Genomic DNA, 72,089 nt, shown 5'->3' on the forward strand with positions numbered 1-72,089 from the left:
ATGGTGTGCTAGATGAAGCTATTAAACTTAGCTTGTTACCTTTCTCTTTGGGAGGCAATGCTAAGATGTGGTTGAACTCTTCTCCAGATAACAGCTTTACTAAGTGGGAAGCCATGGTTGCAAAGTTTCTGAACAAATACTTCCCAATTTAAAGACTTGTTGAGAAAGACGCCCACTCATGGTTTTGATGAACCTACAGTAGTCATTCTATTCCTTCGAGGTCTAAGCTCATAAACTAAATTGATGTTAGATGTCTCGTCTGGAGGTCTATGTCGGAAGTTACCCAAGAGGAAGTCAATTTTATGGGTCAAGGCAATCAATTTCGTCCAGGTAATTACAACCAAGGATGGAAACCTCACCAAGCATGGGTCAAGGGCAAGCTAGGCAATACAATAGACCTTAACAACAACAACAATAGTGGCAACAACAACCTTCACTATATGAAAGAACTGCAAATTAGAAGAGACACTCCAACAGTTCATGCAAGTGTCTATCTCCAATCATGTACTAAAGTTGCTATAAGGAATTTGGAGATACAAGTTGGCCAAGTGACTAAAAAGTTGGAGGAAAAATCTGAAAAGTAGTTTGGGGCTAATACTAAAGTTAACCGTAAAGAAGAGTTATCTAGAAAGGAAAATGAGAAATAGTTAGGGTGTTTTAAAGAGATATTCAAGAAATTGGGGTTTAATATCTCATTGATTGAGGCATTGCACCAAATCCCTGCTTATTGAAAAATGTTGATGAAGTCCCTCAAAAAAAAGGAATATTTAGATGGGGAACAATTGAAGTTTAGGGAAATTGTAGTGTGATTTTTCAGAAGACACTTCCTCCAAAAGTCAAAGATCCAGGAAGCTTCATTATTCCCTACACTATTAGGAATTGTGATGTAGGGAAAACTTTAATTGATTCAGGGGCTAGTATCAATTTGATGCCCTTATCCATGATAAATAAGATTGGTGGTCTTGTGGTCAAACCAACAAAGATGGTGTTACAGATGGTGGATAGATCGACAAAGAATCCCTACGGGATAGTGGAGGACGTTGTGGTGCATGTTGACAAACTTAAATTCTCGGTGGATTTTTTGGTGACGGAGATAGGGGAAGATTTGAAGATCCCTATCATTCTTGGAAGGCCATTCATGAAGACAACTAAGGTTGTCATCAATGTAGATGGTGGAGTGTTAATGCTTAAAAACCAAGATGAAGTGGTGATTTTCAATGTCTTTGATGATGAGCAGCCAATTCAAGAGAAGAACACTAGCCTAAAAGATACATATTTGTTAAAGACTAGTGTATCTAAACAAGCTGCAGACTTAGTCAAGAGAGGTAAGAACTGTTTCTTGTCACAGAAAAAGGAAGAGGAGAAAGAGATTCAAGAGAAGATAGTTCACCTAGACTTGAAGTGTGAAGATGAAGTATTCAAACCTAGCAAACCAGTCAAGTACAAGATTAGGTTATGGGTTGTGAACGAGATTAAAGTGAATGGAGTTATTGATATTGAAGCTCCATATTCTAGAAGAATCAAGAAGGTGGACAAGAAGTTGTTGAAGACAAGTTGGTGTGATGAAAGCTAGAGGAACACCAACATCAAGGCTTTGAACTGAACATTATCGTGACAGGCTCGTGATGTTAAACAAGCGCTTGTTGGGAGGCAACCCAATGTTTTTGAGAACTTTTATTTTGTTTGATTTGATGTGTTTGTTATTTAGTTGCATTAGGGATGTTTTTGTGGATGTATGGTGTGCATCGAGAGTTAATTATTATAAGTGTGAGATGTTAAGCTTGAGTTGGAAAGTGGAAAGCTTGAAAGAGCAAAAATTTGAAAATATTAAGGATTGAAACTAAGAGATCATATCTAAAAACACTTAGGGAAAGCAAGAAAGGAGGGGAGAGAAATTCACGCATCGTGTGTGTTGTGTTTTCTGGTGATTCTGCTGGTGTACAGGTGTCGCTGAGGGCTCCCTAATTGGCCCTCAACGTTGGAAACAAGATTTTGATGTTAATTGGTGGTTCAAATATTGAGTTGCTTATGTTTGAGGAGTTATGTTGAGAATGTGAATTATGAATTAGAGATTATAGATGACTCATGAGTGGACTGTATTGTGTTGGATTGTGGTGCATATATGGCTTCATCATCTGGAAAACGTATTAAGCACACTGTTGATAGAGTACATAAGAGAAAAGAGTAGATAAATTCGAAAAGTTCCTCTCACACAGGCATGAGAGGCACTTTCAAACGATGCAGAATAGGAGGCTTTTGATGGAAAGAAAGGTGGGACTGATACCCACCATGGCACCTGAATTTGGGAGAGAGCTGGAAAGGAGGCAGTGGGAGAATCTAGCTTCTTACCCCTCACATGCCAACATAGCAGTGGTGAAGGAGTTTTACACGAATGCTAGGACATTTGGTGGTGCTACTCATAATATGTATACAAGCTCTGTGAGGGGAAAAAGAATTCCTTCTGATGTTGACACTATAAATTCTTTCTTGGGTGTTGAATGGGAAGGAGAGCAGTGTCACTTTGCTCTAGTCATGGATGAGGACGTTAGCTATGCTCTTGTAGAGAGGACCTTGTGCATGACAGGTGGCCAGTTTTAGAGGAAAAGGAATGACTCGCCAATCCATATCAGGAGGTCCTACTTGACTCCTTTAGCAAAATATTGGATGGCATTCACTCATGCCAACATCCAGCCATGTTCTCATGTGTTAGACATCACGACACACAAAGCTATCTTCCTCTACTGTGTGCTCTGATGACAAATTTATGAACACCGAAAAACGGCGCCAAAAACTTGTTTAACCCTCGACAAATGTGACCGAATCGTATCAAGTAATAAACTCGGTTAGACCAAGTATCGTTCTCCCAAAAGACTCACGGCCTAGTTAGTTATATGATTTCTTGATTATTTAAGAGTTGTGAACAAATTGTTATAAGTTTCAGATGCAAAAGACAAAAAGTAAACATGCAAAAACTTGATGACAAATTTATGAACACCGAAAAACGGCGCCAAAAACTTGTTTAACCCTCGGCAAGTGTGACCGAATCGTATCAAGTAACAAACTCGGTAAGACCAAGATCGTTCTCCTAAAGGACTCACGACCTAGTTAGTTATATGATTTCTTGATTATTTAAGACTTGTGAACAAATTGTTATAAGTTTCAAATGCAAAAGACAAAAAGTAAACATGTATGCATGTGATGATCAATGGGAAAGAAGAACACAAACACTGAACGACTTATATGGATGAGTATGTTGTTGGGGTAACCAATTTCATCTTATCCACTCTCATATATTTTAGGAATTCATCATTCTTTTCATCAATGTCAATGCCACTCTCTAAATTACCTTAAACTCGATGTCTTGGCGAAGAAAGTTTATCCTTAATTATGAGTTCATACAATTCCTAGCATCCCTAATAATTAATTCTGAAGCATAGAAGCTTAAAGGCAACCAACCCTCATATCCCTATGTCTGGGCAATACTGCTTTTGGGAGAATTTCCCTAGTTCTAGATTTCCCCGTATGTGTCCATATCGACAAAATCAATAATCATGACATCCAATGAGTTAAACAATGCATGCTTTGAGCAAAGAGGAAAAACCTTAACTAATGATGAAAGAAAGCATGGATCATAAATATGATGTTTAAACACAAAATTCCATATATGAGAGCTTCAAAAGATTACATTGATTCCCCAACAACAAGAAGAGTTTAGTTCACCATATTCATGGTGAAACTAGATGAAATACAATGAAAGAATGGAAGAGATAGAAAAACCCTAGAAAGAGAAGAGGAGAGTCGTCACCATCTCCAATTCTACCCCGAAGGGGTGAAAAGTGTGTTTTGCGTCTTCTCTAGCCAAAGATACAAACCCTAGGAAGTCTTAAAGCTTATATACAATTCGAAATATTACAGAAAAGTAGGCCTAAGCCCAAAATACCACCGCTCAGCGGTACCAGCGCATAGTCAATTCTCCCCTCAGCTGCACTTTCACCCCTCAGCGGAGCCAACGAGTGTTCTTGAGTGCCGCTCAGCGGTAAACTGGCGCTGAGCGGTACTTGCGGCTTCTCTTCTTTTGCACTTTTTGAGTTCTTTTCTGATTCCATCTCTATCCTTCTTCACTTCTTTCATCAAATTCACCTTAAAACCTGCACAAAACACTGAAATCAAGCATAAACCTATCCAACTCTCTTATTTCTGAAAATATGAACAAAAACATAATTCTAAGCTAGTTTCTAAGTGTTAAAGGTTGCTTTTAGTATCAATTTGAAGCATGAAAATAACAGTTTTTCAACTGTTATCATGGTCTGAGGTCTTAATATTAATGTGGGACAAGTGATAGCAAATGAAATTAAGCAATGTGCTCATGCCGTCAGCAACAAGTCACCTCTGGGGCATCCCTCTCTCCTTACTCAATTGTGTGAGTTAGCTGGGGTGAATACTTCCACTCCTCCACTTGAGCGGCCCAAGAAGGAGATAGATGCCTCCTATTACACCCAGTACTACATGCTGGATGAGGCAGGAATTCCTATGCCAGCACCACATCCTGCAAGGTCTCATAGGAGCAAGCCCAAGATGCTGCACCCTTCCAGATGAGAGATATGTATATGTCTCTAATGGAATCTAGGATGGAGGCACTATATAGAGGGGAACGAGCTTTGCTGATGAACCTAACTTTCGCCTTTCCTTAGAGACAGTTCATGTCTCAATAAGAATTCTAGGCTTATGTTGCATGCCCAGCAGATCCAACTCAGGCTAGTGGAGGAGCTAGAGCATCTGGAGCCACAACTATGGACGAGGATGCTGATAGAGAACAAGAGCAGGAAGAGGAAGATGAAGAAGAAGGAGAGGATGACGACGATGATGATGATGAGTCTGATGACAACGGGGGTTGATCTGCTAGAGAGCATCTACTGATGGATGTTGGATTTGATGAGGAGCATTTACTGATGGATGCTAGATATGGGGAGTAGCATCTACTGATGGATGCTATTCTAACTGGATTTTTCTTTATTTTTATTATTAGGCATTTGAGAATATTGAATTTGGTTAATATGTACTTGGCCTAATGAGATATGTTCTGATGGTTTAGCTAATATGTGTGTGATGAGTAATCACTATCTTGTGCTGCTTTATTGTGTGATTGATGTTGAGATGATGCCTGGTCTAGTCTTATATACAGGTGGTTGCTCATAACTTGCTTGTGGGTATGTTGAGTGGTGGTTAAATGAAGGGCAAAGGTAATTCATATGATATTGTGATAATAGAGTGTAAGAGCGTCAGCTCACTATACACTTTTGAGTGCGTGAGTAAAACACTATCTTTGGAGAGGAATATTTCCATGCATCATAGGATAACATTCTTGCTTGGTTGTTGATCATTCATGAGTTTGCATCTGTATATCTTGACCAATGCATCAATATATCTTGACTAGGATTTGTATGATAAGTAGATTTGAGTGATTACTTGTCTTGGAAGAAAGTGTTTTGTGATATGTTGAACCATTGAAGTATTGTTTAGGCTGAGTCATATTTTGTTTTGCTTGAGTGGGCGCCTTAAGTGGGGCGCTGAGCGGTGTCAACGTTGGCCCATGATCTAATTCAGCTCTATTTAAGGATTTGCTCGACCTAGAGAGAGTATCTTTTGATAGAATTGACATAAATTCAGATTTTCTACAACTCTCTTGAGGCAGAAGTGGATGCGGAAGCTCTCCTTCTCAGTTTTTAGGGTTTATCTTTCATTCTCATTCAATTGTTCATCTAGTTCCTCCATGACAAGGGGGAACTAAATTCAATTTGTTGTTGGGGGATGATGTAACCGTGTGAACTCTCATGTATTTGAATTGGTTTTAATTATATATGCTTCTTTCATCAATTGTTAGGGATTTTCTCCTTTGCTCTATGCTTGTTATGTTTTGATCATTCATGGCATGATTTTATGGTCTTCTTTGTTATTGGGAAATACCTAGAAACCACGATTTGGAGAATTTCTCCCAAGAGCAATATTGCCTAGGGATAGGGATAGAAGGATTGGTCGTCTTAAGCTTCTAATCATAATGCAAAATTAATTATTAGGGATGCAAGGGATTATGGTCTAGTAATTAAGGATAGGCTTTCTTTGCCGAGGGATCAGGTTTTAAGTACTTTAGAAAGTAACGTTAACAATTGAATGAAGAAGACGAATTCGTATATGCATGAGAGTAAATTAGGTGAAATCTAAACCCCAACAATATACTCATCTCATAATTTCAATATCATTCTTTCACCTTTGTGTTTTTCTTCAATTGATCAAAAGTGCATTCATATTTATTTTCTTGTTTTTGCATTCAAATTCCTCAATTGGTTTTAAAAAGTCTTAATTAGTTGAGTAATCACACGACTATTTAGTGTCGTGAGTCTCTTGGGAACCGATACTTGGTCTTACCATTTATTATTACTTGATACGATTCGGTATACTTGCCAACATCTTAACAATGAGGTGTCTCTTTCACTCTACCATCACAATGTCAAACAAATCAACTTTGCCTTTCATTTAACAACATTAAACACATTCACAAGCAAGTTATCAGCACAAGGACTTTTTAAGGCTTGAGAAACCACTTCTCAACTTAATCCCAACTTTTATTCTCGGAGCTCATCCTTCTCTTCTTCTTTCTTTCTGCTCTTTCTTTTCTCTTGCTTTTCTCAATGCTCTTTTTCTTTTTCTTTAAACTTTTTCCAATGTGATTCTAACATTTTCGTATTCTTTTGCAGAAAAGTGTAAAGTTTACAAAAAGAAAAAGGATCCAAGAAACTAGTTTGATGGTAGTGATCAACTTTTGTGATTTCTTGAAGAGCAAGGTTGCTGAGTTTCAAAGTTTGATCTATCTGTACATTTGGGGGTCTACTAAAAGATCAAGTTCTACAATCTGCTGAAGATTGGGTTGAGTTCCCTGTTGTGATTACAAGAAGAAGGACGTGCTACGTTCTTGACTTTGAGGGTGCCTCAAAGGGGTTGGACTGCAGGAGAGGGGATTATGTACTGCCTATATTTTGATTAGAGGGATAGAGAGGTGATTTATATTTTTGACGTGAGGTCTCTATAAAAACCTTGTTGTCCGCTACATTGAAAATCTTTTAACTTGCGTTTCAAGAAAACTATAAAGACATCTCTTTTGGTGAGAAAGATTTTGAAAGTTTTAAATTTTATACTTCACCAATTCACCCCCTCCCCCATCCTTGGTGTGAGAAATTGAGTCATTATATTTTAACAATTGGCACTAGAGCTGGTTTTCATAAAAGATTTGAAAAACTAGTCGATTACTATTTTCGTTAAATCGACTGATCTTGGAAAATGGCTTTCAATTCTCAGACCTTTGGTGAAGGTGCTTCGACAAATAGACCACCACTATTTGCTGCAGAAAATTATGCTTTTTGGAAAATAAGGATGCAAATCTTTCTTGAATTGGTGGATAAAGGAGTTTGGGATGCAACTATAAACAATCCATATGAGCCCACTCATGTTTTAAATGGAAAAGTTGTTTTGAAAAACTTTTCAGAGTGGACTCAAGATGTTAAGGCTAGAAATGTTAAGGCTAGAAATGTTATTGCTTATGCACTAACCATGGATGAATTTTTCAGGATTTCCCAATGTAAAACTGCTAAGGAAATGTGGGAGGATCTTGAAGTCACACAAGAAGGAACAGATGAAGTGAAAAGGGCCAGAAAGAATTCTCTCATACAAGAGTATGAGCTGTTCAAAATGAAAGCGGGAGAGACTTTCTATGAAGTATGGAAATGATTCACACACATAGTCAATCACCTCATGGCTCTCGGGAAAGTGTTTGATAAAGAAGAAATCAACATAAAGATCCTAAAAAGCCTCAACAAAAGCTGGCAGCCGAAAGTCACTACAATATTTGAATCAAGAGACTTGACCAGCATGGACATGGCCACCTTATTTGGAAAACTTAAAGAACATGACTTGGAGCTTGGAAGGCTAGAGAAGGAAGAATAACTTGAAGAAAAGAAATCAATTGCTCTAAAGGCTAGAAGCAAGAAAGCTACAAAGAATCTTGAACCTGAAGCTGAATCAAATGCAGAAGTACCAAAAAAGGAAATCATGAATATGATGGTCATAAATTTTAACAGATTCATGAAGAATAAAAATTTTGCAACTAACAATGCAGGCTTTTCAAGAAGAGGAAAGAAGACCTCAAGAAGCAACGTTGTCCAATGTTATGAATGTGGAAAGGATGGTCATATCAAATCTGACTTTCCAAACTTGAAGAACAAGGAGAAAGAATTCACCAAGTATCCTCAGGACAAGAACAGGAAGCAAAGGAAAGCATATAGTGCTTGGGAAAATAGTGATGAAGACTCTTCAAGTGATGATGATTGTAGCGTTGAAGAGGAGTCAAATTTATGTTTCATGGCAGGCTCTACACACTCTAATAATGATAGTGATAGTGAATTTGAGAATGAACCAATAGAGGTCAAGTATTACATGCTGTTGGATGCATTTCAGGAGATACATGCAGAAACCATGCGACTCCAGTATAAGGTGAATTGATTATTCTCTAAGAGAAGAAACTATGAATACAAAATTTATAATGTAGTAGAGGATAATGAAAAGCTTGAAAAAGATCTTGAAAATGCTTTGAAATCTGCAAAGACAGTCAAGACCGAGATACAAATTGTTGAGAAAGAATGTGATAATTGTCCAGTACACCTTGAGAAAATTGATTACTTAACCAGCAGGTTGGCTAAATTTACACAAGGCAAAGAAAATCTTGATGTTGTGCTAAGATCATCTGGAAGAGCTATCTATAGACAAGGTATCGGTTATAAGGCTAAAAGTAATAGGATAAACTCAAAGAAATTTATTGATCTGAGTAAACCTACTATTAATGCATGTTTTTACTGCAACACATTTGGTCACAATGTTAGAAATTGTTATTTCAAAAATGTTGGTGTTCCAAAGGGAGAATACAAATGGGTTCCCAAGGAACAGCCTCCTGCTACTAATAACACAAGACTCAAGTTCAAATGAGTATCAACGTCAAAACCTTTTAATTGTTGTGCAGGAAAGGAGTAGTAGCTGCTGAAGCAATATTCATTTCAAGGATGAACTACCATGATGAAATCAAAAATTCTTGAGTAACTAATTGTGGTAACTGTAACAAAACTCTTTCATCCATCATAAGCATTTGTATGATTGACTGTTATATGCATGTTTGCTGTGTACTGTTTGATTAATTATTTTCTGTGAAAATATAGTTGTGCGAATATTAATTGATTATGTTATGAACTGAGTCGATTATAATCTGTGAATGTGTTTCTTTGTTTTTGAAATCACTTTGTTAAACATGAAGTCAACTTTGTTTTTAATGAAACTGATTAATAATCTCCGTTTTGAGCTTTCTTATGATTTGAAATTTGATAAATTCGATTAAATTTGGGTTTTTGTGCGAAAATGGACTATGCACTAAGAATAAATGCATGTGGTGACACCTTTGTAGATGATTCTGAGAGTGAGAAGAATAATGCAAATGAGAAGGTTGTGGAGTCATCTGAAACAGAATAAGGGTCCTGTGATTACAGCTTTTAGTTTGTTTTGGTTGTAGTGATTTATTTTCTGTGTTGATTGTATTGTCTTGTTTTGTTTTGTGATAGATGGCTTTATATGCCATTTTTGTTTTGGCTTTATTTGATTGTACTTAAAGTTTGATATTAATGAAATAAGTGTTAATCAAATTTGTGATTCAAAGAGTATATCAGTGAATTGAACAAAACTGATTGCATTAAATCCATTACATTGTGCTTGTATGCGAATGAATTATTGATTACTATTAGTTTCATACATTTGCATACTCACACTAATTATTGTATAACTGTTGATGAATCGGCAAGTGTACCGAATCTCACAAGTAATATAAAATGGTAAGACCAAGTATCGTATCCCAAAGGACTCTCGACACTAAATAGTCGTGCGATAACTTGATTAATTAAGACTTAAAGAAAATGAGATCATTGGTTTCAGATGCAAAGACAAAAATTTAAATATGAATGCACTTTGATCAATAGCAAAATAACATAGTGATGAACGAATGTTGTTTATAATATGGGATGAGTATGTTATTGGGGTTAGATTTCACCAAGTTCCCTCTCATGTATGTAAGAATTCTTCTTTATGCATTAATGTTAACGTCACTCACTAAATCACTTAACCCCGATCCCTCGGCGAAATAAGCCTGTCCTTAATCACTAGTTCATGCAATTCCTAGCATTCCTAGTAATTAAATGTGAAGATCATGAGCTTTAAGACGACCAAGACTCATACCCTCATCCTTGAGAAATATTACTCTTGGGAGTAATTCAACAAGAACCTGAATTGTAAGGAACCTCCCGACACTCATGCAATTCATACATCATGCTATGAATGAGTTAAACAAAGCATGTAATAAGCACAGATGAATTACTCTAACAATTAATGAAAAAGAATATGTTATTAAGAATCAATTCAAATACATGAGAGTTCACAAGGTTACCTCATCCCTCAACAACAAATAGAGTTTAGTTCACCATAAACATGGTGAAACTAGATGAACAATGGAGAAGAATGAGATAGAAAAACCCAAAAAGTAGAAAATGGAACCTGTTAACACTCGGCAAGTGTACCGAATCGTATCCAGTAATAATAAAATGGTAAGACCAAGTATCGTTTCCCAAAGGACTCACGGCCTAAACATTTATGTGATTTGTTGATTAAATTAGACTTGTAAATGAAATCTTTTAGGTTTCGATGCAAATACTGAAAAGTAAATATGAATGCATGTGTTGATCAATTGGATTGAAAGATGCAAAAGTAATTGATGTAAAATATGAATGGTTATGTTGTTGGGGTTTCCGACTCATCCTATCCACTCTCATGTATTCAAGAATTCATCTTTCTTCATTAATGTTAATGTCACTTTCTAATTTACCTTAAACTTGATGTCGCGGTGAAGAAAGCCTACTCCTAATCACTAGTTAATTACAATGTCTTGTCTCCCTAGATATTATTCATGCATTACATTCACACAGAAGCTTAAAGGCAACCAACCCTCCTATCCCTATGTCTACGTAATATTGCTCTTGGGAGAATTTCCTTAGTTCTAGATGTACTTATATGTGTCCATACAAATAACATTAATCATCATGCAATTGAATTAGTTAAACAAAGCATGCATAGAGTATAGAAGAAAAACCCTAACAATTAATGAAAGAAAGCATATAAATTAAAGAATCAATTCAATACATGAGAGTCTTAAAGCATTACATCGGTTCCCCAACAACAATGAAAGTTTAGTTCACCATAGACATGGTGAAACTAGATGAAAAACAATGAAAGAATGAAAGATAGAACCCTAGAAGTTGAAGAGTAGAGATTGAGCATCCAAAATCCTCCTCTAAGGGGTGAAGAAAGTGTGATTTCGCCTCTTTATGTCCAAAGATACTAACCCTAATTCGGCTAAAACCTTATATAGTTTCCTAAAAATTAGAGAAAATAGGCCCAAGCCCAAATTAATGGCGCTCAACGGTAAATGCGAGTCTTTAGAATTGATGCTTAGCTGCAGTTTTGGCCCTCAGCGGTGACTGCGAGACTTCATAATTCCACTCAGCGGTAGAATTGCGCTCAGCGGTGACTACGGCTCTTCTTTTAAGCACTTTCACTTCCTTTCTTGAGTCCAGCTCCTTACTACTTCAACTTCTTTCATCTAATTCATCTCAATTCCTGTAGAAATAAGGAAAACCAAGCATAAAACCCATCCAACTCTCTTATTTCCAAAACATAAGCAAAAACATGATTCCAAGCCAGTTTCTAAGTCATAAAGGTTGTTTTTGATGTCAAAATTAAGTATAAAAATAACAATTTTTCAACTATTATCACCTCCCGCATCTAAATCCGCCTTCAGAGAGTGAAAGAGTGTGTTGTTGTGCTCCTCCACCCAAAGATACAAAACCTAGGACGTCTGGGTCCTTTAAATAGAGCAAAAACAGAATAGAAACAAAGCCCAAGCCCGTGTCGCTACTGCTCAAGCGCCCCACTTAGGGCGCCCAAGCGGTGAGCGGTGCTTCCCTACGCTCAAGCCTTAGAAAGGACGCCCAAGCTTCATGCTTATAGCGCTCAAGTGCCCCGAAAGGGGCGCCCGGGCGGTGAGCAGAGCTTCCTGCGCTTAAGCCTCCAAACGGGGCGCCTAAGCTTCGAGCATTCCTCCCTTCTGGTGCTTTTCCAAGCCTTTTCGAGCTCCATCCCCTTGACACTTCATCTCTGCTTTCCATATTATCTCATTTCTTGCCAAAACAAGGGGAATTAGTCATAAAACCATTAAATTCAACCTCAACTCTCTTATTCACACAACTTAATAGAAAAACATGATTCCAAGCACGTTTCTAAGTAGAAAAGGGTGTATTTAGTATCAAAATTACATCACATATAACAGTATTTTCAATTGTTATCACAACCCCAAACCTATAACTTTGCTTGTCCCCAAGCAAAACAGAATGTAACTCAACTTTTCAAAACAATCACTACAATGACTCAACATTTTACAAAAACTTTCTCCTTCAGGAAAAGAGATCACTTTTATCAACTCAGCATACAAATGTCAGTCAAGATGTACAGATGCCTTAATTCCATCAATATTAATGTGATGCTCATATACTTCAACATATGCTATCCTTAAGAATGATCAATCAACCAAGCAAAGATGCAATCAGAAATTCAAAGAACTACTCCTCACCAAGGAATGTGTGTCACTCAAGCCCTCAAAAGTGTATCACTCAAGCACTCAAAAGTGTATCACTCACTAAGAGGTGTATAGTGAGGTGTTGATGTCTTTTTCACTCTACTATCACAATGTAACACAAATTAACTACGCTTTTCATTTAACCATAATCAAACATACTCACAAAAAGTTCTCATCGCAAGGGCTTTTCATGGCTTCTAACTTGGCTGGGCTAAGAAGGAAATTGGTTTTTCTGGTCAGCAAAATCCTTGAGTTAAGAGAAACATTTATGATTTCATCATTCAAGCGCAAAATCCCAGCTTTCCCTTGCATTGAGTTTTTCTTTTCTTTTCTTTTCTTTTCATCATTCTTTTTCTTTTGTTTTTGCTTTTCATGTATTCACTGCTTAGCTCAATGCTTTTTCTTTTCCTTTCTCAATCTTTCCAGCAACCCCAAACTTGAACCTTTATCAATACCTCACAAATGTTCTCAACTTAACTTAAGGTAAAGATTTTCATAAAGGGTTTTCAACACATGCACAAGGCTCAAGGTTCAAAGGTTAAAACAAATTGTTTTCTTTTCAATGGACAAAAATCATGTGAAGGCTAAAAGAGTAGGGGATAACAAAAGATGGCCTTGATCATATGAAACCTGCAAGCAAGTAGTTCAATCACATAAAATTTAGGCAAAATCAATCATGCTTCCAAAGCAATAGCAATTATTCAATAAATCTCTGAAGCCTAAAACTCACACAAGTAAACTCTCAAGTCCCAGAATTTAGAAAAACACACTACTCAGTATCTCAATCAAATTTTACCTCAAGCACCTATTTCATACATTGTGAGCCATCACATGTATATTAGCACATCATACATCATCTCAACGTCAATCAATACATTAGAGCATCATAAAGCAATACTTATCATAAAACACAAGAGAGTTGAATCAAAGTAGTGTTATTTATCCAAGCAGAGTACAATCAACAAAACAATTGATCAAAAGGAAAACAATGAAAACAGAAACAGAATAAAGTTTAACAATCAAAGCAATAAAAACAGTAAAATAACAAAACTCCCGTTCTATAACAAAGGTGGCATCCATTAGTAGATGCCAAGTACAACTCATCACTCATCATCATTAGAGTCCTCATCCTCCTCAGCTTCCTCATCCTCAGCATTCTCATCCATGGCTGAAGCTTCAGCTGCTTCAACTCTACCACCCTCCTATGCTGGGTCAGCAGGCCATGCCACTCGGGCTGCAAAGTCCTCCTAAGATATGAATTGTCGCTTAGGAAAGGCGGACGTTAGTGTCCTCAATAGCTCCTGCTCACCCCTTGTATACGGCAACCAATCTAGCATCTAGTAGAGAAAAGTACATGTCCCGCATCTGAAAAGGAGCGGCCTCATGAACTGGCTCCTGGGCTTGTGGTGGTACTCTCTTGTGTGCCCTGGGCTGCTATGGTGGTGGCGTTGGTTGGCCTGGCTCATCCACTGCACAATAGTGTGTAAAGTAAGTTGCATCCAACTCCTTTCTTGGACGCTCCAGTGGTGGTCTACAAACATCAATACATGTAGTCTCACAAAGATGGGTGATCAAGGAGGGATGTCCCAAGGGTAGTCCCCAGCAGTCTCACAACTTTGGATCTCATCAGCTATAACCTACCCAATGTTGATGTTGAGACCCCTTAGAACACAGTAAAGAAAGACGGCCCTCTGGATGGTGATGTCTGACACATGGGAGCATGGCTGGATGTTGGAGCATGGCTGGATGTTGGCATGAGTGAAAGCCATCCAATACTTTGCTAGAGGCGTCAGATGGGGTCTTATGATGTGGATAGGTGCCCAGTCCTGTTTCTTTGAAAGTGCTCTCTAGGCACACATAAAGTCTGCTCCACATCATCATAGTCCACTCCTTCCATCATGGACAAAGCATACTGGCATTGCTCCTCCTAGTCTATACCTAGAAAAGTGTTAATGGTGTCAACATCAAAAGCAACTTTCTTACCCCTTACGTAGCTAAAGTACGTCTCTTGCTCTCCCCCTAATGCTTTTGCATTTGTATAGAATTCCTTGACAATGGCAATGTTGGCGGGAGTGGGGTAGATTGCCAAATGGCCTCAGTCTCTATTGTTCAGCTCCCTTTCAAATTGAGGAGCCAAGGAGAGTATGTTGGCCACCTTCCGCTCCATCAGCAGTTTCCTTCCCTCCATAGTTTCTCATGAGCTGCAGTTCTGAACTTAATAGAGTAAAATTACTCCTTCTCCTTCCTCTTGGTTCCTTTGTCTTTGGTACCAAGAGTTTTGTTCCTTTTTCCTAATGATGAAGCCATTCTTGCACATAGAGATTCAAAATACAAACACAGAAATCATCAAGGATTAGTCCCAAAAAATCAACAAAATTTTCTCACTCAAGCTGAGGGCAAAACAAAGAGCCTTCAACATCACCTGCCCAAAACAAAAAAGACCAGAAAACAAGAAAACAATTATTGTCGCGTCGCGCTTGGGCGCCCCTCAAGGGGCGCTTGAGCGGTGCGCGGTGCTGTCAAGCGTGGCTTTGTTGCAATTTTCACTTTCCAATTCCATTTTTACTCAGTCCAAACCACAATTAGCACAATTTAATCGGTCCAAACAGTGGAAATTCATGCATAGACAGTACCAATCATTAAAAAGCAAGTTTTTCCTCAACATTCATCAAAACTCAAAGTTTTAAGAGCTTAAAACACTAGATGGCATGACTTACTTGGTTGGAGACAAAGGATTAGTGGATAGTGCTCAAACAAATGGTAGAAATCTGAACTTCTAGCAGCCACACACTCTAAAACCCCAAACTTGAATGGTTGAATGGTGCAAAATGGGTGAGAACTACGGTTCTTGGTGGAGGAATGAGGGGGAAAGTGATAAGAGAACCTAGGAGGAGAGTTTAGGGAGGCTAGAGTGGAGAAAATCTGAGAAAGGGGGCTTGGGTGAAATCCTAGGGTAGAGAAAAAATGAAGTGGGACGAAATCCCGCTTGAGCCCTAACTTAAAACCCAAATCTGCAGTCGCGCCGCCCGAGCGCCCCTTAGGGGGCGCTTAAGCGGGAAGCGACACTTTTCTCCCTTAGCTTTTTTGCTTGTTTTGGGTATTCCTGGTCTTGGGTTCTCAGATTCAACTTAGAATTTTCAAGTTTCTTTTCCCTAGCTCTCACAACGACACTCAAATCAATTAATTAATCTCTCTCCACCCATCAAACTTTCAATCATTACAGACTATGCACACTAGAATCAAGCAAACAAAAAAAATAAACAGAAACAAAATTCAAATGACAAAAATTCAAACTAAAGAAACAATAAACAAAATAAATGTTTTTAAAACACTGGGTTGTCTCCTAGTAAGCGCTTCTTTAACGTCACTAGCTTGACCCAATAGGCTCATGTCACATCCTTAATCTTGGTGTCATCTTTTCCTTCTCCACACCAACTGATCTTTAGTAGCTTTCTCTATCAGTTCTGAGTTCTTTCACAATCCACAACTTTTTGTTGAATCTCACTGGGATGCCTGGTCTAAGTTCTTCATGTTTCTCCAGGGAGTCTTGATGAACACCTTTTCCTTTGTTATCTTTTTCTTCTTCCTTTACTTGTGACAGAAAAAACTTTTTACCCTATATAGACTTTTAGCTATCTATAATAGCTACTACTTTTTCTCTTTACACCTATGTGAGAATGAAACTTATTTATATAGGGTAGGATAAAAGACTTTCGATTAGCTTTTTACGCTGTCGAACTTATTCCAATTCAATAAGAGATCTCAATATTATGCCTTGAAGAGGACTCGAACCTCCACGCTCTTTAGCACGAGATTTTGCGTCTCGCGTGTCTACCATTTCACCACCAAGGCATCTTGAAAGTGAATCGTATTCCATGAATATGATATCTATTTAGTGTGATGTATGGAATATATGAAAAAGGTAGAGTGTTAGAGTCTTTAGTGGAGATGCGGGTGAAGAAAATTAAGAAGTTGCATGAGCGAGAAAATTTCTAAGCAAAAAAAATGAGAAGTATCAAGCTCAAGCTAACAAGCATCGCAAGTTTTCTGAGTTCAAAGAATGTGATCTGGTGTAGGTTCATCTTCGAAAGGAGCGTTTCCCGCGAGGAAAATTTGCTAAGCTCAAGCCTAGAGCTGATGGACCATTCAAAGTTCTCTATTTTTTTCTCTTTCTCCCTCTCATCTTTCACACTCACAATAGCCTTGCATGCTTCCTTGGGGTTAACTTCAGTATTAGCCCCGAAACTTTTGATAGGTATCTCTTCCAACTTCTTGGCTATTTGACCAACCTGCATCTATAGATTCCTTATAGCAGCTTCAGTGCTTTTTTGATTGGAGAGAGTTTCTTGCATAAACTGTTGGAGAGTCTCTTCAAGCTTCACTAGTAAAAAAAAAGGATTAGAAAGCGCAATATACGCTTCGGTTTAAGCGAAACCGAAGCATATAAACGCACGGTGGCAGATTCGTAATAATAACTTAAGTATATGCTTCGGTTGCCCTATGACCGATGCCTAAAACGTGCTACTAACTCGGTTCTACGTAAAACCGAGGCATAAACCGGTGTCCAAACCTGCTCCACTTTACAGTTGATGGGACTGATAAGAGCTATTAAATCGGTTGCTCAACAACCGATGCCTAAAAAGCACTACTAACTCGGTTTTGATGAAAACCGAGGCATGTGCTCCTTCTCCATTTCACTTCCACCGCCCAACATCTTCTTCCCTCCCTCGTGCTCTCACTTCTCCCAACATATTTCGTGCTCTCACTTCTTCTCTATCGTGCTCTCCCACTCTTCCCTCCGTTCTCTCCCATTCTACTGTAGCCTCCGCCGCTGCCTCCGCCACTGCTGCCTCTACCGCTCCAGATCGCCATCGCTAAGCCGCTCTAGATCGCCAAGCTGCTCCAGATCGCCAAGCTGCTCCAGATCGGCGAGCCCTCCGCCATTGCTGCCTCCGAAAATGAGATCCCTTCGGTTGTTCGCGAAAACCCTACCGCCAATTTGGTCTGAGTGTGTCGCCTCTGAGCCACCACCTCGTCGTGCGACGGCTGCGCAGCTTCCACCTCGTCTGAGTGTGTCGCCTCTGGAGGGAAGAGCAAGCGGTGGCCGTTAGGGTTTGATTCGCGGCGTCGTCTGAGGTTGCTGATTCGCGGCGTCGTCTGAGGTTGCTGATTCGCGACGGCCATGGAGGTTGAACAAGTTGCGATTTGGGTTTTTCTGATGTTGATGGTGGTGGTGCGAGTTAGGGTTTGATGACAGCGGAGGAGGAGGAGAAGCGGCAGAGGAAAATGCGGAGGGCGCGACGGCTCTGCGGCGACTCTGCGGCAGGATTTTTGCTTGATCTGTGTTTTGGGCGCGGCGGGATTTTTGCTTCATCTGTGTTTTGGGTGGTCTTGTAAAACTTTAGTGTTGTTGTTTTTCTTCTATGTAATATTGAATAAATATGATATGATCTCGTGTTTGTAGAAGAAAGACCTTTTCTTAGTTCCACAAACATTGAATGGGTTTGCCTGCAAGGTGCATTATCAGTGTTCAATGCTTTCTGCTTTCAACATTGCATTATCAGATTTTGTTTGTGTTCAATGCTTGCTTTCTGCTTTCAATTTCTGCTTTCTGCGTTTTTTGCTTTCAACACACTACTTTCACTGTACTGCCTCGGTTCAGGTCCTAACCGAGGCAGGAGAATATGAGATATTGACTCGGCTGACAACCGAGGCAAAAAGAGATAGAGTTTTTACCTCGTGTGGATATGCACCGGTTACAGAACCGGTGTTTATAAGCGTAAGTAACCGAGGTCATATCTCTCTAATGTACTAGTGCTTTGTAGTTCTGTCAGCTAGAGAGGGTTGTGGTTGTCATTGTTGTTGTTGTTATTGTGGTGGTCTATTGAATTGTCCACCAGCTTCTTAATTTTTTGCTTTTTAGTCCTCAACAATTTGGTAGCTTACGCTTTTATTAGCTGTGAAGTAATAAGATTTATTATAGTTAATTAGTAAAAATATATATGCGCATGTGTTTGTACTTTTTTATAATAAAATATAATTAAATTTTATAATTTTATTATAGATATTTTTTATCTAGTAACTAATTATTTTATGATAAGTAATTATTTTTATTTTAAAACTAATAAAATTTGAAAATAAAAATGATTAAATTTAAAATAAAATATCACTTTAAAAATAAAATTAATTAAAAAACGTTATTAAAAGAGTAAAATAAAAAATCAAAATGTGAACATAAAATAAGACGAATAATTTATATAATAATATAGATGATCTAACATTGGTGGTAATAACCTAGTAACTTGTATATCGCGCCATCAAAATAAAAGTGAATAACATGTTAAGAGAAGGGAAATACAGAACACAAGATATAAAAAGTATTTTAAACTAAAAATAACTTGGAAGTCGCACATCGACTAGAGATAAGGACAATTCATAGTTTATAAGTGCAAACCTCACTCTACAAGCCGGTTTTGTGGAGTTGAATTAGGCTTAAAGTCCAATTCTAACATGGTATCAGAGTCATGGTTAGAGCCTATCTTAGCGATATTTGTTGTTTGTTGGACATATTGTTCCACACGCTATCGGACTACCCATTAAAAATGTCTAATCTCACGCTCAAGGTGTATATACCTCGGCGTGAGGGAATTGTATTGGAAGTCTCACGTCGACTAGAGATAAGGTCAATTCATATTTTATAAGTGGGTGCAAACTTCATCTTACAAACCGATTTTGTGGGGTTGAGTTAGGTTTAAAATCTATTTCTAATCAACTTTTTAAAAGATTTGGACTAAAAGATATATTAAACCATCTTTTAAGTTCCACCAAGTGATCCTGCATCGGAAAGCATTATCAACCATATCCTCTTTTTGTCATACGTTTCAAATATGTTTCTAAAATAATATCAGATTGGGTTAGGTATTGTTTTCTATTACGATCAAAACTATAGCTAGCAACCTCAATAGTAAGAACATCTACTGTTATTGTTTGTCAAATCTGCTCTAATTAATTCAATATGTATCATCTAAGTCAATAGTAAGAATATCCACATGTATCATAATATAATAATAGTAATAAAAAAAAATTATTCTCTTTTCTAGTTAATTCAATACATCTACTCTAATCATTACTCAATTATAAAAAAATATTAATATACGTTTTGTTTATAAAAAAAAATAGTTTTTATACCACAAATGTGTAGTTTAAAATTTGAATGAGCTGTTTAATAAGCCATTACGTACATATTATTTGCATTATTTATAAGAGAACATATAAAATATTGAAGAAAGGAAATACCTATAGCTAAAGCAACTTGTTGATAAAGAATTTATAATTAAAAGTAATTGAATTGTTTAGAATTAACAGGAAATATTGTAAACATTATTATATTATTTAGTTTTGGGTAATTGCTTAGGTAAAGGGTATATCTCTTTGTTTATTAATTTATCTATTCCTAATCCTTGTTTTCCATCAGTGTTTGTCTTTGATAGTTGTCATGAATATAAACTGATGTTTAATTTAGAAGCAATTAAGGGACAATAGAGCCCCACATGCCACGTGATTTTTCTGTGACCTTGTTTGAAAATGAAGGAATAGCCCCCATCAATGTCGGTTATCTTTTCTGGTTCGTTATGTTGTTTCCTTTCTTGTTTAGTCAAGAACTATGCATGATTAATGGAAATGATATATTGTAAAGGGACATAGTTAGATAAGAGAGTGCCTTCACTGGATGCAGCTCTTCCTCATTTTCTATCCTTATAATTTCTATGGGTATGCATGGATGCATATCAGCCACTCCATGCATGTGGTACTCAAAGTGCCGTGTGCTTAGTACGAACTTCTTCTGCCAAATCTGGGTAAAATGATCAAACTCAGAAATTTAATATATATACTTAATTACATACTCATAGATACCACACTAATAGTATATCCAAGTTCAATATTTATGTATAAAATATAACCATATACTTAAGGATTATATATAAGTGTGTTAGGAAGTAGCAAAGTCTGCATTCAAGAACTAACTGGCATGTGGTGCTCTGCATAATCAGCATGAAGTTGAAGGGAGATTCTGAATTTCAGCTTGCAATATCAGTGCAGCTTTTGCAGTGGAGCAAGAATCATGAGCTAGAAATGGTGGCCACATAAAATATCTGGGAGAAATTCAGTGAACTTCTGATACTGAAAATGTGAAAATCTAATCCATCCATGTAGGAGAAGAGGGAAGAAACAATTTCCCTTCCACTACATTCTTTTAAGATTTAATTTAGAATTCAAAATTAGATGACGGCCAAATAAATTCAAATCTATTTTGGGATACTTCCTACCTGATTTTACATAATACTAAAATAAGATAGGTAGGTAGATATACACGTATATCGTGTCTATATTTATTTATTTTGTATCAGTTGTATGCTTTATAGACATACCAGATGAAGAAATTTCATAAATTGCGTCACGCTGACAGTATCTATATATATGTGTAGGGAAATTAAAATTCACCGATTTTATATTCTTGAAATGATATGAAAGAAAAAGGTAATAGTTTTGATCGACATATTCGATGTTTTTGTTTATCCTTTTTCCAGGCATTGTCATTTGGAACATCGGTACATATTACATATAGACAAAACTTATCGAAAGAATTAAAATTTAGTTAGGTAATATGCTGTAAATAGTCGTCTCAAGATGTGAAAGATCCAATCTAATCTAATGGTCAGCTCCAATCTATCCTAATAAATAAACATTTCCAATATCATATATCACTAATTATATGACATAAAATCAAATATAAATATAAATATCTCATTTTATGGACTGCTTGATTTTTATATTAAATTATAGGCTTAAAATTAACTTCTTACCGTCACATCAAAGATTTCTTAACAAAATTTATCATACATTTTGTTTTAGGTTATTATCAAATTATCTATAATTATTTAGTTTTACACTTAAAATATTAAATTTATCAACATTAGAAAATGTGATAGAAATTATATATATTTACTCAAAATAAAATAAAATTATAATATAAAAATAAATACAAATTTCATGTTAATTAAATTTTAAGGTTGAATTAAATTTAAAATGAATTCTAATAGTGCAAAAGCAAGTTATAATCTGCAAAATAACTCCAATCAAAATTAGAAAAGAAAAAAAAAACAGAATACTTTCATCTCAATTCGTGTTTTCTTCACGCTTAACTAACTAATTATATTTTATTTTGCAGTAAATTTCATTATTTTGAGTGTTTTACTAAAATTGTAACCTATTAACCTCTTTTATCAATATTTTTAACCTATTATGGTTTATAATTCAATTTATGTACTATTGACTTTTAAGAACTGTAAGCAACTATAATTTAATTTATACATCGTACGTGTATATATAACTGTTTGGAAAAATCATCAACGTCTAAGTGAGTACTTTTGAAATTCCAATACATTAATAGAAAGTGAAAACTCATGGTGAATTGAATTAGATCTCGTCTAAAAAAGAAATAATCATAAGATAAATCAAAATCAGAAGTCAGTGATTTTAATGGGTTAAAGTAAAATCAAATAAATACCTCTTACAAGCAAAATTTAGAGACAAGTTATAACTTGACTCAAACCACTCGTTACAAGAACTAAGCCCTTTTTCTCTAAACCTAACCGAAGTTGATTATCTTTTCGTTGTTATAAGTACATATTTAATAAGTTCCTTGTACTTGTACATACGAATGAAGTCTCTCTTCTTTAAGTAGTTCATAAAAAAAATTGGTTTACTTATAGTCCTTAACTTTATAGAATTATTTTACTTTTATTTAGGCACCATATCTTAGGTTGCAGATCTTTGTTGATTAACAAATGGCAAAGTGCGAAGTGTTTACTAGTACAGTCAAAAAAAACGACAGCGATTATTTTTATCTATAGACAACAATTTTTGAATCGAGACATATTCAGATAAAACAAAAAATCTAATACTTTTGACCTCGGTTGGAAACCGAGGCATAAAAAGAGAGGACAGAGCAAAATAATGAGAAGTAAACGAAGGCATTCATGGTCTTAGCTTGGATACTCTTTTCCAAGCAAAAGGGTGTCGTTTTCAAGCAGGACAGAGCAGGAGACAATGATTTGAACCAAAATTGTAGCCATTGTTTTTCTTGTCCTGGAAGAGTGCAGTGCACCACATGTCTTCACATCCTATTTGAAACTACTTCTATTTTTGCCTATAAAAAGAGGCCAACAAGAAGATTTTCGTGCAAATTCAAGGTTTCTCATGGCTATGTTACCCACCAAACGCTTCCTTCTCCTTGCTCTTCTCTTGCTTTGTTTCCTTTCCATTAATGCTACAGGTGACCTTACTTTCCTGTGTTTTTACAAATTATATTTAAATATATATATTTTTGTGGTTCTAAATTTATTTTTATTTTGTTTTGAATTGTTTTTTTAAAACGTTTTTAATTTTAATCCCTAAAGAAGATGTTGTCCCATTTAACGGTAAAATTTCTACTATCATTAACACTAGATAGCCAGAACTATCTTTAAAAAAAAAGGAAAATTATAACTACATTAATTACTATCTATTGATGTAAAATCATGTTTTACTCTTTAAATCAGTTATCAATACAATTATTATGTGTATAATCTGAGTGTATAATTTAGGTGTTCTTTGATTTTTGCTTACAGCCAGAAGTTTAAGAGAGACTAAGGATGAATTAGCTCCAGTTTCTGCAGAAAAGAGCTATGAAAATCAGTTTAAGGTAAATCAAGGAGGGCAACAGGAACAAGACACTGGTGACTTGACAACAATGGACTACACTCCTGCAAAAAAGAACCCTCCAATTCATAATTAGTTCTTAGTTTCTTTTATTTTCAGTTTTGTAAGAAAGAGCGTACAATTGCTTTTCTTGGATTCTGAACTTTGATGAAACTAGCAAGTTCCCTAGTTGTTTTGATCAAGCAGTAGTAGATGCATGAAGTTAGAACTATGTAAATAGTTTTTGAGCTAAGGGGGGCATAGAGTTGATAGAATTTGCAGAGGTGAGAATCATAAAGAACACAGATGCATAATATATTCATCTTGTCTTTTCCATTCTCAAACAATCAAGTTGGTGTAAGCAATTTGAAAGAGTAACCACGATGAAGATTTAATAAACTATTGAAACTTCAATCTAGATGTTGTTTTCGTGTAGTGGTAACTAAAACCTGTGAATGATTGAAGTCAAACTCATATTGGAACTTAATATAGAAGCTGTAGAAATGCATGACGGTAAACGAAACAGTATATGCAGACACAAATGAGTGGAACAGTCATCACAGCCATTATTATTAAATTATATGCATTATATTTATAACCAAAAGCATATAGTACATCTGAAGATAAAGATATGTCAACAAATGTAATAGTATATTTGAATACTGAATTTGCATATTTGAATTTATAATTTTCATGATTTCATGATTATCAATCATTTTCTTCATTATACACTCGTAGAATGTCATGTTAAACTGGAGCCAACGAAGCGAAACGCTCGAAACAAAGAGACCACCGCCAGCCAAACTTTTTAATTTGTATGCTTAATTTTTATTAATAAGAATATAAATTAATATGTTGTGGATTTTGTGGAGATGAATACATTGGGAAAAAAATAGAACGGTAACAAATATTTATTGGTGAAAACTGAAACAAATAGCAACCTATGGAGTATGATACCAAACATAGTTTATTTCATTATTCCATCACTTATTATTATTGAATCATTCCGGACAACTGTTCCTGATGCATGTGTGTGTTGATAAGAAGGAAAAAGAATATATAATATTCAGATAAAGTAAACCTAAGTAAACAAAAAAATAATATATATATATATATATATATATATATATATATATTGTACCATACGGACCGAACAGTCCAAAGAAGGCAACACCGAAACAACCTTATCGAACAGAAGTACTAAGACCGGCCGGTAGGTTCTCTGGGTCATTAACCATGATTAAGGTAAATTGCGATTAGAGCCATTGGACTGAAATTGGGCCGTGATTAACTTTTCACTAATCTCAAGCCCATGGCGAAAACTATAATTACAAGTCAAAGGTAAGTAGTAGATAGGTTGCATTTACTATACATTTATTACTGTTCTATTGCATTGTCGAACGGTTCGTATACTGACTTTGGCATCGGAGGATCTTTGACAGGTTCCCTTTCGGACGGAAAAGCCAGACAACGGAGCTTGGAGCGTGACCGGACAATAAGAAGGCAAATTGTGAAGGAGTTTGGTGACTCAGCCCCATAACCGAAACATTTTGGCGCCCACCGTAGGGCCGAGTTATTTGAAAAGACCCAATGGTGACCACGAGAAACATGAGTATGGATGACCCAGTGGAGATGATCCGAATGTTACAATAGAAGATAGAGGAGATTGATGAAAAATTTATGAACACCGAAAAACGACGCCAAAAACTTGTTTAACCCTCGGCAAGTGTGACCGAATCGTATCAAGTAATAAACTCGGTAAGACCAAGTATCGTTCTCCCAAAGGACTCACGACCTAGTTAGTTATATGATTTGTTGATTATTTAAGACTTGTGAACAATTGATTGTAGGTTTTAAATGCAAAAGACAATAATTAAACATGTATGCATGAATTTGATCAATGGAAAAGAGGAAATCAAACACTTTAATGAATTAGATGGATGAGTATGTTGTTGGGGTAATCAATTTTATCTTATCCACTCTCATATACTTTAGGAATTCATCATTCTTTTCATCAATGTTAATGCCACTCTCTGAATCACCTTGCAAGAAGGCCTATCCTTAATTACGAGTTCATACAATTCCTAGCATCCCTAATAATTAATTCTGAAGTGCAGAAGCTTAACGGCAACCAACCCTCATATTCCTATGTCTAGGCAATATGCTATTGGGAGAAATTCCCCGGATCTAGATTTCCCCGTACGTTCCCATATCGACAAAATCAATAATCATGGCATTGAATGAGTTAAACAATGCAAGCTTTAAGCAAGGAGGAAAAACCCTAACTAATGATGAAAGAAAGCATGTATCTTAAAATAAGATGTTAAAACATAAATTCCATATATGAGAGTTTCACAAGACTACATTGATTCCCCAACAACAATACAAGGTTTAGTTCACCATATTCATGGTGAATCTAGATGAACAATAATGAAAGAATGAAAGAATGAAAGATAGAACCCTAGAAAGATGAGAAGGTAGCCTAAGCATCCAAGATATTCCTCCAAGGGGTGGAAAGGTGTATGTTTGCTTCGTCTCAGCCAAAGATACAAACCCTAGGAAGTCCTAAAGCTTATATATTATTCGCAATATTACAGAAAAGTGGGCCTAAGCCCAAAAGACCACCGCTCAGCGGTACTAGCGCAAAGTCAATTTTCCCCTCAACTGCATTTTCACCCCTCAGCGAAGCCAACGGGTGTTCCTGAGTGCTGCTCAACGGTAAACTGGCGCTGAGCGGTACTTGCGGCTTCTCCTTTTGCACTTTTTGAGTTCTTTTTTGATTCCATCTCTATCCTTCTTCACTTCTTTCACCAAATTCACCTTAAAACTTGCATAAAACACTGAAATCAAGCATAAACCTGTCCAGCTCTCTTATTTCCAAAAATATGAACAAAGCATGATTCCAAGCTAGTTTCTATGCGTTAAAGGTTGCTTTTAGTATCAATTTTAAGCATGAAAATAACAGTTTTTCAACTGTTATCAGAGATGCAGCAACGCCATGAGGCCGAACTCATAGCCATCAGGGCCGAATGTTCGGCGCGCATTGCCGAGAGGGGGTAGGAGAGAAGGGGGGAGGATAGCAGACTAAGGAACGTGGCAAGGCCGCAATGGAAGATCAAGCCGAACACAGCAGTGGGTCATACAAAACGTGGAAACCCACAGAACCGGAGGTCGAGGGAAGAAAAGTTAAATCAGTATACGCGGAGAGTGTCATAGAGGACAAGCAGTTAGTGTTGAGAACCGAGACCTCGTCAACATTACTTCCCTTCGTCTAGGATATCATGGACGTCTAAATATCAGAGCAGTTCGTCCCGCCTCAGTTTAAGATACACGACGGGACGACGAACCCGGAGGCCAACGTCAAGACCTTTTCGAACACAATGGCATCCCAAACGGGCAACGACACCATCTGGTGCCGAGCGTTTTCCTTATCAGTTGAGGGGGAGGCGCTTGAGTGGTTTAACTCACTTCCTCCCAACTCCATCGAGAATTTCGCTGGACTGTAGCGCATGTTCAATCGTCAGTTCGTTGACAGTAGCACTCAGGACTTGACCATTTTCAAGTTGGTCACCCTGAAACAGGGAAAGGAAGAAACTTTGAGAGCATTCATGGATCGCTACCACAAGACCGTTCATCGGGTGAAGGGTTTGAGCCCAGAACTCGCCTTGCAGTACATCCTGCCTACTCTCAAGCCCGGACCATTCAAGGATAGCGTTTGCCGACGCGCTCCAAAGACCATGAAGGAGCTAAGGGAGAGGGCGGCAAATGAGATCAGGGTGGAGGAGATGAAGGTATCGTATAAGAAGGAGAATCATGAGAGCAAAGGAGAGAAAACCGACGGAGGCAAATCGGTCGGTCAGGCTGGGAAGTCTGGAGGGTTTAAGTAGAGAGAACCACCCCGGGGATCGCGATTCCAACAATACACCCCCTTGAAAGCCCCTCGGGCGAAAATTTTCCAGGAAGCCCTAAGTGCGGAGCTGATTCTAGAGCCAAAGAAACGACGCACACCGCCAAGGTGGACGAGTGCGTGACCTTGAAGGATAAAATAGAAGAATTAATCCGTGCGGGGCAACTGAAGAAGTATGTACGGATCGACCATCCCCATGTACCCTTAGATCGACCAAGTCCACGGCGGACCAGTCCCAGAAGACCAGAAAGACAAGAAAGGTCGCGGCGGGACCGAACGGACCGCCCACGATTTGAGAGGTGGCGAAGCCGGAGCCGTAGTATGAGCCACGACCGTCCCTTGCGGGGACATATCAACACGATATCCGGTGGTTTCGCCGGAGGCGGATCTTCTTTATCCGCTCGGAAGCGTCATGTACGAGCCTTACAATCCGTTCACGTGGTTGACAAACCCCGAAGGACGATGTCGCCCATTACATTTTCAGATAAAGACTTTCACGCGCCCGACCCCGATCAAGATGATCCAATGGTGATAACAGTAGAGATTGCCCACTATAGTGTGAGCAAAGTGCTGGTGGACCAAGGAAGCTTAGTAAACATTCTCTACTGGAAAACCTTCCAACAGATGGACATATCAGATGACCTCTTTGTCCCGTACAACGAGAAGATTATGGGTTTCACGGGTGAAAGGGTGGACACTAGAGGGTATGTAGATTTGTGAACACGGCTAGGGACTGGTTAGGATAGCGAAGAGAAGAGGGTTAGATACTTGTTGGTGGAAGGCAACACTTTCTACAACGTACTCCTGGGTCGGCCGTGCTTGAATGCTTTTGGGGCGATCGTGTCAACCCCCCACCTCATAATGAAATATCCATTTGGCAAAGGAACAATCTACACTGTCCGAGCAGATTAGAAGACAGCTAGGAAATATTATGCAGCAGGCCTGAAGCTTCATACCCGCACGGTCAAGAGGAGGCCGAGCGGCTCTGAAGTGGCTTTGGCAGACCTTGACCCACGAACAAACACCAAAGACCGGTTGGAGCCCCTAGAGGAGACGCAGCCGGTCTTGATAGGAAAAAGCGCTTCCCAGACCACCACTATGGCTCGTGGGCTAGAGCGTGAGTTGGAGAATGAAATTCGGTCCGTTCTGTGGAAGAATCGAGACCTATTCGCCTGGACGACAACAGATATGTCGGGGATCCATCCCTCGATCATGTCACATAAATTGGCATTGTTCAAAGAGGCCCGACCAATACTGTAGAAGAAGTGGTGGATGGGGGGAGAAGAGTAGAGCTGTAGAAGAGGAGGTGAGGAAGTTGAAGGAGGCCGGATTTTTCAGGGAGGTGATGTACACCACTTGGCTTGCCAATGTGGTCATGGTGAAGAAAGCTAGCGGGAAATGGTGTATGTGCACTGACTACACTAACCTGAACAAGGCCTGCCCCAAGGATTCTCATCCCTTACCGAGCATAGATGCATTGGTGGACGATGCTTCTGGCCACCGGATGTTAAGCTTCCTGGACGTCTACTCTGGGTATAACCAGATACCCATGTATGAACCTGATCGGGAGAAGACGACATTTATCACTGAGAAGGCAAACTTTTGTTTCGAGGTTATGCCTTTCGGCTTGAAAAATGTTGGGGCCACCTATCAACGTTTGAGGGATAGGATCTTTGCTAAGCAGATCGGTCGGTGTATGGACGTGTATGTCGACAATATGGTCGTCCGTTCACCAGATAGACGACATCATGTGAAAGACTTGGAGGAGGTGTTCCGGCAGGTTAGAAGGTACGGGATGCGTCTCTTGGCAGTCAATGATGAGTGGAACCTATACGTCGACGGTGCGTCCAGGAGATCAGTGAGTAGGGTCGGTATAGTTCTGGAGGGCCCGAACGGATTCCTGCTGGAGCATTCGTTAATCTTTAAGTTCAAGGTCTCGAACAACCAGGCGGAGTACGAGGCCCTGGTGGCCGGCCTAGAGCTAGCAAGGAATATGGGGGCGCGGAAGGTCGTGTGCCGGACGAATTCCTAGCTTGGTGTGGGAAAATTAACGGGGAGTTCCAGGTGAAGGAGGAGCATCTCCTCCAATATTTCCACCGAGCAACTGCCTTGACAAAAGTGTTTGATAAGATTGACATCCGGCACATCCCTCACGAGGACAACACGCGGGCGGACATGTTATCAAAGTTAAGTGCGGGGAAAGAAAAAGGGCAGTTGACGACGATCATACGCCAAGTACTGCTGTAGCCGTCGGTTGAATGCTTGGCGGTGTCAAATGGTGAAGTCGGGGACTAGCGAATGGAGATCCGAGCGTTAATGGCCCAGCAAGATGCAGGCCAATCGATTAAGCCGGCAGACGCCAAGAAGATTGTCTGCTACCTTATGGTAGGGGACAACTTGTATCGGAGAGGGTTCTCCACCCCTCTCCTTAAGTGCCTCGGGAAGGAAGAAGCGCAATATGTCATGAACGAGCTCCATAATGGAATCTGCAAATTCCATACCGATTGTCGAGCTCTGAAGGCTAGGGTACTGCGGGCTGGATACTACTGGCCAACTATGGAGGAGGACACTAAGGTCTTCTCTCAGAAGTGCCTCAGCTGCTAGGTCCACGCCAACAACACCCATGCACCATCGCATACCTTTCACACCATGACGTCACCCTGGCCGTTCGCGCAATGGGGAATGGGCATAGTCGGCCTGTTCCCAACAGGCGGGGCGCAAAAGAAGTTCCTCCTTGTGGTGATGGACTACTTCACCAAATGGATGGAGGCTGAACCCTTGGTGTGGTGATTCGGTCTTCCTCGGACAATCGTCACAAACAACGGCCGATAGTTCATTGATAAAAAATTGGCCGAGTTTTATAAGGATCTGGGTATTAAGCACGTCACCAGTTCGGTGGAACATCCTCAGACGAATGGTCATGTAAAGGCCATGAACAAGACCATCGTGGCCGAACTGAAGAAGCGATTGGGTGAAAGAAAGGGAGCATGGGCTGATGAGCTCCCAGAAGAATTATGGGCCTACCGATGCACCCCGCACAGGACAACCGGCGAGACGCCTTTCAACTTGACATATGGCACTGACGCCATGTTACCGGTCGAGTTGGGAGAACCCTCCGTATGATGCCGGATGGAGGACCTTCAATTGAACAATGAAGAGTTAAGGGTAGAACTTGACTCCATGGAAGAACAAAGGGACCAGGCGGTATTAAGGGCTGAACCGTGTAAGCGAATGGTGGAAAGAAAGTACAACTCTAAAGTCCGGCCTAGGAACTTCCAGGAGGGCGATCTAATATGGAGAAAGGTTGGGGAAGCCCGACGGGTGGCCACCCACGGCAAACTCGCGGCCAAATTGGAGGGACCTTTTCGAATAGCAGAAGCCCTGGGAAACGGAGCCTACAGGCTATTACATCCAGACGGACGCCCTATTCCAAACACTTAGAATGCCACTCACCTCAAATTTTATTTCAGTAATAGTCATTTCTGGTTGTATATTTTATTTTGGAATGATTAATAGAATTGTAGGGCGTCCCACTTTTGGCAAAGATTTCTACGATAAGGACATAATCCTGTAAGCGCTTAACCAAAAAGAAATCCAAGTTGATGAACGGAGAGTTCCAAACGGAACCACTGTCAACTTGACAGGGCGATGAACGGCGAGTTCTTCCCGAAGAACCACTGCCGACTGGATCGTGCGAAAGTCCAAGTTGATGAACGGAGAGTTCCAAACGGAACCACTGTCAACTCGGTCGGGCGGTGAACGGCGAGTTCTTCCCGGAGAACCAGTATCGCCCGGATCGTGCGAAAGTGATGACAAATTTATGAACACCGAAAAACGGCGCCAAAAACTTGTTTAACCCTCAGCAAGTGTGACCGAATCGTATCAAGTAATAAAATCGGTAAGACCAAGTATCGTTCTCCCAAAGGACTCACGGCCTAGTTAGTTATATGATTTCTTGATTATTTAAGACTGGTGAACAAATGATTATAGGTTTCAAATGCAAAAGACAAAAAGGAAACATGTATGCATGTGATGATCAATGGGAAAGAAGAACACAAACACTGAACGAATTATATGGATGAGTGTGTTGTTGGGGTAATCAATTTCATCTTATCCACTCTCATATATTTTAGGAATTCATCATTCTTTTCATCAATGTTAATGTCACTCTCGAAATTACCTTAAACCCGATGTCTCGGTGAAGAAAGTCTATCCTTAATTATGAGTTCATACAATTCCTAGCATCCCTAATAATTAATTCTGAAGCATAGAAGCAAAAAAGGCAACCAACCCTCATATGCCTATGTCTAGGCAATACTACTTTTGGGAGAATTTCCCCAATTCTAGATTTCTCCATATGTTTCCATATCGACAAAATCAATAATCATGACATCGAATGAGTTAAACAATGCATGTTTTGAGCAAAGAGGAAAAACCCTAACTAATGATGAAAGAAAGCATGTATCATAGATATGATGTTTAAACACAAAATTCCATATATGAGAGCTTCAAAAGATTACATTGATTCCCCAACAACAAGAAGAGTTTAGTTCACCATATTCATGGTGAAACTAGATGAAATACAATGAAATAGTGAAAGACAGAACCCTAGAAAGTTGAGTAGGTAGCCTTAGCATCCAAAATCTTCCTCCAAGGGGTAGAAAGGTGTGTGTTTTCTTCGTACTCTGCCAAAGATACAAATAAAGCTTATATACTATTCGAAATATTACAGAAAAGTGGGCCTAAGCCCAAAAGAATGGCGCTCAGCGGTAAGTGCGTGTGTTGAATTCTTCCCCTCAGCTGCACTTTCACCCCTCAATGTAGCCAACGGGTGTTCATTAGTGCCGCTCAGCGGTAAACTGGCGTTGAGCGATACTTGCGACTTCTCTTCTTTTGCACTTTTTGAGTTCTTTTATGATTCCATCTCTATCCTTCTTCACTTCTTTCATCAAATTCACTTTAAAACCTGCTGTCGCAACCGGGATCGCAACGGGACGACGACCCGAAAACAAACGGGTTTTAGAAATAGATTTGTGGAGTTGCCACCATAATTTATTATGGAAAAACTATGGAAAACCATAAAATAAGACATGGTCTACGAAAAAATATTTTCAGGTTCGGGAATCGGTTACGCGTAAGGAAGGTATTAGCACCCTATCGCGGCTGCCCAAAGGCAGTACCTTTAATTAAATGTATAAAGTTGACGTGGTTTGTCAAAATGTTTAAATTTCCCTAAAAAAATAAATAAAATAAAAAAAGCTATTAAGAAACAAAAAAATATTTTTTTGTTTTCTGAACCCAACAAGAAATGACCTTAGTCCTACGTACATCCATTTATACAGATAAAAGGATTATCTTCAGGATACCCATCCATCTTCTCAAGGGTGGTATTCCTATAGATCATGCGCCATTGGAACTGGACGGTGATAGGACCGTTATTCCGGGATACGACTAGGCTCCACACGATGCCAGTTTGTTCGCATTGGAGTATGGTACTAAAAAGGCATTAACATGGAGAATCGGCCGGCTCTACATTGTCAGAGACGTGGAGGATTCCCGACTGATATGGGCGGGAGTCAGCCTAAGGAACGAGCGGGTTTATCACGGGAAGGGGTCGAGTCCGGATGATTTCTTCTTTATGAATGCCAATGTTTTCGATCAACTCTGTACTCGGGTGCCTTTTACTAAGTTTCAAATGGTCGTTCTCTGGGAGTTGAACGTTGCCTCTGCTCAACTAACTCCGAATGCTTGGGCGGGCGTCCAGGGGTTTTTGGCGATGTGTTCGACTATTGGAATAACCCCAACAATCCCGGTTTTCTTTCACTACTTCGACGTCCGCCCGCTCCCGAAGGGTGGTTGGGTTTCTTTGACGTCCATCAAAGATAGGACCCTCTTCCGTCCTTATTCTAATTTGTACAAGAATTTTAAGAATCAATTTTTTAAAGTCATCATTTACGAGGCCGGCCGTCACGAGTTTCATGATGCGGCGGGAAATCCTTTGTTCCCTTTTTATTGGACAAGGAACCCCAAGAAAATAAAAGCCTACTCGGTCGGTCTGATGAACCCGGTCGATTTGGAAGTCGTTCGAACCATCAACGCTCTCCCCCGCCGCCTCTCTGCCCGCAACTTAGTCGAATGCCTTCGTCATGAGGATTGTGAACGAAAGACGTTCGGTATGGTATTTTATGTTCAGTTTGTCCTTTTCCATAGGTCGGTGTTAACTTAACTGAATTTTCGTGTTTTTGTCAGATATCATGTCTGCTCCTCCTCCCCGCAAATCCAACTTCATGGCTTCGAGGAAAGGAGCCGGTGCTAGCTCTTCGAGCGTCCGGGAACGGGTCGCCCCGATCGCTCTCCATCCTCCTATCATCAAACGTGCATCTTCTACCAGCCGGATGCCGACAGTTCCTCCAGCTGGCTCCCAGGCTGCTCTAGCCGTTAATGTTCCTAAAAGGCATCGCTGTCGCTGCGGGAAGCAGGCCCCGACATAGCCTTCCGACCGTATTCATAGATCCCTCATCCGAAGCGGCCACCAATTCCGCCCAGCCACCACTTTTGGTGTTCATAAATTTGTCATCAAGTTTTTGGCGCCGTTGCCGGGGCCTTGTGGTTTAACTAGTTTATTTGTGTGATTATTGATTATCTTTGACTTGAATTTTGAATTTTGAAATTTGAATTTCTGTTTTTATTTTTCTGTTTTTATTTTCTTTTTTTATTTTTTCGGTTATTATTTTATTTTTTCGGTTATTATTTTATTTTATTTTATTTTATTTTATTTTCTGTTTTTCGGTTTTTATTTTATTTTATTTTCTGTTTTTATTTGTTTGTTTTTATTCTATCTTCTTATCACTTATATTATTTCTTCTATATCTTTTTGTGCTAACAAATTTTTCTAGGGACTTCTTTTCTTATGTATGCAGGAGGTAATTCAAACTAGAAGCAAGAAAACCTCGGAACCTCTTCTTGAAGGTTTAGACGAGAGTAGACGGAAGAGAAGAATCCGTACATCAAGAGAACTTTTCCCTCCTCCGGAAATTCTTTTACAACCTTCACCACAAGGTTCTTACCATATCACTAAGGAGATGGAGAATAATAATGTCAGACGAACTCTTGCAGATTACACTAATGTGGTTAGACCTCAGCATTTCAATAGCATAACAAGACCGAGGGTCAATGCAGCTAATATGGAGGTGAAACCAGCATTAATCCAATTGGTTAAGAGTAACCAATTTAATGTGTTGTCGCATGAAAGCCCATATGAGCACCTCACAACATTTAATGAAATTTGCAATACAGTGAAGATAAATGGGGTGCCTGATGAAACAATCAAAGTGGGAAGATGTAGTGACAAAGTTCTTGAACAAATACTTCCCACAGTCCAAGGTAAATAAAGGAAAGCAAGAGATATCATCTTTTAAGCAAGGCATGGAGGAATTACTAGGTCATGCATGGGATAGATACAAAAGCCTATTAAGAAAGACTCTCACGCATGGATTTGACGAAGTGGAAGTAGTCCTATTCTTCCTTGGAGGACTTGGTTCACAAACCAAGTTGATGCTAGACGCCTCAGCTGGAGGCAATATCAAATGGAAGACTCCAGAGGAAGCCACGGAAATAATTGAAAACATGGCTACTAATGATAATGAGCTGAACGGTGAAAGAGGAGCTCCTATTAAAAAAAAAGGAGTTCTACAATTACAATCCAATGATGCCTTGTTAGCTCAGAACAAGATAATAACTCAATAATTGGAGAATCTCACAAAGGCACTTGCACAACTTCCAAAAGAGTTAAAGATTGTTGCACAGGTTCAACAACAGATGTGTGAACTATGTGGTGGTGACCATATCAATGATCAATGCGCCTTTCCAGTGGAAGCTTTAGAGGATGTTAACTTCATGGCCAGTCAATTTCCATACCGTCAGGGGAACTTGAATCAAGGGTGGAAAGCACACCCAAGCATTGGTCAAGGACAAACTGGGCAAGCTGGACAAGCAAGGCACTTTAACAAGCAACAACAGCAACCGACCTTATGGCAACAAATGTCTACACTTAATGAAAGATCAATAAGGATGGAAGAAACTCTTCAGCAATTCATACAAGCAACTGAATCCACTCAAAAGAGCACTAAAGATGCTATTAAGAACTTGGAGATTCAACCGGGTCAACTTACTAAGCAGTTGGAAGAAAGGCCTGACAAGTATTTTGGGGCTAATACTGAGGTTAACCCCAGGGAAGACTGTAAAGTGCTAGTGAGTGTAAATGTTGAAAAAGTTGAGTTGGAAAAAGAAGAGAGAAAATAGAGAGAAGAGAAAGAAGAAGAGAAAATTTGTGTGAAGAAAAAGAAAGTGAGAGAAAAGAAAAAGAGGAGGAGAGAAAAAAAGAAAGAATCATATGAAAAACCTCTTCCTCAACCAAAGAAGTATCATAGAAAGAATGAATTTGAGCGCTTTATGGAAATCTTCAAGAAATTGGAGATTAAAGTTCCTATGATTGAGACATTGCAACAGGTTCCTGGTTTTATCAAATTCCTGAAGAAGTTCAGTAGAAAGAAGAAAAAGAAGAAAGAACTTGAGTTTTATTGGTTCAAGCTAGTGACGTTAAAAGAGCGCTTGCTGGGAGACAACCCAGTGATTTAAGAACTTTTAATTTTTGGTTTGGTGATGTAATTTTGAACTTTTGGGTATTTTTGTTTTGTATATAAGTTTGTTGCAGGGTTTACATCTACTAATGGATGTTAGGCAGAAGAGTATCTACTAAAGGATACTATGTTTGTATACACCTACTGATGGGTGTTGGTAAGAAACATTTGCATCTACTGAAGGGTGCTGGAGGATTTTGGGTCAGGCTCGTGACGTTAAACAAGCGCTACCTGGGAGGCAACCCAATTGATTGATTTTATCTGTATTGTTTGTTTTGATTCTGCTTTAGTTGCATGATAGGGATTTGGATGTATGAGTGATCTGAGAACTTAATTGCAGGGAGCAAGTGAGGGGCATGAATAGGAGGCACCTAGGATAAGCTAGGAAGAAAAAGAGCACTTCACGAAAGCGCCATTGAGCGGTAGTGTCGCAGATGGGCTTAGGTTGCCCCTTAGTGGAACCCGAGCCCATTAGGGTATTTTTATACCCTAAGTCGCGCCTTGGCCTCTATTTTCAGATTCTTCTCTGCACACACACTCCTACATACTTTTCCAAAGGTTCTCTACAATTTTCCCTTCATTCCTCTTGAGAAAATCTCCTTTCCACTCACTTTCTCACTAGTTTTCCATCTAAGTTTGGGGTTGGGAGAGAGCATCATTGTTCTTCACAAGTTGAAAGCATTCTCTACTCATTTAGCATCTCCACCCAAGTAAGTCAAGCATTTTTCATTCTAGGGTTCTTGAGCATAATTTGATTATTGAAGCATGAAATTTTAAGGGGTTTTGATTTCTATGCATGATTTGATGAATTAATTGATGTTTGAACCGATTGAACTGATTGATTTTGATCTGGAAGCATGAAAATTGTATGTGGGTGGAGTTAGGAAAGGTCAAAAGAGATTTTTTAAAAATCTGCAGAATCACCGCTCAGGGGTAAATTGCTGCTGAGCGGCACTATGACAGACTTGGAATTTTTGCTGAATTGTGTACTGGATTGATGCACTAGTGGCGTTGAGGGGTGATTTTGACCCTCAGCGGTGGTTTAGCTTGGAAATAGGGTATTGTTTGTGGTTTACTAATGATTAACAACATGTCTTGTGGTTTTGTAATCTGTGTTTGATGTAAGAATGGCATCCTCTTCAAGCAAAAGAGTGAAGACCATGGCATCAAAAAGGAAAGAAAAGGAACTAGAACAACCCCACTCTAGTAGGTTCCTATCTCGCAAACATGAGAAGCATTTTAAGGTGGTCCAAGATAGGAGGCTCCTTATGGAGAGGAAAGTTGGAATGATACCTAACTTTGCTCCTTAGTTTGGAGAGCAACTGCTGGGAAGGAATTTGGGGAAGCTAGCCACATACCCTGCACCAGCCAATATAGCTGTGGTGAAAGAATTCTAGACCAATGCAAGGAAGATTGGTGATTATCCGGCTGAGGATTACCTAGGCTATGTAAGACGCCACGCTATTAGGTATGATCCTGACTCTATCAACAACTTCTTGTGTACTGTATGGGCTGGTGAGCAGTGCTAGTTTGCTCTATGTATGGAAGAGAAATAATACTGGTACTGTGGTAAACATTAGGAGGACTGACTTGAATCCTCTTGCAAAGTATTGGATGGCATTTTCTCATGCCAACATTCAGCCATGTTCTCATGTTTTAGACATCACTCTTAGCAGGGCACTCCTCCTTTACTGTGGATCAGGAATTTGAATGTCAATATTGGACAGGTCATAGCTAATGAGATAAGGGTGTGTGCTAACACAACAAACAGCAAAGCACCCTTAGGACATCCTTCTTTGATCACACACCTATGCAAAATAGCTGGGGTGGATACTTTTGCTCCACCATTTGAGAGGCCAAGGAAAGCGATTGATGAGGCCTATTACAGACAATACTGTGGAGGTGAGGAGGCAACACAGCCAGTTCCACCACGCCGTACTCACAGAGAAAGAGGACAGGCACATAGTCAGGCATCTGCAAAGACACATGAAGGAGAGCCTTTCCAAATGAGGGACATGTATATGTCTTATAGGTGCACAGTTGCAGTTTATCCACAGAGGGCAGGTGGCCACTGCTGAGATGATTGTTGGAATGTATGATACACCTCCAGCACACAGGTGGACTATGGAGGAGTTCCATAACGTGGTAGCTTGGCCAGAGGAGCAGGCCCAAGGAGGCAGAGCTGGAGCAGCTGAAGCTTCAGCTATGGAGATGATGCTGAGGATGACGCATTTGAGGATGCTGAAATGAGGAAGAGGAGGAGGATACAGATGATAGCTTAGACTGATGAGGAGCTGAGATAGCATTTACTGATGAATGCTATCAGCACTAAAGCAGGACTTATGCTTTTGTTTTGTTTTATATTCCTGAATTTATTTGCTTTTGTTTTTAGAATAGGGTTTGATGGACTCAATTTGAACTTGGTCTGTTATGATGGTTTGCTTGTGACTTATGCATGATGAGTATTGCTTGATGATACTTTGATATTGATTGATGTTGAGATTGTGCACATTATATGCTTATATAGGTGGTTCACAAGCTTTGTGAACAAATGCATGATGTTGTGATTGTGATTATGATGCTAAGCAGGATGTGTATGTCGAATGTGAATGAGCTTATATGTGAGGTCTTGAGCTCCAAAGTTGCTGTGATTGAATACTATTACTTTGAAAGCATGAATGATTTTGCCCAGGTTTTCTATGATTGAATCAATTGCTTATTTGCATCATATGATCAAGGTCATTTGTTGGTAACCCTTTTCTATCATTTGAACCATTAGCCTTGAACATAAATTGAAAACCCTTTGTGAAAAGCTTTACCTTGAGTTAAGTAGAAAATATCTGGTGGTATTGATAAATGTTCAAGTTTGGGGTTGTTGGGAAGTTATGAAAGGGAAATTGAAAAGCATTGAGCTAAGAGCTAAGAACTAAGTATGTGAAAAGAAAAAGATAAAGAGAAAGAAAAGAGAAGAAAAAGCAAAGCTCAATGCAAAGGAAAGTTGGGAATAAGTAGAATGATTGTGTTCATATGATTCTCTTAACTCAAGGGTTTTGTGATCTAGAAAAACCAATTTTCTTGTTAGCCCAGCCACATTATAAGCCATTGAAAAGTCCTTGTGATGATGTATGCTTGTGAATGTATTTGATTATGGTTAAATGAAAGGCAAAGTCAATTCCTGTGACATTGTGATAGTAGAGTGAATGAGTGATTACCTCTTATACACTTGTGTGTTTGAGTGAAACACTTTATCTACTGAGGAAAGATTCCATGAGCACATGAACATGCATGCTTAGTTGATTGATCATTCATGAAAAATAGCATTTGTTGGATATTGGGTGATTGTGTGAACACTAAAGCATGTGCATGTCTTGATTGAAGTTTTTGTCATGAGCGTAATTAAGTGATTACTTATCTTGAAAAGAGGATTTTTGAATGGAGTGAACCATTGTATTGATTTGTAGAAGATTGAGTTACATCTTGTTTGCTTGAGGACAAGCAATGTTCTAAGTTTGGGGTTGTGATAACAGTTGAAAAATTGTTATTTTGATGCTTAAAATTGATACTAAAAGCAACCTTTAAAACTTAGAAACTAGCTTAGAATCATGCTTTTGTTCATTTTTTAGAAATAAGAGAGTTGGACAGGTTTATGCTTGATTTCAGTGTTTTATGCAGGTTTTAAGGTGAATTTGATGAAACAAGTGAAGAAGGATAGAGATGGAATCAAAAAAGAACTCAAAAAGTGCAAAAGAAGAGAAGCCGCAAGTACCGCTCAACGCCAGTTTACCGCTGAGCGGCACTCAAGAACACCCGTTGGTTCCGTTGAGGGGTGAAAGTGCAGCTGAGGGGAGAATTGACTACGCGCTGGTACCACTGAGCGACAGTTTACCGTTGAGCGGTGGTATTTTGGGCTTAGGCCCACTTTTCTATAATATTTCGAATGGTATATAAGCTTTAGGACTTCCTAGGGTTTATATATTTGGCTGGAGATGAAGCAAACACACACCTTTCCACCCCTTAGAGGAAGATCTTGGATGCTAAGGTTACCTACTCATCTTTCTAGGATTCTATCTTTCACTATTTCATTATTGTTCATCTAGTTTCACCATGAATAGGTGAACTAAACTCTTCTTGTTGTTGGGGAATCAATGTAATCTTGTGAAACTCTCATATATGGAATTTTATGTTTAAACGTCATATCTTTGATACGTGCTTTCTTTCATCATTAGTTAGGGTTTTTCCTCTTTGCTCAAAGCATGCATTGTTTAACTCATTCGATGTCATGATTATTGATTTTAGTGATATGGACACATACGGTAAAATCTAGATCCGGGGAATTTCTCCCAAAAGTAACATCACCTAGACATAGGGATATGAGGGTTGGTTGCCTTTAAGCTTTTGTGCTTCAGAATTAATTATTAGGGATGCTAGGAATTGTATGAACTCGTAATTAAGGATAGGCTTTCTTCGCCGAGACATCGGGTTTAAGGTAATTTAGAGAGCGGCATTAACATTGATGAAAAGAATGATGAATTCCTAAAATATATGAGAGTGAATAAGATGAAAATGATTTCCCCAACAACACACTCATCCATATAATTCCTTCCGTGTTTGTGTTCCTCTTTTCCATTGATCAAACTCATGCATACATATTTAATTATTGTCTTTTGCATTTGAAACTTATAACAATTTGTTCACAAGTCTTAACTAATCAAGAAATCATATAACTAACTAGGTCGTGAGTCCTTTGGGAGAACGATACTTGGTCTTACCGAGTTTATTACTTGATACGATTCGGTTACACTTGCCGAGGGTTAAACAAGTTTGTGGCGCCGTTTTTCGGTGTTCATAAATTTGTCATCAGCTGCAAACATGGAAGTAAAGCTTGCGTTGATACAATTTGTGAAGTGCAACCAATTTAATGGATTGTCTCATGAAAATCCATATGAGCATTTGGCAACTTTTAATGAGATTTGCAACACTGTAAAGATCAATTGAGTGTTGGATGATGCTATAAAGCTTAGTTTGTTTCCTTTTTCATTGGGAGGCAATGCTAAGTTATGGTTGAATTCTTTCCTAGAAGATAACTTTACTGAATGGGAAGATGTGGTTGCAAAGTTCTTGAACAAATACTTCCCACAGTCGAAAATCAACAAAGGTAAGCAGGAAATTTCTTCATTTAGGCAAGGCATGGAGGAGACCTTAGGTCAAGCATGGGATAAATACAAAATCTTGTTGAGAAAGACGCCCACGCATGGCCTTGATGAAGCCACATCAGTCATTCTTTTCCTTGAAGGTTTTGGTTCATAAACCAAATTGATGCTAGATGCCTCAGCTAGAGGTAATATCAAATGCAAGACTCCAAAGGAAGTCTATGAATTGATTGACAACATGGCTACTAATGACAATGAGATGCATAATGAAAGAGGAGATCCATCTCAGTAGAAGGGAGTCCTACAATTATAGTCTTATGATGCTTTGCTAACACAGAATAAGATTATAACTCAACAATTGGAGAATTTGACGAAGAAACTCTCCCAATTGCAGAACGTTTAATAGGTTCAACAGAAACTTTGTGAATTATGTGGTGGTGATAATATCAATGGTTAATGTTCTTTTCCAGTGGAGACCCAAGAAGATGTCAACTATATGGGCAATCAATTCCGCCAAGGTAACTTCAACCAAGGGTGGAAACCTCACCCAAGTATGGGTCAAGGTCAATTTGGATAGTCTGGGCAAGCAGGACAATTCAATAGAACTAATTATTTGAATTATTAATTGTAGGGAAATTGTTGGATAATATTTTGGGACATTAAAGGGGTGCCACATAATTCAAGTCTCTCCACATAATTTTAGTTATATTGTAATTTAGTTGTTTAGGACTCTTTGGACCAACTTGTGCATTGTGGGCCAAGTTCCATCCACATGTGAAGGAGACACATTGCATTTTTTAAAACGGGGGTGCACACGGAGATGGGGGACACGCTGCAGCTGCTTACTTCACTTTGAAAAGGAGCACATGGTCACGGCCCATGGGGAATGAATTGGGAACGTCCAGCTTGGCACATGAGGGTTTTTAAAAAAAACCGTGGGCTGGATGTGAAAGAGGGTGCTTCATCAGGAAGTGGTCCAGCCGCCACCTAGGATGAGGCATTTTTTATTTTGGCTTAAAGGAATGTAGCGGGGGGAGAGAAGAAAGAAGTGCTGTCATGGCATGGAGAGAAACACACGGTGCTGGAAGGATGAGCACGGACACGTCCACCAACCGCCACCCACATAGGATAAGTGATTTATGATTTATCAATTTATTTGCTGCATTATGCTTGTTGATTTATGCGTTGCATTAAATGCTTCATGCGATTCTGATCTGTGAGCAACCACCTGCGTATCAGCATCATGCATCATCTCAACATCAATCAATATAATCCACCTCATGAAGCAACAATCATCACAAACATCATCATCATCAAACTATTGCACACAAATAAAGTTCTAAGCCAAGTACATCACATAACATAAGCAAAATATAGTTTGAAAACAATAAAAGGAATCCTATTCTAGAGACAAAATAGCATCCATCAGTAGATGCTATATACAATCCTCAATCATAATCATCTGAGTCCTCATCATCTTCAGCTTCCTCCTCCATAGCTAAAGCTTCAACTGCTCCAGCTCCATCATCTGTCTGTGGGGCGACAGGCCATGCCACCCTGGCTGCAAAGTCCTCCTGAGATACGAACTGTCTCTCAAGAAAAGCGAATGTTAGTGTCCTCAACAACTCCTACTCACCCCTATACAAAGCATTCATCCTCTCCACTATCAAGGACATGTACATGTCCCGCATCTGAAATGGGGCAGCCTCATGAGCTGGCTCATGGGCTGGTTGTGGTGCTCGCCTATGAGCCCTAGGAGGTTGTGGCGGTGGCACTGGATTTCCTGCCTCATCTAGTGCACTAAGTGTAGTATGAGGCATCAATTTCCTTCCTAGGCCTTTGATAACAATTGAAAAACTGTTATTTTCATGCTTAAAATTGATACTAAAACCAACCTTTAACTCTTAGAAACTAGATTGGAATCATTCTTTTGTTCATATTTTTGGAAATAAGAGAGCTGGACAGGTTTATGCTTGATTTCAGTGTTTTATGCATGTTTTAAGGTGAATTTGGTGAAAGAAGTGAAGAAGGATAGAGATGGAATTAGAAAAGAATTCAAAAAGTGCAAAAGGAGAAGCCGCAATTACCGCTCCGTTGAGGGGTGAAAATTCAGCTGAGGGGAAAATTAACTTTGCGCTAGTACCGCTGAGCGGCAGTTTACCGCGGAGCGGTGGTATTTTGGGCTTAGGCCCACTTTTCTGTAATTTTACGAATAGTATATAAGCTTTAGGACTTCCTAGGGTTTGTATCTTTGGTTGAGACGAAGTAAACACACACTTTTCCACCCCTTGGAGGAAGATCTTGGATGCTTAGGCTACCTTCTCATCTTTCTAGGGTTCTATCTTTCATTCTTTCATTATTGTTCATCTAGTTTCACCATGAATATGGTGAACTAAACCTTGTATTGTTGTTGGGGAATCAATGTAGTCTTGTGAAACTTTCATATATGGAATTTGTGTTTTAACATCTTATTTTAAGATACATGCTTTCTTTCATCATTAGTTAGGGTTTTTCCTCCTTGCTTAAAGCTTGCATTGTTGAACCAATTCAATGCCATGATTATTGATTTTTTCGATATGGGAACGTATGGGGAAATCTAGATCCGGGGAATTTCTCCCAATAGCATATTACCTAGACATAGGAATATGAGGGATGGTTGTCGTTAAGCTTCTGCACTTCAGAATTAATTATTAGGGATGCTAGGAATTGTATGAACTCGTAATTAAGGATAGGCCTTCTTGCAAGGTGATTTAGAGAGTGGCATTAACATTGATGAAAAGAATGATGAATTCCTAAAGTATATGAGAGTGGATAAGATAAAATTGATTACCCCAACAACATACTCATCCATCTAATTCATTAAAGTGTTTGATTTCCTCTTTTCCATTGATCAAATTCATGCATACATGTTTAATTATTGTCTTTTGCATTTAAAACCTACAATCAATTGTTCACAAGTCTTAAATAATCAACAAATCATATAACTAACTAGGCCGTGAGTCCTTTGGGAGAACGATACTTGGTCTTACCGAGTTTATTACTTGATACGATTCGGTCACACTTGCCGAGGGTTAAACAAGTTTGTGGCGCCGTTTTTCGGTGGTCATAAAATTGTCATCAGCCTCTCCAATGGTGGTGTGGACACATTAACTCCTCCAATCTCGCACAGATGAGTGATTAAGGATGGATGTCCAAGGGGTGACTTATTATTTGTAGAGTAAGCACAGTTATGGATTTCATCAGTTATTACTTGCCCAATGTTGATGTTAAATCCTCTTAGAACACAGAAGAGGAAAATGGCCCTGTGGGTAGTAACATCAAAAACATGAGAGCAGGGCTGGATGTTAACATGTGTAAAAGCCATCCAGTATTTGGCCAAGGTTGTCAGATTGCCACGTCTGAGGTGAATAGGTGCCCCCTGCCTGTTCCTCTGGAAGTGTCCACCAGGGACACATAAAACCTGCTCCACTTCATCAAAATCAACTCCTTCCTCCATAGAAAGTTCAAATTGGCACCGCTCTCCATCCTAGTCTATGCCTAGAAAGTTGTTCATTGTGTTAGCATCAAAGAATATTTTCTTACCCCTTATGTAGCTCATGTACGTCTCTTTCTCTCCACCCATTGCCCTTGCATTTGTATAAAATTCTTTAACCACAACAATGTTGGCAGGAGTAGGGTAAGAGGTCATATTCTTCCAATTCCTTCTATCCAGCTCTCTTCCAAATTGTGGAGCCAAAGATGGTATGATTTCCACGTTGCGCTCCATCAGCAGTCTTCTCCCATCCACTATTGGAAAATATTTTCCATGTGCAGCAGTGAGGAATTTGTTGGAGTATATGGGTTCTTTCTCCTTCCTCTTGTGCCCCCTGGTTTTCACCCTTTTCCCTAATGAAGAAGTCATTCATGCACCACACAAAATTCACAAAACAAAAATATCATCAAGCATCAATACTTGAAATTAAAAACAACTCAAAACATTGCTTCTTAACAGCACTGAGGGCAAAGCAGTGGGCCCTCAGCATCACCTACACTAAATCAAACAGCCATGATCACGCAATCAGCCAACCAGCATAAAAAAAAATCAAACCTGAAGAGTCGCGCTGAGCGCCCCTGAGAAGGACCCTCAGCGTCAATCAGTAAAACCCAAAAACGACCCTTATTGGCCTTCAACACTATCCAATCACTTCCTACTCAGTCTCAACGATCAATACTGACATTTAATCGGTTCAAACAACAACAAATCCAGCAAATAATGCATAGGCATCAATATTCATCAAGAATCAAATTTTCAAAAGCTTAAAATCATAAAATGCATGAACTTACTTGGTTAGGGAAGCAAAGATTAGTGAAGAATGCTCAAAGAGATTGGAGAAATCAAAACCCCAGCAGCACAACAAGCAAAAACCCCAAAATTTGATGGAAGAATGATGCAAAGTGAGTGGGAAATAGGGTTTTTTGTGAGAAAATGAAGGGGGAAGTGAAGAAAGTGCTTAGGGAAAGTGTTTGGAGAGTTTAGAAAGGATGAAATCTAAATAAGGGGGCTTGGGTGAACCCTAGGGAGTAAAAAGAGTGGAATGGGCCGCACCCTACGCTGTTAACCCTCGACAAGTGTAACCGAATCGTATCAAGTAATAATAAATGGTAAGACCAAGTATCGTTTCCCAAAGGACTCACGGCCTAAACCTTTGTGTGATTTGTTGATTAAATTAGACTTGTGAACGAATTCTTATAGATTTAAATGTAAAGACTAAAAAGTAAATATGAATGCATGTATTGATCAATTGGACAAAAGAAGCAAAACGTGATTGAAATATATGGAATGATGATAATCCTATCCACTCTCATGTATTCAAGAATTCATCTTTCTCCATTAATGTTAATGTCACTTTCTAATTTACCTTAAACCCGATGTATCAGTGAAGAAAGCCTACTCCTAATCACTAGTTTACAATGTCTTGTCTCCCTAGCAATTATTCATGCATTACATTCGCACAGAAGCTTAAAGGAAACCAATCATCCTATCCCTATGTCTAGGCAATATTACTATTGGGAGAATTTCTTCATGTCTAGATTTACCTATATGTGTCCATACAAATAAAATCAATGATCATGCAATTGAATGAGTTAAATAAAGCATGCATAGAGTATAGAAGAAAAACCCTAACAATTAATGAAAGAAAGCATATGGATTAAAGAACCAATTCAATACATGAGAGTTTCAAAGGATTACATTGATTCCCCAACAACAATGAAGGTTTAGTTCACCACAATCATGGTTAAACTAGATGAAAAATAATGAAAGAATTAAAGATAGAACCATAGAATTTGAAGAGTGGAGCTTGAGCATCCAAAATCCTCCTCCAAGGGGTGAAGAAAGTGTGATTTTGCTTTGCTCTGGCTAAAGATACTAAACCTAATTTGGCTGAAACCTTATATAGCCTTCTAAAGATTACAGAAAAGTGGCCCAAGGCCCATTAAAATGGCGCTCAACGGTAATTACCGCTCAACGGTAAGTGCAATTCTTCTATTTGACGCTCAGCTGCAGTTTTGCCCCTCAGTGGTGACTGCGGGACTTGAGAGTGCCGCTCAACGGTAAAAGTGGCGCTGAGCGATACTTGCGGCTCTTCTTTTATGCACTTTTTCTTCCTTTTCTGAATCCAACTTCTGGCTACTTCACTTCTTCCATTCAATTCATCTTAAAACCTGCAAAAATAAGGAAAACCAAGCATAAAACTCATCCAACTCTCTTATTTCCAAAACATAAACAAAAGCATGATTCCAAGCTAGTTTCTAAGTCATAAAGGTTGTTTTTGATGTCAAAATTAAGTATAAAAAAACAATTTTTCAACTGTTATCAGCAGGGAAGGGAAACGACAGCGGTTGTTTTTTAATATACGCTTCAGTTTTAGAACCACGACATATACAGGCGAGGTAAAAAGGTTTGACACTTTCGACCGTGGTTTCAACCGAGGTAATAACTTGGGGATATTACAACGGTTCTTGCTTGAACCGCGACCAAAACCCTATTTTTTTTTTAATTTTCGTGTAACCTTTGGCCTCGGTTTTACCACAACCCAGGTATTAACCTGGGGATATGACAGCGGTTTCTACTTGAACCAAAGCCAAAACCCTGTTTTTTTAAAAAAAATTTCGTGTAACCTTTAGCCTAGGTTTTGGCACAACCGAGGCTTATTCTCCTGCAATTTTTTTTAATAGCAGGTATGTTTTTGTGATATCTACTATCATAAAAACAGATCTGCATATCAAACAATATCATAACAACATAAATTCAACACAATAGTCAATATTTACATCACATAATGTAAAAAGTCTAATAACTATAAATCAATATGTTATAATGTATTTTAAATCTAATAACGATGAACTATTATACAATCTAACTAAATATTTTGCAATTTCTTTCCTCAGGCATGTAAGTGGCTTCTCAAGAATTGAAGTAGGAGTCTTGAATCTCTGCACAAGACAATTGTTATTAATTAGTGTATATGAATTCCAAATGTTGGACAAAATCAAAATTCATTAAATTTAAATATTACCGTTTGCCAGCCTCTTGTGATATGGGCACGAATAATGTGGGTCATCCAATAAATTACATAGTATCCACACTCATATGACCCATTCTGTCTGTTACACTACAATATATCATCACATTTGTAAATAGTTAGTGAAAATCATTCAAACAAAACAACTATAAGAAAGTATGGCTTTAGCATATGTCAAACCTTGAGAGCAATCCATGCAAGCTTTCTACTGTTAGCAATTGATCTCCCAACCAACATCATACTTGCTGAAATGAACTATATATAAAAAAAAGGTTTTAACATTCATTTATATAACAAAGAAAGTCCAAACATTGAGGTTCTTACCAATCAACTTCTTGTCTGAGATGTTTGGGAGGAGACTTGTGCAATGAGCAGAACCACAAAGCATAGCTCTCTTGTACAGAAATAACAAGTAGCTGCCAATGGCGCCTGATATTCATAATAACTTAATTATTATATATTAAAATCACATATGGAACTTTATTATGTTAACAAAGTTCACTTACCCAGATATATAAGGAATACAAAGTATGTCCTTCCCGCTTGCAAATCTACTTGTGAGATATGTTGTGATCTCATCAAAATCATTTGTTTCGTGAATGACTTGGGGATCAATGAACCCATAGACATCATTGTACCCCAAGTTGTTACTAACACCAAACATATAGCTGAAATAAAAAATTACCTTTGATATAAGTATACTTGATATATAAATCAATTTTATATAAATAATTGCTCTTAGACTTACATCATCCATAGTTGAACTAATGTAATATTCAACTCTTTTGTTCCCGACGCAACCTCTCTGTCATCTTGGCTATGTAGGTATATTGGGACCTCAGAGCCTCTCCCAAATACATTAGCATCATATTCAACCTCCAAAGGCTTATTTCCAATGATGTCAGCAAGTTGCTACAATGCACCAAGAGGATCGTCCTCAGATAAACGAATCTTCTCCTGTGCATGCGTCTGTTGTTACATGGAAAAATAAGATAAGTTTTGACATCAATAACATGTAAACTTTAAAATTGAGAAGTGTAAAGTAGAATTCCATACCGAGAGGTCAGAAACCGAACCAACCAAGTGTTTAGGCCAAGCCATAAAAGACTGGAATGCCTGTGCCACAGTGAAAATCTCATCTGTGGGCAGAGGAACTGAGGCATCTGGTATGATAATGTCGTCTACTGAGACCTTCACCTCATCCTCTGATAGCTCCATACAATACAACAGTCGTTGCCTGAAACACTGTTCCACGAGCTACCACCATTGTCCCGGTACCATCTAAAATGTATAGCATACATGGACTAGCATAGTCCATGTCATCCCCTGGGACGGTTGGTGCTGAACAACTTACTTACCCGCTTCTCCTTGTCAGAGTAAATGTTAGATTATACAAAACATAGAAATTATTGAACATAAATGTTTATTAAATTTACCTGTGCGAGGCACAAAATGTTCCTGTTCCTGTACAGGAGATGGCATCGGGCGCATGCCATAACTCTCAAACTACTGCTGGAACTGGCGTATAACTCTGCAGTCACTTATGTAGTGACCTCATTATACAATTCCTCCCTAAGCTCTGTCCTAAGCTCCTTCCTAAGCTCCTCGAAGCTTTTTTGTGATCTATTGTGTCATCCTTTGTTCTTGTGCTTCGATGTATGCATATGAAATCTGACGATAAGAACTTCCAAAATAACCTCGAATGCCTACTCCAGTTCCAGCAGCACGCACATGTCCAGGGTGCTTAGGTTGTCCAATTGGAGTGGTAAGAATATCCTAGCGACCCTCTGGAGTGAATTGACCTTGGGAGCTCTACTCAACCAAGGAGTCCTGTAACATAACAAAACATCATTATTCTTAAAAAAAGTTCAAGGTAGTATGTATAATGAAATTATTATTATTTTAGGAACAGTGATAACTTACAATTCTTTCAGATATTTCCCGTGCAGTGTCAGAAAAGTAGGCGCTCGATGATCTTAAATGAGCCAACTTCCATTTCTCATGCCGAGAAGGTGGAGAAGGAGGCTGGGGGCTACCACCCTTAGATGATGTTCTAGCTTCCTATACCTACCACGAGATAACAAGTGGGGGTTTTTATTTTGAGCACTTATTCCTTGTGCTTTGCTTCTTTTTTCCTGTCACATATGTTTAATTAATTAGTTCATATGATATATATTTGTTAATGAGAAATTGAATAATATCAACTATACTAACCTACCATTCCTCTGATGTCCGACTCTGTACAAAGAGGCGCCAAGTCTCCTCATCAATGGCCTTATATGTTTGACATGGAGACTTATTTTTTTGCTTCCAAATATATATCTCGAGGTCAACTTACTCTTAAAACCCCGGAATTTTTCAGCAAGAGTTGATAAACACTTATTTTTAAGTGTTGTGACATTTGGAATGTCAAATGTCATATGAAATAAACATAATAAAGTTGTATCAGTACAAAACGATCAATATAAACAAACTGTAATTCAAAAGATATTAACTAACTGACCAATATATTGTTCCATATAATGTTCCGATCAACCTCGGACACATGGTCAAAAAATGGAATAAGAATATTACCAACGCCCTCGCCACTTTCCAAAGTGCCATGAACGAGCTATTCCGGCCATATTTAAGGAGGTTCATTCTCGTCTTCTTCGACGACATTCTTGTGTATAGCGCTACGTGGGAAAAGCATCTGCAACAAGTGAACATGATGTTGGGTAGATTACAAAAACAACAGTGGGTGGCCAACAAGAAGAAGAGCGAATTCGGGAAAACCTCGATCAGGTGGAGGCGGTCGTCGCCTGTGAAGAACCAAGGACGTTGAAAGCTCTCAGGGGATTTTGGGCCTAATGAGGTACTATCGGAGGTTTGTAAGGGATTACGACTAGATAGCGAGACCTCTAACTGAGATTCTAAAGAAGGGAGGCGTGTGGGAAGAGGCTGCCAGGGAGGCGATGGGAAGATTAAAGGAAGCGGTGACGACGAAACTAGTGTTGGCATTACCTGGCTTTACACAACCTTTCCACGTAGAGTGCGACGCATCAAGGGTGGGAATCAGAGCTGTACTGACGTAGAAGTGGAGACCAATAGCATCCTTTAGCAAAGCGTTATTGGAAGGGACTTTGGGGAAGTATATTTACGAGAAGGAGCTCATGGCGGTGGTGATGGCGATACAGCACCGACGGCCATATTTGCTGGGTCAGAGGTTTGTCGTGCACACTGACCAAAAGAGCTTGATATTTTTGTTTGAATAGAGGATAACCACTCAAGCTCAACAACATTGGATTGCCAAACTCCTTGGCTACAACTTCGAGATTGTGTACAGAACGGGAGCCATTAATAAAGTGGCTGACGCTTTGTCACGAAGAGAAAGGGAAGAATTGGAGGAGGGGGCCGAGAAACATACTCAGGGGATGGAGAAGGAACTGAAGGTAATGGTGAGGCCTTACTAGAAGGATTTCCAGGAAGTGGTAAAGGAAGTAGAAGAAGATGAAGATTTAAAGAAGATCTTGGCAGACATCACCAAGGATCCAGACAAGCATTCCTCATTCACGATGGAGAATGGGCGACTGCATTATAAAGGGAGATTGGTCATTTCGGCCAAGTAAGACTAGGTTTCGAAACTGCTAGCAAGTATCATACAACTCCAATAGGGGGTCATTCAGGAGTATATGATGACAAATTTATGAACACCGAAATACGGCGCCACAAAATTGTTGAACAATCGGCAAGTGTGACCGAATCGTTTCAAGTAATAAACTCGGTAAGACCAAGTATCGTTCTCCCAAAGGACTCACGACCTAGTTTAGTTATGTGATTCGTTGATTATTTAAGACTTAAGAACGAAATAAGTGGAGTTTAATATGCAAAACAGAAAATAAACATGTATGCATGAATTTGATCAATGGCTAAAACAAAATACAAACATTTCAATGGAATATATGGATGAGTATGTTGTTGGGGTTATCAATTTCATCTTATCCACTCTCATATACTTTAGGAATTCAACATTCTTTTCATCATTGTTAATGCCACTCTCTAAATTACCTTGCAAGAAGGCCTATCCCTAATTACGAGTTCATATGATTCCTACCATTCCTAATAATTAGTTCTTTTAGTGCAGGAGCTTAACGGCAACCAATATACTATTGGGAGAAATTGCCCGGATCTAGACTTCCCCGTACGTTCCCGTATCGACAAAATCAATAATCATGCATTGAATGAGTTAAACAAAGCAAGCATTGAGCAAAGAAGAAAAACCCTAACTAATGATGAAAGAAAGCATAGGTCTTAAATGTAAGATGTAAAAACAAATTCCATATATGAGAGTTTCATAAGACTACATTGATTCCCCAACAACAATACAAGGTTTAGTTCACCATATTCATGGTGAAACTAGATGAACAATAATGAAAGAATGAAAGATAAAACCCCAGAAAGGTGAAGAGGTAGCTTGAGCATCCAAGATCCTCCTTCAAAGGGGTGGAAGAGAGAGTATTTGCTTCATCACAACCAAAGATACAAACCCTAGGAAACCCTAAAGCTTATATATTATTCATAAATTACAGAAAAATTAGGCCCAAGCCCATAAAAGTACTGCTCAGCGGTAAGTGCGCGAGCTCGATTCTTCCCCTCAGCGGCCATTTTGCCCCTCAGCGGATCCCCCGTGAACTCCTGAGTGCCGCTCAACGGTAAACTGCCGCTGAGCGACAGTTGCGGCTTCTCCTTTTGCACTTTTTGATGTCTTTTCTGATTTCATCTCTCTCCTTCTTCACTTTTTCACCAAATTCACCTTAAAACCTGCACAAAAACACTAAAATCAAGCATAAACCTGTCCAGCTCTCTTATTTCTGAAAATATGAATAAAAGCATGATTTCAAGCTAGTTTCTAAGTATAAAGGTTGCTTTTAGTATCAATTTTAAGCATGAAAATAACAGTTTTTCAACTGTTATCACCTACACTACATTGTACTGAAGTTTCTACAATTTACTAACACCTAAAATAAAAGAAGCCCACTTAGTTCTAATGTCTTAAATGTCTGGAGCTTTCATTGGAGATGATTCATTAAAGATCTACAAATAAAATAATTAAGTTAGAACAATTTTGTAATGAACAGTTTGATAAGTATTTAGTTAGTTTTTTAATATCTTATTCCATGAATCAGTAATGTTAGTTTAATACCCTATTTTGTCCACAGTTTTGCTCGAAAATGTCAAATTAGTCCATCCTTTAAAAAGTGCGTCAATTACGTCCTTACTTAATAAAATTTATATCAATGAAATCCCTTCCGTTAAATCCGTACAAACGGCGTTAATTATTTTTCTCTCTCTTCTACTTTTTCTACTTTTTCTGCTTTTTCTATGCAACGCAACAACTTTTTTTCTCTCTTCTACTTTTCTTCTTCTCTCTCTTCTACCAATTATACTTTTTCTCTCAATTTTGTAGCTGTCCTATGCTTTAATTATTGAGACATTTACACTACCGCTTTGATTATCATTCAGATTACAGTAGCACTTTTTTTTCTTGAACATGATTTTGTACTGGAAGCAAATTATTCAATAGAAAAAAAGGAGCTCCTTTGTCATGTTAATTATTAGGATAAATTGTTATATTTATATTAATTTAGTCTAGAATTTCTTGCGAAGCTATTTTTATTTCCTCTTTTTTATGTATTCGTTTTCTTGTATTGAATTCTCAGTTGATGGTTGGGACTGTTAGGGTTGGAGAGGAGCTGATGCCTCATAGGAATAGTGAATCATAGAGATAGTGCAGTTTATGCGGAATCTCATGATGCATTTTTTGTTGTTCTATTCATTATAGATATTATACATGCTCGGTAGTTTAGTTTCAGATGAAGTTTTCATATGGATTCTGGCTAATCCTTTGAAAACTATCAATTTATGAATATTTTTTCTGAAGGATTTAATACTGTGCTAGGTGTTTAAAACGAGTTCCATCAACGTCCGTCCGAGCAATCAGATGCTAATCAACAATGCTGAAGAGAGAGAAGAAGAATAGTAGAAGAGAGAAAAAAAGCTGCTGCGTTACAGAGAAAAAGCAGAAAAAGTAGAAAAAGTAGAAGAGAGAGAAAAATAATTAACGCCGTTTGTACGGATTTAACGGAAGGGATTTCATTTATATAAATTTTATTAAGTAAGGACGTAATTGACGCACTTTTTAAAGGATGGACTAATTTGACATTTTCGAGCGAAACTGGGGACAAAATAGGGTATTAAACCAAGTAATGTTTGTACAAATAATGGTGTGCATGTGCTTCATTACGTAATACCCACCTTCATAGTTGCCCAATTAACGTCGACACTACAAATTAAACACAAATAATCAAGCCTCATTCAAACTAAGGACACACAATATCATATTATACTATAAGGACAAACTAAGGACACACAAATAATCAAGGTTCTGAATTTTTGCTTCAGTTTCCTTCTCAAGCCGCTTGACATTAGCTCCAGAATCACTAGTACTCTGTATTACTAATGTAATGTAACATCACAAGAAGTGTAAGCTTGTCTCCACGACCAAGTGAAAATCCGTGCATGACCACTTTTATTTGTGTTGAAGTCTCTTGATGCATAGTGGATCACCATAATACTCAGTGACTCTTCAGACATCATCTACGTACACTCTTGTTTCAGTTCTCCTCAACTTTCAGTTCAATATGTTGCTTCAAAGTTTAGACAGACACATGGTTTTCAATGCTATAATTTGTTACTTTGTCTGTTTTTCATGGAAATTGATGTCATGGAATTAGAATCCAAGAGCAACCAATTGCTAAAGAACTGGACAGCTATGAAGATTTAATGGAATATGAACTATAGTGAGAGAAGAGTAAGGAACATGAGGAGATTCAAGAATAAGGCATGTTGGAAAGGCCAGAAACAAAGGACAAAATTTGCATTTAGAAAGAGAACAAATATGAATGAACTCTCAAAATCAGAACAATGGCAGTGACCAATAATGCTTACTTTGAATGATACTGAATCCAAGAGTGCATATCGCATTGGAATGCTCATCAATCTTTTGATGTTTCGTGGAGAAAGAGGACTTATATCCACAATTTTAATGAGAATTTTTCATAAAAAATTATATTTATATTGTTTGACCACACTTCTTACAACAATATTGTTTCTATCTCTGTTTATCAGAGTGACATTTTTGTTCTCTCATTCTTCTTTCTCCTTTACTCTCTTTCTTTATACATATTTTGTGATATATATATATATATATATATATATATATATTATATTATATTATATTATATTATATGTGTGGTATTTATATGTTCTTTTATAGTTTTTGTTAAAATATTAAAAAAAAAATTAATTCTTAAAGAGACCAACTTAACAAGTTCATACTCTGAAATAAGTTTGTTACCATCAACACATAGAGTCAATTTTAAGTAACTAAAAAAGAAAAAAGTATTTTCTATTGTCATTAAATAGTTATATCACGTTTAATATAATATATAATTGTTTGTATCTTGTATTTAATTTTTTAACATTATTGTTTTATATATCGAGACTAAATCAAACTAACATTTTGTAGAATTCTACACGAAGCTCCAAATATTTTAAAAGCATTACATTATATCTGTTTTTTAAATTACACAAAACCCCTTCAAACACACACACATAATATATATATATATATATATATATATATATATATATATATATATATATATATATATATATATATATATTAGATTAAGTTCATGTGCTTAATCATCATTTTCTGTTTTGTCCATGATGAGTGCATATTTATGCCCACATTTATGCTTTAAAATTAAATTTTTGATGAAATTCATGTGCTTGAATGATTGATTTAAAGAGGATTTGTGATGATTGGAATTTTTGGGTTTGGGAATAAAAATACTTAAAAAGTGATTTTTAGTTGCATAAATTATTCTTGGATGTTCTAATATTTATTTGTGGAGCTGAAATTGAAACTTTATTGGTCCAAATTGCAAATTAAGGCCAAAATAAGATTTTATTTCGTAAGAGTCAGATATTCAAAAGCAATTTCGTGTTCATTGGGAGACGACTCAGGGTTACTTAGCCTTATCTACCTTCTTGAATACTACTTGGCAATACTGAAGTTACCTTGAAAAGTAGTATTAATTTGATAGCTTCAACGACAGCGTATCAAATTTGGTGCCGTTGCTGGGGAATACGGTTAGTATTTTAAATATTTTGATTCTTATTTTATTTTTTATTTTTATTTTATTTTTATTTGTTTTATTTGTTTTATTTTTATTTTATCTTTATTTTTTTTAACGCACATACATTTAAGTTAATTTGAGTTATTTTGTAGCCTTTAGTCATTCTTGTTTTAGCAAAAATCTTTGTTCTTGATTTAATTAAGAATTTCTCTTGAGAAATACTTGAGGCTAGTTTGAATACACTCTGGCTAGGAAAGACTTGGTACTTAAGTTGTCCATTGTGACGCACCTCTCTTTCCTGGGAGTGGACCCAACAAGTTTCTCTTATCTCTTATTTGAAATCTTTCTCTAAAGCAAGAACAAAAGAAAAAGAGAAGTGACAAAGAAACAACTTCAAGCAGATTGCGTAGTGCATGACCAGAGCTAACCCGGGAGAATTTTATCAAATTAACTCGGAAGTCGAAAGGAATTTGCATAAGCTGCGAAGAAGATTGAAATTTGGGTGTTCTACTGAGGAAGCACTTCCTACATCTGAAGTCATACCACCTTCATTATCTCCTATCACAAACATACCATCAAATCTTTTACCTGATTCTAACCCAAATAATATGGCACAAAGAACCATCAGATAGCTAGCCACCTCCCAGAATACAGTTATCTGAAGTAACATTGAATACCCTAATGAAGAGTGGGAGTTGAGACCTGACCTATTAAATGCCTTACCAAAGTTCAACGGGTTATCAAAGGAGAATCCACACAAGCACTTGAGACAATTTCACATGTTGTGTGAAAACTTTAGATCTCATAGGATCACAATAGAGAGCCTTAAAATGAGAGATTTTCCATTTACTCTTCAAGGAGCAGCTCAAGATTGGTGGTATTATCTCTTTGCACGTATTACAAATTGGGAAACTATTGAAAGACTCTTTCTTGAGAAGTATTTTCTTGCATCTAGATTATCAGCTATCCACAGAGAAATTCAAGATATAAGACAAAGAGATAGAGAGAATCTTAGTGAATATTGGGAAAGATTCAAGAAATTATGTTCTTCATGCCCTCAATTCCAAATGGAAGATTTTATTCTAAGCTTTTATGAAGGCTTAAGTCCTACTGATAGATCATGGGCAGATGCTGCAAGCGGAGGATCTTTCTTAGACAGGTCACCAGAAGATGGTATAGATCTAATAGAACGGAAGGCAATAGACAATCAACAATATGGCACAAGAGAAAATTCAATGACTTTGTTGAAGGGAGTGCATGAAATTGATAATGGTGCAGTTGATGGAAAGATGATAGATGAAAGATTGAATAAGCTAGAAAGCAAACTCGACGAGATTGCAAGTTTGTTTAAAACCTCAACTCCACAAATTGCTAAGAATTGTGGAATTTGCATTTCAACTAACCATTATACTGATGAATGTCCTAACTTGGTGGAAACCACTGTGTAAAACCCATCTCAAGCTTTTGCTGCAAACATGATTGGAGGAAATAGACCATACCAGAATTATCATGATTCGCCCTCTAATAGATATCAGCAAAACAGGCAACCTTATGTTCCACCTCAACAAAGGCAGCAATCTCAGCCTGAAATGTCAATGCAAGATTTCATGAAAACAATACTTGAGCAAAATTCAGAAATCAAGAAATCAATTGTAGAGTTGACTCAGAGGGTGGAAAAATTAGAGGCTAAGGAGTCAAATAAACTACCTGCACAAACAGTGATCAACCCGCAAAATGTAAGTGCTATTACTTTGAGAACGGATAAGCAAGTAGAAGGCCCTGAAGGAGCCCAAGAGGATGAAGATAAGTAGAAAGAAGGAGCGCAAATTGATGACAATGGAGGATCAAGTGAACCATCACCTGAGACTACCACTGATAAATCCAGGTTAGTATCCTCTAACTCTTCTTCTAAAACTTCTTCTAAAACTTCTTCTTCTTCTTATTCTCCACCACCTCCATATCCAAATCGGTTGAAGCCGAGAAACAAAAAAATGGAGGAATTAGACCAAGAGATTTTAAATATTTTCAAGAAGGTGGAGATCAATATTCCTTTGCTAGATGTTGTTAAGCAAATCCCTAAATATGCCAAGTTTTTGAAAGAAATTTGCACAAATAGAAGGCGTTTTAGGGATAATGAAGTTGTGAATTTGGGAAGAAATGTGTCAAGTTTGATTAAGAAGTATATTGAAATACCGCGAAAATGCAAGGATCCAGGTATGTTTTCTGTTCCATGTGTTAATGGAAATTCAAAGTTTGACAATGCCATGCTAGATTTAGGGGCTTCCATAAATGTAATGCCTTTATCAGTGTTTACTTCTCTATCTTTGGGACCTTTTAAGACTATTGGTGTGGTCATTCAACTGGCCAACCGTAGCACAGTTAACCCTGCAGGTGTGCTTGGACATGAAGGATGATGAAGGAATCAGTCCAACAACTATTATCTTGGGAAGACCTTTCATGATGACAGCACGAACCAAGATAGATGTGCATGCAGGATCATTGACAATGGAGATAGGAGACGAGAAGGTGCGGTTCAACGTATTGGAAGCTGGGAAGCACCAGATTAAAGATCATTCTTTGTTTTGTATTGATTTATCAAGTGATGTTGTAAACAATTTTTCTTTTTCAAATATGTCGTGCCTAATTTTGGACGAAAAAGGAAACTGTAAAGCAGGTAATATTGAGGATGCGGTATTAATAGATGATACCTCTGTGGCGTCCGAGTGTGATGTTGAGGTGGCTGAGACTACCTTAGGCAGTAAAAGTTTGCCATCTATGGTGCAACCACCCATTTTTGAGTTGAAACCTTTACCGTCCCATTTGAAATATGCTTATCTTGAGAAGGATGGGAAACTCCCTGTTATTATATCTGCATTGCTTACTGATGAGCAGGAAAAAAAACTATTACAGGTTATTGATGGACAAATTTGTAAGCACCAAAATATGATGTCACAAACTTGTTTCACAATCGGCAAGTATGACCGAATCGTTCAAGTAATAAACTTGGTAAGACCAAGTATCGTTCTTCCCAAAGGACTCACGGCCCAGTTTAGTTGTGTGGTTTGTTGATTAGCTAAGACTTACAAACGAAATAATTGGATTATATTATGCAAGACGAAAACTAAACATGTATGCATGAATTGATCAATGGCAAAGACTAAAGATAAACACTTTCAATGGATTATATGAATGAATATGTTGTTGGGGGTCAATTTCATCTCATCCACTCTCATACATTTTAGGAATTCAACATTCAAATCATCATTGTTAATGCCACTCTCTAAAGTACCATTCTAGATGGCTTCTCCCTAATCAAATAGCTCATACAATTCCTAGCATTCCTAATGATTAGTTCATAAGTGCAGGAGCTTAACGACAACCAATATAATATTGTCAGTATAATATTGGGAGAAATTCCCCGGATCTAGACTTCCCCGTACGTGTCCGTATCGACAAAACCAATAATCATGCAATAGAATGAGTTAAACAATGCACGCATTGAGCAAAGAGGAAAAACCCTAACTAATGATGAAAGAAAGCATAAGTCTTAGATTAAGATGCAAGCATAAATTCCATATATGAGAGCTTCAAGAGATTACATTGATTCCCCAACAAACATACAAGGTTTAGTTCACCATATTCATGGTGAACCTAGATGAACAATAATGAAAGTATGAAAGAATAAACCCTGCAAAGGTGAAGAGGTAGCCTGAGCATCCAAGATCCTCCTTCAAAGGGGTGGAAGAGAGAGTGTTTGCCTCGTTTCTGCCAAAGATGTCTAACCCTAGGACGTGCAAGTCCTTATATACTATTCTAGAGTTACAAAAGATTACAAAAGCCCAAGCCCAAAAAGTGCCGCTCAGCGGTGGTTGCGCGTCCTTTTCTTCCCCTCAGCGGCCATTTTGCCCCTCAGCGTGACTCCCGCAACCTCTTGAGTGCCGCTCAGCGGTAAACTACCGCTGAGCGGTGCCTTCGTCTTCTCTTTTTGCACTCTTTCTTGTCTTTTCTAATGTCATCTCTCTCCTTCTTCACTTCTTCCACCAAATTCACCTTAAAACCTGCTCAAAAACACTTAAATCAAGCATAAACCTGTCCAGCTCTCATATTTATGAAAATATAGATAAAAGCATGATTTCAAGCTAGTTTCTAAGTCTAAAGGTTGCTTTTAATATCAATTTTAAGCATGAAAATAACAGTTTTTCAACTGTTATCACAACCCCAAACTTAGAACTTTGCTTGTCCTCAAGCAAACAAAATGTAACTCAATCTCCAACCAATTCATATGATGGTTCACTCATTCAAAAATTCTCTTTTCAAGATAAGTAACAACTTCACTCAAACTTATGACCAAGAGTTCAATCAAGATGTGCACATGCTTTTAGTGATCACAAAGTCATTTAGATTCCAACAAATGCTATTTTTCATGAATGATCAATCAATTAAGCATGGATGTTCATGTGCTTATGGAATATTTCCTCACTAGATAAAGTGTTTCACTCATCACACAAGTGTATAAGAGGTAAAGTGTTTCACTCATTCACTCCACTATCACAATGTCACATGAATCAACTTTGCCTTTCATTTTACCACAATCAAAACAATCACAAGCATGCATCATCAAAAGGACTTTTCATTGGCTTATAATGTGGCTGGGCTAACAAGAAAATTGGTTTTTCTGGATCACAAAATCCTTGAGTTAAGAGAATCATCACAACACAATTTTTCTTATTCATTCCCAACTTTCTTTTGCCTTTGCTTTTTCATTGAGCTTTACTTCTTTTTCTTTTGTTTTCTTTTTCTTTGCATATTCTTACTTTTTAGCTCTTAGCTCAATGCTTTTCATATTTTCCCAACAACCCCAAACTTGAACATTTATCAGTACCACACAAGATCTTCTACTTAACTCAAGGTAAAGATTTTTCAATCAAGGGTTTTCAGTGTATGTTCAAGGCTAAGGGTTCAAAGGATAGAACACAACATGTTCTCTTTTAGTGGGCTAACTTTATGAACTTGGCCAATAAAAAGGGTTTCAACAACACGGCCTTGATCATATGATGCAAAACAAGCAATTGATTCAATCATAAAAAACCTGGGCAAAATCATTCATGCTTTCAAAGTAATAGCATTCAACAATAACAACTATGGAGCTCAAAACCTCACATATAAGCTCATTCACATTTGACATACACCCTGCTTAATTTCACAATCACAATCATGATATCATGCATTTGTTCACAAAGCTTGTGAATCACCTGTATAAGCATTTTAATGTGCACATCATCTCAACATCAATTAATCAACAAGCATCATCAAGCATTACTTATCAAACACAGTTAATTAATAGCAAACCATCACACAAACCAGGTGTTCAATAGAGTACATCAAACCCTAATCTAAAACCGAAAACAAATAAGTTCAGAAAACTTAAACCGCAAAAGCATAATCATATGATAGCATTCATCAGTAAATGCTATCTCAGCTCCTCATCAGTCTGAGCTGTCCTCTGTATCTTCCTCTTCCTCCTCATCTTCATCTTCATCAAATGCATCTTCCTCCTCGGCTCCATCTTCTTCCATATCTCTTGCTGAAGCTTCAGCTGCTCCAGCTCCTCCTCCATGTACTGGTTCTTCTGGCCAAGCTACGACATTATGGAATTCATCCATAGTCCACCTGTGGGCTGGAGGATTATCATACATCCCCACTATCATCTCAGCAGTGGCCACCTGCCCTCTGTGAATGGACTGCAACTGAGCACCTATAAGAGACATATACATGTCCCTCATCTGGAATGGTTCTGCTTCATGTGTATCAGCAGATGTCTGGCTCTGTGCTGGTCCTCTCTCTCTACGAGCACGGCGTGGTGGAACTGGCTGAGCTGCATCCTCACCTCCACAGTACTGTCTATAATAAGCCTCATCAATAGCTTTTCTTGGCCTCTCAAATGGTGGAACAGAAGTATCCACCCCAGCTTGCTTGCAAAGGTGAGTGATCAAAGAAGGATGTCCTAGTGGTGCTTTGTTGTTCGAGGTGTTAGCACATACACTGATTTCATCAGCTATTACCTGCCCAATATTAACATTCAAGTTTCTGATAGCACAGTAGATGAATAGTGCCCTGCTGAGAGTAATATCTGACACATGTGAACATGGCTGAATGTTGGCATGAGAAAATGCCATCCAATACTTTGCAAGAGGAGTCAAATCTGTCCTCCTAATGTTAACCACTGCGCCAGATCTATTCCTTTGGAAGTGTCCTCCAGGTATACACATTACTCTCTCAACATCCTCAAAGTCAGCACCTTCCTCATGCTAAGAGCAAACTGACATTGCTCACCAGCCCACACAGTATCCAGGAAGTTGTTGATAGAATCAGGATCAAACCTGATAGCATGGCCTCTAACATAGCCCAAATAATTCTCAGCTGGATGATCACCAATCTTCTTTGCATTGGTGTAGAATTCCTTGACCACAGCTATGTTGGCAGGTGCTGGATAAGTGGCTAGCTTTCCCCAATCATTCCCTAACACTTGCTCTCCAAATTGAGGAGCAAAGTTAGGTATCATTCCAACCTTTCTCTCCATTAGAAGTCTCCTGTCCTGAACCACCCTAAAGTGCTTCTCATGTTTCCTAGAGAGGAACCTGCTAGAGTGGGGTTGCTCTGGTTCCTTTTCTTTCCTCTTAGTTGCCATGGTTTTCAATCTCTTTCCTGAAGAGGATGCCATTCCTGCATTCAAAACACAAACCAAAACCACAGAACATGATGTTAATCATTAGTAAAACACAGAACACAACTCCTTTCGAAGCTAAGCCACCGCTGACGGCCAGAATTTCCCCTCAGCGCCACCAGCGCCACGCAACAAACCAGAAAAATCAAATCTGGCAGAGTGCCGCTCAGCGGTAAATGCCGCTCAGCGGTGACTCTGCAGATTTTTGAAAATCTTGTTTTGAAGCTTTCCTAACTCCACCCAAATGCAATTTTCATATTTCCAGTTCATAATCATGCAGTTTAATCGGTTCAAACATCAAATATATCATCAAATCATGCATAGAAATCAAAACCCCTAAATATTCATGCTTTGACAATCACATTCAAATTCAAGAACCTAGAATGAACCAAATGCATTTTACTTACTTGGGTGGAGATGCTAGATGATATGAGAATGCTTCCAAACTAGAATGCTCTCTTCCAACCCCAAACTTTGATGGCACACTAGCGAAAAAGTGAGTGAAAGAGAGATTTTCTAAAGAGGGAAGAGTGAAAAAAATGTGGAAAACCTAAGAGAATGTGTGTGGAAGTGTTTGTGCAGAGAGAAGCCAGAAAATAAACCCTAAAACACAGCTTGGGGTATAAAAATACCCTAATGGGCTCGGGTCCCGCTAAGGGGAACTTAAGCCCATCAGCGATAGTACCGCTCAGCGGCACTTTCGTGAAGTGCTCCCCTCCTTCTTTTCTTGACCTACGTGCCTTCCCTACATGTCCCTCATAGGTTCCCTGCAATTCAATGTTAAAAATGCTTATGCAAATCCTAACTAAAAATAAACAAACAAAAACAATCAATCAACTGGGTTGCCTCCCAGGTAGCGCTTGTTTAACGTCACGAGCCTGACCCAAAATCCACCAACACCCATCAGTAGGTGTTACAAACCTAGTATCCTTCAGTAGATACTTAACCACCTAGCATCCTTCAGTAGATGCTAAATTCAACAAAATATTTACAAAATAAAGTCCACAACTTAAAAATTACAAACCAAAATAAAATCAAAAGTCTGTCAATCACTGGGTTGCCTCCCAGCAAGCGCTCTTTTAACGTCACTAGCTTGACCCAAGCTCAAGTTCCTTCTTCTTTTTCTTCTTTCTACTGAACTTCTTCAGAAATTTGATCAAACCAGGAACCTGTTGCAGTGTCTCAATCATAGGAACTTTAATCTCCAATTTCTTGAAGATTTCCATAAAGCACTTGAACTTCTTTTCCTTCCTATGATTCTTCTTTAGATGAGGATGTGATTTTTCATATGATTTCTTCTTCTTTCCTCTCATATTCTTTTTCTTCCTTTTTCTCTCCCTCAATTTTCTCTTTTTCTTTTCTTTTATTTTTTTCTTCCCTTTTCTTTTTCTTTTCAACTTCTTTATTTTCACACAAATCTTCTTTCTCTCTTCTCTCTCAACCACTTCTTTCTCTTTTTCTTCATCTTTATTTTTCTCACTCAACTCTTCTTTCTCTTTTCTCTCTATCTTTTCCGCATCTCCCTCTATTCTTTTCTCATCAAGAATCTTGTCACTTTCAGTGACATTGGTTTGCCCTTCCTCCTTAAGGTTAACTTCAGTATTAACCTCATCATCCAATCTCTGACTAATGTAACGAAAGTGCATCTCCATCCTTTTACATGATTCTTCAATGCTTTTCTGAGTAGAGTCGGAACTTTTCAAAAATCGTTGAAGGGTGTCCTCCAAACTTTCTGATAGAGAGGATTTTTGCTGCCATTGTTGTTGTGGTTGGTTCTCAAATTGTCCGGCAGCTTGCCAAAATTGGCTTTGATCCATGCTTGAGTGAGGTTCCCACCATTGGTTGAGATTACTTTGGTAGAATTGAGTGCCCATATAGTTAAATTCTTGACCAAATTGCATCCTGCAAACATTAGGCACAAAACTCTAGGAAATATTTGTTAGCACAAAAAGATATAGAAGAAGATATATATTCAGAAGATAAAAAGATTTAGAAGATAGAATCAAATAAAACCTAATCTAAAAAAAAATAAAATCTAACCTAATCTAAAAGATAAAATAAAATCTAATCTAAAAAAAATAAAATCTAACCTAATCTAAAAGATAAAATAAAATAAAATCTAATCTAATCCTAATCAAATAAAATAAAATAAAATAAAATAAAAACAGAAAAAATAAAATAAAATAAAAACAGAAAAATAAAATAAAATAAAATAAAATAAAAACAGAAAAAATAGAAATAGAAATTCAAATTTTAAAGTCAAAGATAATCAATAATCACACAAATTAACCAGTTAAACCACGAGTCCCCGGCAACGGCGCCAAAAACTTGATGGACAAATTTGTAAGCACCAAAATATGATGTCACAAACTTGTTTCACAATCGGCAAGTATGACCGAATCGTTCAAGTAATAAACTTGGTAAGACCAAGTATCGTTCTTCCCAAAGGACTCACGGCCTAGTTTAGTTGTGTGGTTTGTTGATTAGCTAAGACTTACAAACGAAATAATTGGATTATATTATGCAAGACGAAAACTAAACATGTATGCATGAATTGATCAATGGCAAAGACTAAAGATAAACACTTTCAATGGATTATATGAATGAATATGTTGTTGGGGGTCAATTTCATCTCATCCACTCTCATACATTTTAGGATTTCAACATTCAAATCATCATTGTTAATGCCACTCTCTAAAGTACCATTCTAGATGGCTTCTCCCTAATCAAATAGTTCATACAATTCCTAGCATTCCTAATGATTAGTTCATGAGCGCAGGAGCTTAACGACAACCAATATAATATTGTCAGTATAATATTGGGAGAAATTCCCCGGATCTAGACTTCCCCGTACGTGTCCGTATCGACAAAACCAATAATCATGCAATAGAATGAGTTAAACAATGCACGCATTGAGCAAAGAGGAAAAACCCTAACTAATGATGAAAGAAAGCATAAGTCTTAGATTAAGATGCAAGCATAAATTCCATATATGAGAGCTTCAAGAGATTACATTGATTCCCCAACAAACATACAAGGTTTAGTTCACCATATTCATGGTGAACCTAGATGAACAATAATGAAAGTATGAAAGAATAAACCCTGCAAAGGTGAAGAGGTAGCCTGAGCATCCAAGATCCTCCTTCAAAGGGGTGGAAGAGAGAGTGTTTGCCTCGTTTCTGCCAAAGATGTCTAACCCTAGGACGTGCAAGTCCTTATATACTATTCTAGAGTTACAAAAGATTACAAAAGCCCAAGCCCAAAAAGTGCCGCTCAGCGGTAAATACCGCTCAACGGTGGTTGCGCGTCCTTTTCTTCCCCTCAGCGGCCATTTTGCCCCTCAGCGTGACTCCCGCAACCTCTTGAGTGCCGCTCAGCGGTAAACTACCGCTGAGCGGTGCCTTCGTCTTCTCTTTTTGCACTCTTTCTTGTCTTTTCTAATGTCATCTCTCTCCTTCTTCACTTCTTCCACCAAATTCACCTTAAAACCTGCTCAAAAACACTTAAATCAAGCATAAACCTGTCCAGCTCTCATATTTATGAAAATATAGATAAAAGCATGATTTCAAGCTAGTTTCTAAGTCTAAAGGTTGCTTTTAATATCAATTTTAAGCATGAAAATAACAGTTTTTCAACTGTTATCAGTTATCAGAGACCACAAGAGAGCAATAGGCTGGACTTTAGCAGATATTCCTGGTATTAGCCCTTCTTTTTGCATGCATAGAATACTTTTGGAGGAGGATGCTAAACCAGTGAGACAACCTCAAGGAAGACTGAATCCTCAACTGATGGGGGTTGTAAAGAAAAAGGACACCAAGTTGCTACAAACAGGTCTTATATATTCAAATTCTGACAGCACTTGGGTGGGCCCTATACATGTGGTTCCCGAGAAATATGGAATCACAATGGTCAAGAACGAGAAGGACAAGTTCACTCTTATTCAAGACAGAAGTGGGTCACATAATTTAGTAGTTGACCATCTTAGTAGGATTGAAAAGGGAAAAGATAACATTCCTATCCAGGATGACTTTTCCAATGAAGTCCTACTAGCATTCCTTCCACCATGAAGGAGGTAAGTTCCCTCATACTTTTTCTTTGCATTATATATATAAGGCATACATTGAGGACAATGCATAGTTTAAGTGTGGGGGTGTGGGGAAACAATTAATTTTGTTCCCTATTTTGTTTGTCTATTTTATTTGTTTTTAATAAATATTTGCATTGGATTTGAGAGTTTGAATCAGTAACTGGAATGATCATGAATTCAAGAAGAAGAAAAAAATGAGTCATGTTGATATGAGTGGATTGCTTTTATGATTTGCTGATTGAGTTGACTTGAGAATTTCCTGATTAAATCTTTTGTGAAAGAAATTTGAAACCATGTGAGTTTTGGGCTTAATGTTAAGGATGGACCACCATGTGCCATACCTATTTTTTTTGAGTCATTTGCCCGTGTTTTGTTGATACTCTAATAGTTAGCTTGATTTTGTGTTGTGCAACTAAGGAGAATATGCATGATTTGATATGATTGAGGCATTTCTTGTTTTAGCTACTTGGCCAAATAAACTTGTCCTAACATTGATCCATTGGAACCCCCTTTGAGCCTTAAGCCTATTTTTCTTGTTTCCAGTCATTGTCAAATGTGAAAAGAAGAATCATATGTTCCTTACCTTAGGAAAGAAGAAGGAGTAATGGATTCTGTTAGAAGTAAAGTGAGGAATAAGTGTGTGGGTGAGTACCTCACCCACAAAATAAAAAAAAAAAAAGCAAAAAGGAAGATGAAAAGTTGGAGTTTTAACAAGAAAAAAGAAAGGAAAGAAGAAGAAAGAAAAAAAAATCTTCCTTAAAAGAGAAAGAAATAGATTTGTTTTTGAAATCAAGTATCATTACTCTTTCTATATCAATTTCAAAAACTCGAAAATTCTAAGAAAATTCCCTACCTTTGCCTTGCCCTCAATAAAACCTTAAAAAGCCCTCATGATCAATAATTGCATGTTTTCTGAAGTATGTGAATGTTAGAATCTTGCTAAATATCAAGGGTGTCTACTTTCATGGGTATTTTGAGTGTAAACACAAGCCAAAAACACTTGAGAGAATTGGAGAGAAATAGATACATGTTGACTTGAGTGTTGTCTTTCATATTTGATTTTCTTGGGAATTCAAAAAGGTTAACTCAGGTGTGAAAAATAGAGTGATTTCATTTGCATGTCCATGACAAGGTAATTCCTAGATGATTGATCTATGTCTAGGGCTACTCATTCTTTTGATCCAAATGCAAATATGGAATAAAATGACTCAGAACAAAGTCTTGGAATTAATCAATTTTGCTTAGGAGTGCAAAAGGATAAGTGTGGGGGTGTGATGAGTGCATATTTATGCCCACATTTATGCTTTAAAATTAAATTGGGGATTGAATTTCATGTGCTTGAATGATTGATTTAAAGAGGATTTGTGATGATTGGAATTTTTGGGTTTGGGAATAAAAATACTTAAAAAGTGATTTTTAGTTGCATAAATTATTCTTGGATGTTCTAATATTTATTTGTGTAGCTGAAATTGAAACTTTATTGGTCCAAATTGCAAATTAAGGCCAAAATAAGATTTTATTTCAAATCCTAATTGGGTGAGAAAGAGGGTTGCCACGTGGCAAGTTCTCATTGGTCGCGACCTTCCTCAGTCAAAGCTGGTAAAAGTTGGTCAAACAGGGGTTTTGGTGCAATTTTGGAGAATTCTGAAAGGGCTAAAGTGCAAATAGAGGAAATTTCAGGGTATTTGTGCAATTTTGGAAAGTCATTAAATCTAAAAGATAAAATTCAGTTGTTGAATTTAATTTCGGAATATCAACAGAAAATATCTTCCAAATAATTTTATCATTATCTAAATCTTTTAGTTATTTGGAAGATATAGGATATAAGATAATTGAGTTAATATCTATCAAATATTCTTTAAAACTGATTTAATCTAATGAATATTTGAAAGATATAATATATCAACAGAAAATATCTTATCAACAAACTATTCAGAGTCCAAGCCCAATCAAGCCTATATAAAGAGACTCAAGGGAGGTAGAAAAGGGGACTTCACTTCATTCATTCATTCTCTCATACTCCTCTCACTTTTCTTTCATCTTGTATTCAACTCCATTCATGGAGAGCTAAGCATCTAGGGCTATTCTGCTGTAATTCCATGATGGATTCTGAGGTTACGTTCAGTTAATGCAATTGTTTATTTTGATTATTGATTTAAGTTGTTGTCTCTCTATGTCTTTCATCTCTCTATCTTGTTAAAAGTAAAGATTTTTGCATCATAATGTGTTTGAATCTACATGCATATTGATTATATGAGTTCTAGGGTTTCTAGGTTTAATTGAGAATCTACTTTGATTTAATTTAGGAACTTTCATATGATTAAATGGTTTTTAGTATCAATTGAGAATGTACTTTGGTTGGTAGTAATAATTTCAACTATAATTAATTGAGAATTTACTTTGATTGATTAACTTTTAACTTGGTTAGGAGATTTAAGAATAGACATGATTAAACACAATAGAATTTGATTGAGAATGTACTTTGGTTGAATTTATTGTGAATAATCTAGAAAGGTTTTGCATTTGATTGAGAATTTACTTTGGTTAAATGCATGATCGCCCTCGAATTAATTAAGAATGTACTTTAATTAATTTGAAACTTAAACAATAATCAATTGAACAATTATCCGTGAATAACCGATGATGAATCTATCTTGGAAAAGTAGTGGAATTAGCCTATTTCATCGTAACTATTTTTAAGTTTCTTATTTATTCTTTAAACATTCTCCAAACATTACTTTTATCCATAAGCATTGTGATGACAAATTTATGAACACCGAAAAACGGCGCCACAAACTTGTTTAACCCTCAACAAGTGTGACCGAATCGTATCAAGTAATAAAACTAGGTAAGACCAAGTATCGTTTTCCCAAAGGACTCACGGCCTAGTTAGTTATCTGATTTGTTGATTATTTAAGACTTGTGAACGATTGATTGTAGGTTTTAAATGCAAAAGACAGTCATTAAACATGTATGCATGAATTTGATCAATGGCAAAAAGAGTAAAACAAACACGAGAAGGATTATATGGATGAGTATGTTGTTGGGGTTATCAATTTCATCTTATCCACTCTCATATCCTTTAGGAATTCATCAATCTTTTCATCAATGTTAATGCCACTCTCTAAATTACCTTGTCAAGAAGGCCTATCCTTAATTACGAGTTCATAAAGGCAACCAATATGCTATTGGGAAAAATTCCCCGGATCTAGACTTCCCCGTACGTTCCCATATCGACAAAATCAATGATCATAGCAATGAATGAGTTAAACAAAGCAAGCATTACGCAAAGAGGAAAAACCCTAACTAATGATAAAAGAAAGCATGTATCTTAAAATAAGATGTTAAAACATTAATTCCATATATGAGAGTTTCACAAGACTACATTGATTCCCCAACAACAATACAAGGTTTAGTTCACCATATTCATAGTGAAACTAGATGAACAATAATGAAAGAATGGAAGATAAAACCCTAGAAAGGTGAAAAGGGACCCTGAGCATCCAAGATCTTCCTTCAAAGGGGTGGAAAAGAGAGTGTTTGCTTCGTCCCAGCCAAAGATACAAACCCTAGGAACACCTAAAGCTTATATACTATTCGTAATAATACAGAAAATTAGGCCCAAGCCCAAAATAGTGCCGCTCAGCGGTAAACTACCGCTCAATGGTAAGTGCGTGAGTTGGTTTCCTCCCCTTAGCGGCCTTTTCACCCCTCAGCGGAGCCAACGTGAGTTTCTGAGTGCCGCTCAGTGATGACAAATTTATGAACACCGAAAACGGCGCCACAAACTTGTTTAACAATCGGCAAGTGTGACCGAATCGTTTTAAGTAATAAACTCGGTAAGACCAAGTATCGTTCTCCCAAAGGACTCACGACCTAGTTTAGTTATGTGATTCGTTGATTATTTAAGACTTAAGAACGAAATAAGTGGAGTTTAATATGCAAAACAAAAAATAAACATGTATGCATGAATTTGATCAATGGCTAAAACAAAATACAAACACTTCAATGGAATATATGGATGAGTATGTTGTTGGGGTTATCAATTTCATCTTATCCACTCTCATATACCTTAGGAATTCAACATTCTTTTCATCATTCTTAATGCCACTCTCTAAATTACCTTGCAAGAAGGCCTATCCCTAATTACGAGTTCATACGATTCCTAGCATTCCTAATAATTAATTCTTTTAGTGCAGGAGCTTAATGGCAACCAATATACTATTGGGAGAAATTCCCCAGATCTAGACTTCCCCGTACGTTCCCGTATCGACAAAATCAATAATCATGCATTGAATGAGTTAAACAAAGCAAGCATTGAGCAAAGAGGAAAAAGCCTAACTAATGATGAAAGAAAGCATAGGTCTTAAATATAAGATGTAAAAACAAATTCCATATATGAGAGTTTCACAAGACTACATTGATTCCCCAACAACAATACAAGGTTTAGTTCACCATATTCATGGTGAAACTAGATGAATAATAATGAAAGAATGAAAGATAAAACCCTAGAAAGGTGAAGAGGTAGCCTGAGCATCCAAGATCCTCCTTCAAAGGGGTGGAAGAGAGAGTGTTTGCTTCGTTTCTGCCAAAAGATACAAACCCTAGGACGTCCTAAAGCTTATATACTATTCTAAATTTACAGAAAATTTAGGCCCAAGCCCATAAGTGTGCCGCTCAGCGGTAAAGTACCGCTCAACGATAAGTGCGTGAGTTGGTTTCTTCCCCTCAGCGGCCATTTTGCCCCTCAGCGGATCCCCCGTGAGCTCCTGAGTGCCGCTTAGTGGTAAACTGCCGCTGAGCGGTAGTTGCGACTTCTCCTTTTGCACTTTTTGATGTCTTTTCTGATTCCATCTCTCTCCTTCTTCACTTCTTTCACCAAATTCACCTTAAAACCTACACAAAAACACTGAAATCAAGCATAAACCTGTCCAGCTCTCTTATTTCGGAAAATATGAACAAAAGCATGATTTCAAGCTAGTTTCTAAAGGTTAAAGGTTCTTTTAGTATAAATTTCAAGCATAAAAATAACAGTTTTTCAACTGTTATCACAACCCCAAACTTAGAACTTTGCTTGTCCTCAAGCAAACAAGATGTAACTCAGTCTTCTACCAATTCATATGATGGTTCACTCATTCAAAAATCTACTTTTCAAGATAAGTAAAGACTTCAATCAAACTTATGACCAATATTTCAATCAAGATGTGCACATGCTTTAGTGTTCACAAAGTTATTTAATATCCATGTGCTCATGGAATACTTCCTCACCAAGTAAAGTGTTTCACTCCCACTCAAGTGTATAAGAGGTAATCACTCATTCACTCCAT

The 72,089-nt window shown here is 37.9% G+C and overlaps 2 protein-coding genes across 2 annotated transcripts; both read left to right on the forward strand.

The window, feature by feature from the left end:
• The first annotated feature begins 22,949 nt into the window (after positions 1 to 22,949).
• On the forward strand, positions 22,950 to 23,927 carry LOC108331381 (protein GOLVEN 2). Its single transcript, XM_017566028.2, has 2 exons — positions 22,950 to 23,105; positions 23,440 to 23,927. The coding sequence occupies exons 1-2, from the start codon at positions 23,030 to 23,032 to the stop codon at positions 23,604 to 23,606; spliced, it is 243 nt and encodes an 80-aa protein (XP_017421517.1). The 5' UTR covers positions 22,950 to 23,029; the 3' UTR covers positions 23,607 to 23,927.
• Positions 23,928 to 27,018: 3,091 nt separating this feature from the next.
• On the forward strand, positions 27,019 to 28,136 carry LOC108330317 (uncharacterized). Its single transcript, XM_017564805.1, has 2 exons — positions 27,019 to 27,352; positions 27,469 to 28,136. Exons 1-2 carry the CDS (start codon positions 27,019 to 27,021, stop codon positions 28,134 to 28,136), a joined length of 1,002 nt encoding a protein of 333 aa, XP_017420294.1.
• The last annotated feature ends 43,953 nt before the right edge of the window (positions 28,137 to 72,089 follow it).

Source organism: Vigna angularis, chromosome 4 (assembly GCF_016808095.1).
Source record: "Vigna angularis cultivar LongXiaoDou No.4 chromosome 4, ASM1680809v1, whole genome shotgun sequence".
NCBI lineage: Eukaryota > Viridiplantae > Streptophyta > Magnoliopsida > Fabales > Fabaceae > Vigna > Vigna angularis.

Excerpts from the sequence above, each read along its gene's own strand:
- LOC108330317 (XM_017564805.1), top strand. The coding sequence starts at position 27,019 with ATGTTCAATCGTCAGTTCGTTGACAGTAGCACTCAGGACTTGACCATT. Across the intron at positions 27,353-27,468 it reads AGGAGAGAAAACCGACGGAG|GAAGCCCTAAGTGCGGAGCT; the intron begins GCAAATCGGTCG and ends AAAATTTTCCAG.
- LOC108331381 (XM_017566028.2), top strand. The coding sequence starts at position 23,030 with ATGGCTATGTTACCCACCAAACGCTTCCTTCTCCTTGCTCTTCTCTTG. Across the intron at positions 23,106-23,439 it reads CCTTTCCATTAATGCTACAG|CCAGAAGTTTAAGAGAGACT; the intron begins GTGACCTTACTT and ends TTTTGCTTACAG.